The sequence below is a fragment of the Sturnus vulgaris genome, unplaced genomic scaffold (assembly GCF_052056855.1).
Source record: "Sturnus vulgaris isolate bStuVul1 unplaced genomic scaffold, bStuVul1.hap1 Scaffold_194, whole genome shotgun sequence".
NCBI classification, from domain to species: Eukaryota; Metazoa; Chordata; class Aves; order Passeriformes; family Sturnidae; genus Sturnus; species Sturnus vulgaris.
The window spans coordinates 558,806-630,678 of NW_028276164.1; positions in this window are offsets into that span (position 1 = coordinate 558,806).

Sequence of the window (71,873 nt, forward strand, 5' to 3'; positions counted from 1 at the left end):
CGTCACAATGGCCTCAGGTTTTCATGTGTCACAATGGCATCATGGTTTCATGTTTCCCCTCAGTGACACAATGGCCCCAGGCTTTCATGTGTCCCTTCAGTGACACAACGTCCCTGGATTCCATGTGTCCCTTCAGTGTCACAATGGCCCCAAAGTATCATGTGTGTCCTCAGTGTCACAAGGGACCCAGAGCTCCATGTGTCCCCTCAGTGTAACAATGGCCCTGTAAGTCCAGGAGGCCCTGCAGTGTCACAATGGCCCCAGGGTTCCATCTGTCCCCTCAATGTCACAGTTGCCCCACAGTACTATGTCTCCGCTCAGTGTCACAATGTCCTCACATTGTCACAGACGAGCAGCACTGGAGTGGGAGCAGCACCACTGGAGGGGTTGCAGCTGCACTGGAACAGGAGCAGTGGCTGTGGAACAACAGGGGAGAAGCTGTGGAACACAAGTCCTGTGAGGAGCAGCTGAGGGAGCTGGGAATGTTTATCCTGGGGAAGAGGAGGCTCAGGGGAGACCTCATCACTCTCTACAACTCCCTGACAGGAGGGTGCAGCCTGGTGGGGGTCGGGCTCTTCTCTTAGGGAACAGGGACAGGACAAGAGGACACAGCCTTAACTGCACCAAAGGAAGGTTTATCCTGAACATTAGAAAGAATTTATTCACAGAAAAGGTAGATTGGGCATTGGAATGGGCTGCCCAGGGAAGTGATGGAGTCACTTGTAAATGGGGTAACTGCACCACCTAATTAGTGCCTTGTCTTCATTTTCTTTTGTTTTTAGTCAAAGACAGCATTAAAAACACAAAGGAGGTGAATTTTCTCGAGTTTGGGCTTGGTTGTTTAATAAATTTATTTAAAGTACAGAGAATTCTGCAACATGTCTAGCCACGAGCTAAAAGCCAGCAAAATGGAGGCGTATTGAGCTAGCTACAAGGTTTTTTAAAGTTAAAAAGTTCAATAAAGAACTAACACCTATGTTATTTATACTTTTCACTAAATAACCAAACTCCTGTGACCCACTGTGCAGCATTAACTGTCCAACCAGAAACTACAACCTGAAACCATGAAGAAGAAGGAAGCAGAAGACAGAAAGAGACAACACTTAAAACCTTCCATCTTGTTCCATACTTCTTACTATATTCTAAAAACCCCAAATTCCAAACCCTTCACCAAGTGGAATCACACACTTTCATTCCAATAGCAAACTCGTGACTCCAACTCTATTATTCAAATTTGGAAGCCTTCTCCAAGGCCTCAAGTCAAAAGCAGTGTTTTCCTGAGGGTCAGTATCAGAAAGTACAAAAAGTTCAAAAGTCCCAGGTTTCTGGGATCCAACAGTCACCATCCCTGGAGGTGTTTAAGGAAAGACTGGATGTGGCACTCAGTGCCATGGGCTGGTGACAAGGTGGTGTTGGGTCATTGGTTGGACTGGATGATCACAAAGGTCTTTTCCAACCTCAGTTCTGTGATTCCGTGATTCAGTGGAGCATCAATGGCAAATGGGTGGATAAAGAGTGGAACAGGCCTGGCAGCTGTTCTGGGAGCAGTGCTGGAGATGCCGAAGGGAACGGCGGCGGAGCGGGAATGGAGCGGCGCCGGAGATGCCGAAGCTGCGGGACACAGAGCGGCTCCGAGCGCTGTGTCCTGCAGGAGCCAGCCCTGCACACCAGAGCCGAGCCCGTCAGGCTGACCCAGAGCAGGGGGCAGGGGCAGGAATTGCTGCTGGGCCATGGGAGCTGTGGATCGAGTGCATTTAATGGTGACTTGGGGCTTTGATTCTTGTCACTGCAGCCACATTCTGTGGTGCCAGGACCCTTCCAGTTCATCTGAAGTCACGAACTCAGGACAAACTCAGAACAAAAGGAATCAAACTGCCTTCTCAGCTGCAGGGGAACACATCTTGGTTTAATGATTTCTGATATAGGAGCCAAACTGGGTTAGCTATTGTATGTGGTTTGTTCTAATTCAGGAACAGTTTCCAAAGTAATGGCATTTGGCATTAAAAATGAGCAACATGCCTCATCATCTGGATAATGCACACGGAGTACAGAGCTATTTCTTTTTGTTATTATCGTGTTTTGTCTTCTTTTTTCTCATCTGCCAGAGTCAGGATTGAAAGCTCGAGAGACGATATTTCATGATTTGACTCAGATGTTTATTAATTCTTATCTATATTACAGTGAGTTCTACAGTACTTCTAGCTAACAAGCTAAAAATGGTGATGTATCTCTGTCTTTACAAGGCCTTTTAAGGCCTAACTGTCCAATTAAGAATGAACACCAAAATTATTTTTACTTTTAAACCAATAACCAATCACCTGTGACCTGCAACGAGGAATTGCCTATCTAATTAAACAAGATCCCACCTAGACCCATGAAGAAGAAGGTGAAAAAGAAAGAAACCTCCCTCTTGCCTTCTACATATTACTATATTCTAAAACCCTAAATTCCAAAATTTCCACCATGTGATATTACACACTTTTATTTAAACTTCACACCAGTGATCCCAGTTTTATCATTCAATTTTGGAAGCCTTCTCCACAGCCTCAGGTCAAAAACTGTATTTTCTTGTGGGTCAGTGTCTGTCAGCACAGAAAGTCTAAAACTCTCAGTGTCCAGGGTTCCAACAGTTATGATCAAGAAAACAACAGGAATTATTTTCTTTCCTGCTTTCACTTTTTCTTCCTCTCTCTGGGTTTAAGCCTTCACCACTCCCTGCAGGTCTGCTTTCCATAATCTGCTCCTCTGGAGTTGGGATGTGACAAATGAGCAGTGGAAAGAGGGAGGATAATGGATAATGGACCATTCCAACTGCAAACTCTGCTTTAGTAGCCTCCGGATTTCCAGTGTTTAGAAATTCTCATGTTTTAAACTACCTGACCAAATCCCACATTTCTCGTTTTTGCCCTGGCTGAAATCCTTCCTTTGGCCTTGTTTAGGAACTCACCCTCAGAAACACCTCATTGCAGACGCTTTTCTGTTGGTTTTGATAAGAGATGACAAGAAAATCAGCACGAGGGGGAGGGATGAGGGAGAGGGAAGAAACAATTCCTTCCTTCTGTCTTCCTTGTGGAAAGTCTCCTCTAGAGGTTGTGCTGCAGCTGGAGACTTGGCCAGAGGGAAGTGATTGAGCTGAGGCAGCAGAGGCATCTCCTCCCTGGTTTGTAGCCCTGGGGCTGGGAGGGGACACAGGTGCCCCCTTTGCACCCCACAACCCCCTGGAATGGGGGATTCTCCCTGCCTCTGCCAGGTGCTCCTTATCCATGCCTGGCCTGGGTGCTCCTGGTCTGAGCTCCCTCCCATGGTCATTCCTGATGGTGGGGAGTGGGAGGAAGGAGTTCAGTGCCAATCTGGGAGGTGCCAGCAGGGTCAGAGATGTGGGGAGGTGACAGTGACAGAGTGACAGGATGTGCAGATGGACACAGGGACAAGACAACACCTCTGGGGGAAAACTCTTGGAGATTTGGGCGGTTTTTGTTTGTAAAATACACACGGACACAGAGCAAAGCTTTGCTCAAAGGGTTTATTGATTATTCAGGGGAAATGGGCCAGGGCTCAAAGGGTTCAGGGGGTTCCTCCAGGGATGATCATCTCCTCATGCCACCAGAGGGGATCAGGACACCGGTGTCCCCACAGCTTGCAATCCTAAAAATCAAAACCCAGAAGGTGACCTCTGGTGCCCACTGGGAAATGAGAGGGGCCCTGTCCCCACCCCTCTCCCTGCAGGCACGGCTCACCTAGACACCCAGAGAGGCAGCCAGGCGCTTCTGCCGCAGAACAGCCTCCAGCTTCTCAACAAGAGGGGGCTGGGGACAAACACAGCATTAGAGACACACTGGGGGCACTGGGCTGCACTGGGAGGTGGGGAAAAGAACAGGGGTAATTGGGGAAGGGGCCTGTGGGGGGAAATGGGGGGTAGGAGCTGCTGTGCTCCTGCCCAGAAGCCCTGGGGTCCTGCCAAGAGGCACAGCTGGGGCAGGGGCTGCGTCCTGGGTCACCCAGGGGGGTGCTGGGGGAACAGGGATGGGAATGCAATGGGGGCCTGGGAAAGGGGCGCTCTGGGGGGGATCTGTGGGGCAGGGGAGTTGTGTGGGGTGTCAGTAGGGGTTCACTGGGCTGTGCTGGGACAAACTGGGATGGTCTGGGGTGTGGTGGCCATGCAAGGGGAGGGTCTGACACTGCCAGAACTCGTGGTACCCACCAGAGGCGTCTCCAGGATCACGACATCGTCTACATCAATCTGCAGAGAGACCAGGAGACCTCGCTGGGAACTGGGATGGCCCCGGTGCCAGTAAAGGATGTGGGGAAACAACTGTCCCCAAATTCCTAGAGGGAATGCCCTCCAATCCCAGCACCCCACTCACCCCCCGCAGATCATCTTGGGTTCCTTCCAGGAGCGCCTGGGAAACAAGAACAAAAGTTTAACCTGGATTAGATCCAGTGGGGCTGTGGGGGGACAGGGAGCAGGGTGGAGGTGATGGGTTGGGAATTCAGGGCCTCCAAGGAGATCTGTTTGAGGTGGGGGGAGACCCAAAGACACTGAACTGGGGTCAATGGAGGGCCCAAGGGACTGGGCTGGGTCTGGGGAAGGGGCTCAGTGTGAGGTACAGGGGAGGAGAAAGGAATTGCAGGGTAGGGACATGGGAATGCAAGGGAGGGGCTGGGTGGGGACAGAAGAACGAGGATGGGTCAGGACAAAAGCGACAGGACCGAGTGAGGATTTGGGAAGGGGGCATGAGTCAGGGCATTGTTGAAGGGGACCCTGCTGCAGTAGCCAGGGAGAAAAGGAAATTATTGCGGGGGGGGCACATGGAAGAAAAGGCTTCGGGAATGGTCAATGGGAGGCGTTTGAGGACCCTGGAGAGGACACAGAGGAGGGAGCAGGGACGGAATTCCTCAAGGAACCCAAAGGGTGGGATGGGAGGGGACAAAGGGCAGGGTGTGGGGACAGCGTTTGGCTGGTGCCTCACCTTGGCCTGTGCCGGGGGGCAGAGCAAGATGGAGAAGAGCAGGGCCACGCTGAGCACAGCCACCTTCATCTTCCTCTCGCACTGGGCAGTGCTGGCTGAGGCTGCAGCAGGGCAGGAGCACCTTTATCCCTGCCGGAACTCCTCCCTGCGCCCTCCCTGACAGCCCCCAGGCCAAAGCCCGGCTTGGCACAGCCCCCAGCCCTGGCCACAAGCCCAGCCCTGGCACAGAGTCCATCCCGGCTGTGGCACGGATCCAGCCCCGCTCCCCGCATCCCTGCAGCTTCCTGCACGGGGCAGCTGCCCCTGGAGGGGACCGGGCACCCGGGGGGCCGAGGGGGGCAGGCAGGGATCCAAAGGCAGCTGGGGACCCTGTGGGGACACCCCCACTCCAACACAATCCATCCTCCAACAGCCCCCAGCCCCACACCCCCCATCTCCCGGTACCCCTCCTCTCCAAGGGTTTTTCCTTCCAGACACCCCAGAGCTGAGCCCAGCCACTCACCCAGTGGGTCTGAGCAGAATCGTCACTGTTCATCCTCCTGCCCCACGGGGAAACAGGAGATGGACTGACCCCTCTTCTGGGGACAACGAGACTCCAGAATATTGGAATATTGGGATATGATAGGACAGAGGTGTCATGAACCTGGGAAATAGCCAGATGATTTGGATCTCCAGGCACTGGAGACACTGGGGAGAACTGGGAAATGATCACCTCAAGACAAAGCTGAAGCTTGAGGAATTGCTCAGGTGTGGCACTTCCCACATCCACACCACCCCATTATTTCCCTTTCCCTGCATGACCCAAACCGATCCCATCTTCAGCCCCAGGGTGGAGTCCAGGTGGGAATATCCCCTGCCCTGGGGCTGATCCTCATCCTGTCACACCTGCAGCCAATAAACCCTCCCAGAGCTCCTTGGTCCTGCTCTGCACAGCTGCCACTCATGGGGGGGTGCCAGCGACCCCATCCCCAACAAAGCTCCCACTCCAGCTCTGTCCCTGCCTGGGACTTGCCCACAGCTCCCCAAGGCCCTTGTCCCCACACAGGGTCTCTGCAATGCCCTGGCCTTTGCCCAGGCCAGCACTGGCCCTGAGCAGGATGTGCCCATCCCAAGGAATATGGGGAAGTTGGCACTTCTCCTAGAGCAGCCATTGGGATCTAATTGGACAAACAGAGGTGCCCAGTCAGGGGAGGGATGTTGGTCCTGTCAGAATCTCTGATAAGCCCTGTTTACCCAGGGCCTGAGGCACCAGGAAGACATTCAGACATCTTGGGTATCCAAGAAGTGAAAAATCCCCTGAGAAGTGGTTATTGAGGGCTATCCATGGATGTGATTCCAGTTTGACATTCCAGAGCATTAGTGAAGGCTTCTGCTTTCTCTGTCCTGTGGATCCATCAGAGATGTGTTGTGGGCCAGCTGGGAAACATTTCAGGTCACTGCCTTGACTGTTTGCTCTGGAACTTGCCCAAGGAGCCACAATGCCCACAGGGGAAGATTTTCCTCTGGAGTTTTGTTGCTTTATGCCCCGTGGATGAGGGAGCAGTGTGTCCCTGTGGGGGATTCTTGACCAGATGGACAAGTGCTGTGACGTCATTGGTGTGCTGACCACTATTCCTAATCACCAAAGTTACTAATCACCTTGGAGAGGAATTCAGGAAGTGTCTGCAGGGTCCTAATTTGGGAACTTTGGCAAGGAGAGTTCCATGCTGCATTGGAGATCAGTGCCAGTCAGAGGGATGGCATTGGACGGCCACTGACCATGTGCCAACAGCCTGGGGACAATGAGCTGGACACACACGGAGGTTCCCAGTGCGGGTGGAGTGATCCCCCATTTCCAGGGAACCCCGTGGGAATGTCCCTTCCTCTCTGGGGGCTGTGTCTCAGCCCTCCAGAAACTGTCCCTACAGTTTGTCCCTACACTTGTGGCAGCCTTTCAGGACAAAGGAGTTTCCCCTCTCCTATCAATGGTGTCTTCTGTATAAACAATTTGCAAGAGGATTCTCAGCACAGGAAAGACTCAGAACTCATGGAGTTGTTCCAGAGGAGGACACCAAGACACTCTGAGGTCTGGAGCACCTCTGTGACAGAGAGAGGCAGAGAGAGCTGGGGCTGTTCAGCCTGGAGAAGAAAAGGCTGTGGGGAGACCCTATTGTGACCTTTCAGGACTCCAAGGCACCTCCTAGGAACCAACAAACCTTCACTAATGTCCTGGAATGTCAAACAGGAATCACAGCCAGGGACAGCTCTCAGGAACCACTTCTCAGGGGATTTTCACTCCTTGGATGCCCCAGATGTCTGAATGTCTTCCTGGTGCCTCAGGCCCTGGGTAAACAGGGCTTATCAGAGATTCTGACAGGACCAAGATCCCTCCCCTGACTGGGCCCCTCTGTTTGTCCAATTAGATCCCAATGGCTGCTCTAGGAGAAGTGCCAACTTCCCCATATTCCTTGGGATGGGCACATCTTGCTCAGGGCCAGTGCTGGCCTGGGCACAAGGCCAGGGCATTGCAGAGACCCTGTGTGGGGACAAGGGCCTTGGGGAGCTGTGGGCAAGTCCCAGGCAGGGACAGAGCTGGAGTGGGAGCTTTGTTGGGGATGGGGTCGCTGGCACCCCCCCATGAGTGGCAGCTGTGCAGAGCAGGACCAAGGAGCTCTGGGAGGGTTTATTGGCTGCAGGTGTGACAGGATGAGGGTCAGACCCAGGGCAGGGGATATTCCCACCTGGGCTCCACCCTGGGGCTGAAGATGGGACCAGTTTGGGTCATGCAGGGAAAGGGAAATAATGGGGTGGTGTGGATGTGGGAAGTGCCACACCTGAGCAATTCCTCAAGCTTCAGCCTTGTCTTGAGGTGATCATTTCCCAGTTCTCTCCAGTGTCTCCAGTGCCTGGAGATCCAAATCACCTGGCTATTTCCCAGGTTCATGACACCTCTGTCCTATCATATCCCAATTTTCCAATATTATGGTGTCTCCTTGTCCCAAGAAGAGGGGGTCAGTCCATCTCCTGTTTCCCCGTGGGGCAGGAGGATGAACAGTGGCAATTCTGCTCAGACCCACTGGGTGAGTGGCTGGGCTCAGCTCCGGGGTGTCCTGCAAGGAACGCTCTGGGAGGGGAGGGGTCCCGGGAGATGGGGGGTGTGGGGCTGGGGGCTGTTGGAGGATGGATTGTGTTGGAGTGGGGGTGTCCCCACAGGGTCCCCAGCTGCCTTTGGATCCCTGCCTGCCCCCCTCGGCCCCCCGGGTGCCCGGTCCCCTCCAGGGGCAGCTGCCCCGTGCAGGAAGCTGCAGGGATGCGGGGAGCGGGGCTGGATCCGTGCCCCAGCCGGGATGGACTCTGTGCCAGGGCTGGGCTTGTGGCCAGGGCTGGGGGCTGTGCCAAGCCGGGCTTTGGCCTGGGGGCTGTCAGGGAGGGCGCAGGGAGGAGTCCCGGCAGGGATAAAGGTGCTCCTGCCCTGCTGCAGCCTCAGCCAGCGCTGCCCAGGGCGAGAGGAAGATGAAGGTGGCTGTGCTCAGCGTGGCCCTGCTCTTCTCCATCCTGCTGTGCCCCCCGGCACAGGCCAAGGTGAGGCACCAGCCAAACGCTGTCCCCACACCCTGCCCTTTGTCCCCTCCCGTCCCACCCTTTGGGTTCCTTGAGGAATTCCGTCCCTGCTCCCTCCTCTGTGTCTTCTCCAGGGACCTCAAACGCCTCCCATTGACCATTCCCGAAGCCTTTCCTTCCATGTGCCCCCCCCGCAATAATTTCCTTTTCTCCCTGGCTACTGCAGCAGGGTCCCCTTCAACAATGCCCTGACTCCCTCCTCCCTTCCCAAATCCTCACTCGGTCCTGTCGCTTTTGTCCTGACCCATCCTCGTTCCTCTGTCCCCACCCAGCCCCTCCCTTGCATTCCCATGTCCCTACCCTGCAATTCTTTTCTCCTCCCCTGTACCTCACACCGAGCCCCTTCCCCAGACCCAGCCCAGTCCCTTGGGCCCTCCATTGACCCCAGTTCAGTGTCTTTGGCTCTCCCTCCACCTCAAACAGATCTCCTTGGAGGCCCTGAATTCCCACACCATCACCTCCACCCTGCTCCCTGTCCCCCCACAGCCCCACTGGATCTTATCCAGGTTAAAGTTTTGTTCTTGTTTCCCAGGCGCTCCTGGAAGGAACCCAAGATGATCTGCGGGAGGTGAGTGGGGTGCTGGGATTGGAGGGCATTCCCTCTGGGAATTTGGGGACAGTTGTGTCCCCCCATCCTTTGCTGGCACCGGGGCCATCCCAGTGCCCAGCGAGGTCTCCTGGTCTCTCTGCAGATTGATGTAGACGATGTCGTGATCCTGGAGACGCCTCTGGTGGGTACCACGAGTTCTGGCAGTGTCAGACCCTCCCCTTGCATGGCCACCACACCCCAGACCATCCCAGTTTGTCCCAGCACAGCCCAGTGAACCCCTACTGACACCCCACACAACTCCCCTGCTCCACAGATCCTCCCCAGAGCGCCCCTTTCCCAGGCCCCCATTGCATTCCCATCCCTGTTCCCCCAGCACCCCCCTGGGTGACCCAGGACGCAGCCCCTGCCCCAGCTGTGCCTCTTGGCAGGACCCCAGGGCTTCTGGCCAGGAGCACAGCAGCTCCTGCCCCCCATTTCCCCCCACAGGCCCCTTCCCCAATGATCCCTGTTCTTTCCCCACCTCCCAGTGCAGCCCAGTGCCCCCAGTGTGTCTCTAATGCTGTGTTTGTCCCCAGCCCCCTCTTGTTGAGAAGCTGGAGGCTGTTCTGCGGCAGAAGCGCCTGGCTGCCTCTCTGGGTGTCTAGGTGAGCCGTGCCTGCAGGGAGAGGGGTGGGGACAGGGCCCCTCTCATTTCCCAGTGGGCACCAGAGGTCACCTTCTGGGTTTTGATTTTTAGGATTGCAAGCTGTGGGGACACCGGTGTCCTGATCCCCTCTGGTGGCATGAGGAGATGATCATCCCTGGAGGAACCCCCTGAACCCTTTGAGCCCAGGGCCATTTCCCCTGAATAATCAATAAACCCTTTGAGCAAAGCTTTGCTCTGTGTCCGTGTGTATTTTACAAACAAAAACCGCCCAAATCTCCAAGAGGTTTCCCCCAGAGGTGTTGTCTTGTCCCTGTGTCCATCTGCACATCCTGTCACTCTGTCACTGTCACCTCCCCACATCTCTGACCCTGCTGGCACCTCCCAGATTGGCACTGAACTCCTCCCTCCCACTCCCCACCACCAGGAATGACCATGGGAGGGAGCTCAGACCAGGAGCACCCAGGCCAGGCATGGATAAGGAGCACCTGGCAGAGGCAGGGAGAATCCCCCATTCCAGGGGGTTGTGGGGTGCAAGGGGGGCACCTGTGTCCCCTCCCAGCCCCAGGGCTACAAACCAGGGAGGAGATGCCTCTGCTGCCTCAGCTCAATCACTTCCCTCTGGCCAAGTCTCCAGCTGCAGCACAACCTCTAGAGGAGACTTTCCACAAGGAAGACACAAGGAAGGAATTGTTTCTTCCCTCTCCCTCATCCCTCCCCCTCGTGCTGATTTTCTTGTCATCTCTTATCAAAACCAACAGAAAAGCGTCTGCAATGAGGTGTTTCTGAGGGTGAGTTCCTAAATCAGGCCAAAGGAAGGATTTCAGCCAGGGCAAAAGTGAGAAATGTGGGATTTGGTCAGGTAGTTTAGAACATGAGAATTTCTAAACACTGGAAATCCAGTGGCTACTAAAGCAGAGTTTGCAGTTGGAATGGTCCATTATCCATTATCCTCCCTCTTCCCACTGCTCATTTGTCACATCCCAACTCCCGAGGAGCAGATTATGGAAAGCAGACCTGCAGGGAGTGGTGGAGGCTTAAATCCAGAGAGAGGAAGAAAGAGTGAAAGCAGGAAAGAAAATAATTCCTGTTGTTTTCTTGATCATAACTGTTGGAACCCTGGACACTGAGAGTTTTAGACTTTCTGTGCTGACAGACACTGACCCACAAGAAAATACAGTTTTTGACCTGAGGCTGTGGAGAAGGCTTCCAAAATTGAATGATAAAACTGGGATCACTGGTGTGAAGTTTAAATAAAAGTGTGTAATATCACATGGTGGAAATTTTGGAATTTAGGGTTTTAGAATATAGTAATATGTAGAAGGCAAGAGGGAGGTTTCTTTCTTTTTCACCTTCTTCTTCATGGGTCTAGGTGGGATCTTGTTTAATTAGATAGGCAATTCCTCGTTGCAGGTCACAGGTGATTGGTTATTGGTTTAAAACTAAAAATAATTTTGGTGTTCATTCTTAATTGGACAGTTAGGCCTTAAAAGGCCTTGTAAAGACAGAGATACATCACCATTTTTAGCCTGTTAGCTAGAAGTGCTGTAGAACTCACTGTAATATAGATAAGAATTAATAAACATCTGAGTCCGAACGCAACATACTGTCTCTTGAGCTTTTAATTCTAACTCTGGCAGAGGAAGAAAAAGAAGACAAAATGCAATATTAACAACCAGAAATAGCTCTGTACTCCATATGCAATATTCAGATGATGAGGCATATTGCTCGTTTTTAATGCCAAATGTCAGTACTTTGCAAATTGTTCCTGGATTAAAAAAAAACACAGGCCAATAACTGACCCAGTTTGGCTCCTGTATCAGAAATCATTAAACCAAGATGTGTTCCCCTGCAGCTGAGAAGGCCGTTTGATTCCTTTTGTTCTGCTTTTGTCCTGATTTCATGACTTCAGATGAACTGGAAGGGTCTTGGCACCACAGAATGTGGCTGCAGTGACAAGAATCAAACCCCCAAGTCACCATTAAATGCACTCGATCCACAGCTCCCATGGCCCAGCAGCAATTCCTGCCTCTGCCCCCTGCTCTGGGTCAGCCTGACGGGCTCGGCTCTGGTGTGCAGGGCTGGCTCCTGCAGGACACAGCGCTCGGAGCCGCTCTGTGTCCCGCAGCTTCGGCATCTCCGGCGCCGCTCCATTCCCGCTCCGCCGCCGTTCCCTTCGGCATCTCCAGCACTGCTCCCAGAACAGCTGCCAGGCCTGTTCCACTCTTTATCCACCCATTTGCCATTGATGCTCCACTGAATCACGGAATCACAGAATTGAGGTTGGAAAAGACCTTTGAGATCATCCAGTCCAACCAATGACCCAACAGCACCTTGTCACCAGACCATGGCACTGAGGGCCACATCCAGTCTTTCCTTCCAGGAAATGGTGACTGATGGATCCCAGAAACCTGGGAGTTTTGAAGTTTTGGTACTTTCTGACACTGACCCCCAGGAGAACACTGCTTTTGACTTGAGGCCTTGGAGAAGGTTTCCAAATTTGAATAATAGAGTTGGAGTCATGAGTTTGTTATTGGAATTAAAGTGTTTGATTTCTCTTGGTGAAGTGTTTGGAATTTGGGGTTTTTAGAATATAGTAAGAAGTATGGAACAAGATGGAAGGTTTTAAGCGTTGTCTCTTTCTGTCTTCTTCCTTTTTCTTCATGGTTTCAGGTTGTAGTTTCTGGTTGGACAGTTAATGCTGCACAGTGGATCACAGCAGTTTGGTTATTTAGTGAAAAGTATAAATAATACAGGTGTTAGTTCTTTATTGAACTTTTTAACTTTAAAAAACCTTGTAACTAGCTCGATACGCCTCCATTTTGCTCACTTTTAGCTGGTGGCTAGACATGTTGCAGAACTCTCTGTACTTTAAATAAATTTATTAAACTACCAAGCCCAAAGTCGAGAAAATTCACCTCCTTCGTGTTTTTAATCCTGTCTCTGATTAAAAACAAAAGAAAATGAAGACAAGGCACTAATTAGGTGGTGCAGTTACCCCATTTACAAGTGACTCCATCACTTCCCTGGGCAGCCCATTCCAATGCCCAATCACCTTTTCTGTGAATAAATTCTTTCTAATGTTCAGGATAAACCTTCCTTTGGTGCAGTTAAGGCTGTGTCCTCTTGTCCTGTCCCTGTTCCCTAAGAGAAGAGCTCGACCCCCACCAGGCTGCACCCTCCTGTCAGGGAGTTGTAGAGAGTGATGAGGTCTCCCCTGAGCCTCCTCTTCCCCAGGATAAACATTCCCAGCTCCCTCAGCTGCTCCTCACAGGACTTGTGTTCCACAGCTTCTCCCCTGTTGTTCCACAGCCACTGCTCCTGTTCCAGTGCAGCTGCAACCCCTCCAGTGGTGCTGCTCCCACTCCAGTGCTGCTCGTCTGTGACAATGAGGGGACAGGTGGAACTGTGGGGCCATTGTGACACTGAGGGCACACATGACACTTTGGGGCTATTGTGACATTGAGGGGACATATGGAGCCCTGATGCCATTGTGACATGAGGGGACATGGAACACTGAGGCCACTGTGCCACTGCAGAGCCTCCTGGAAGCGTGGGGCCATTGTGACACTGAGGGGACACATGGAACTGTGTGGATATTGTGTCACTGTGAGGACACATGAAAGCCTGGGACCATTGTGACATGAGGGGAAACATGGAACCATTGGGCCATTGTGACATGGCAGGGTCTCTTGGAGCCATGGGACCATGGTGACACTGAGAGGACACATGGAACTGTGGGGACACTCTGATTCTGAGGGGATTCATGGAACCCTGGGGCCATTGTGACATTGAGGAGATACATGGAACTGTGGGGACATTGTGACATTGGGGGGACGCAGGGAACTCTGGGTCCATTGTGACACAGAGGGGACAAATGGAACAATGAGACAATTGTGACATTGAGGGGACTCATGGATCCCTGGGGCCACTGTGACACTTAAGGGACGCATGGAATAGTGGGGCCATTGTGACATTGAGGGGACATGTGGGACTGTGGGGCCATTGTGACACTCAGGGGTCCCATGGAACCGTGGGGCCACGGTGACACTCCAGTGTCTTGTGGAATCCAGAGGCCCCTGTGATTCTGTGGGGCCTCATGGAACCAAGGATCCATTGTGATCCCGCAAGGCCTTGTCGTTCTCTGCAACTTCATGGAACTGAGGGGGCACTGTGACACTGTGAGGGGGCACTGGGGGGGGTCTCTTCAATCCACGAATCCATTGTGACACTTACGGGATTTGGGGAAAGAAAGCGACTCTGTGACACTTTGGGGTCTTGTAGAATCCAGAGGCCCTTATAGTTCTGTGGGGCCTCATGGGACCAAGAATCCTTTGTGACATTTTGGGGCTTTAGGGAAAGAAGGGGATCCTGTGACACTGTGGGGTCTCATGCAATCCAGAGGCCCCTATGGTTCTGCGGGGATTTTTGGAACCAAGGAGCCATTGTGATGCCTCAGGGCCTTATGGTGTCCAGAGATCATTGTGACATTGTGGGGGCTCCTGGAATGAAGGATCCATTTTGATTTTACAGGGCCTCATGGAGCCAAGGGTGACAACATGAGACCTCACAACAGAAAGGGGGGACCCTCTGTGCTGGTTTTGCACGTTTGACATTTTGTGAGGAGGGAAGAAGTCACCCCCAGAAATTATTTTTTTTGACAGGAGCTGCTAAGAGCTTCCTCCATGTCTGACAAAAACTAATCAGTGATTAGTTTTGACAACTGACAGCCTCTTAAACAACTGAAAAAGCTGTGCAGCCAGAGCAGCCACACTGTCCTGGCTGGGCCCCTTGAAAATCCTGGCACAGCCCCCCAGAATTCTCCACTGTAAACAGCTCTGGCCACCACCAGCAGGGATCATATGATTATCTGCAGGCCTTGGAACAAGATATTATCTCTTTCACTGTACAGATGAGACTTGCAGACCTTCAATTCTCTCTCGAGTGAGAGAACAGGACAGAGTGAAGACACGTAGAAGAACAACATGTGGACCCCAAGGTTAGAGAAGTAGAATTCAGGTCTCAGATGGGAGGGATTGAGGAGATGCCCCACTCTTGGGCTGAAATCCTCTTGTAAGTCTATGGGAAAGATAAAGTTGATATGTCAGACTCTATTTCCCTGTAACTTGTTGAAAAGCACATGAAGGATGAAATGTTTAAATTGTAGACATGAGCAAAAGCATCCATGCTGAACAAGCAGATATTGAAGTAACTTGAACAGAGAGAGATGAGAGTGATGAAGACCCTTTACCCCAGGGAAGAAGAAGAGAATCTCTGTTCCCAGGGATGAAGATGATCTCAGAGACAGATGAAGAGAACCTTTGCTTCTGAACAGCTCATCCTTAAAAGTGTACCCCATTAGCCAAAGATTGAGCCCTCAAAAACAATTGTGGGGAAAGCTGTAGGTCGAGGGGAGGAACTTTTACACCGTCATGAGATTTCCATTCTCCTGGGCAGCTGATGCACTGTGACTTTGAAGCCACGAGAGAATTGTCTCTTGTGGAGAAGTCTCCATAGCATGACAAGAGAGATTCCTCTCCCTAAGTGAACTGGAAAAGGACTATTTTAGAGATGGTAAACTGGCTGAATTGTTCCTGCACGTTGTCAGTGTAAAGAAAAGAGGATGTGGAGGGAGGAGAAGTGTTCTGAAGGTTTTATTCTGATTCTTATAATTCTTTTAGTTCTGTTAATAAAGTTCTTTCTTTATACCCTTTAAGATTGGAGCCTGCTTTGCCTTCCTCCTAATCCTATCTCACAGCAGGAAATGAGTAAATAATTCTAGAGGAAGATTTGGCCAGCACTAAACCTGCAGTAGCCAACAGCTGGCCTGGAGGCCTTCCAGTTATAACTAATCCCAACTGTAATTTTATAATGTAAATCATTCTATAACTATTGTCATGATATAACTTGAGCAGTCTGGGCTGTTGGGGAGCAGGTCTAGGCCATCTGAGGTCGGTGGCCACCACGTGGCCCGAGAGCTCCTGCTGGCCCTGGAAAAAAACTCACCTGGATCTTGGCAGCGTAGAAATCCATCACGGAGCAGAGCAGGCACCTGGGGCTGGGCTGGGAGCTCGAAGGCCACAGTGAGATGGACAAACTAGGGGACATTAGGAGACAGTGGGGACACACTGGGATCAGCTGGGGGGAACGGGGAGGGATCTGAGTGAGCCTGGAGGGGCTGGAACAAGATCAGGGATTGGAAAGCAAGGGTTGGAATGAGGTTGGTTGTGATGGGAAGAGACTGGGAAGGCCTTGTTCTGACAGGTCCTGGAAAGGAATGGGAGAGGGTTTGGGGATCCTGGAGCAGTGGGGAGGTAACTAGGAGGGAGTTATGGGATCCTGAGCGGAAATAGAGGGGCTTTGGTGGGTCCTGGGGAGGCTGGGAAGAGATTGGGAGGAGGTTACAGGGTGTCCTGGGTGGGCAGGAGTTGACTAGGAAGGTGCTTAGAGGGGCTGCGGAAGGTCTGGAGGGTCCTGACCCCTGTGGATCCCCAGAGATGCTGCCAGACACCGCCCGCAGCAAGGTGCTGATGGGGATCGGGGGCTCCGTATTGGGCTTCGTCTTCCTGGTGCTCGGCTTCTACCTGTACAAGAAGGGTGGGGGGGTCCCGGGGGTCATGTCCCCCCTCCCCAATAAAGCTTCCCAATTAGACCCAGTTCCGTTTACTGGGGGGAGGGACTGGGAAAGGACTTGGGGGGACCCCGCGGGGGGATCGTGACTGGGCGGGGAGGGTGGGGTCCAGGTGGGGAACACTGGGTGCTGCGGGTCTGCCCGGCAACCGGTGAGTCATCACAGCTGCTCTCTCTCATTGGCTGAATCTTCTTCATCGCATTCTCTGATTGGCTGAGGACAGGCCCGGCAGTTGAGAGAAGGAACAGGAGAGATCCCGCCCCGAGCACCGGCACGGGAACAACAGAGCCAGCCTGGGCACAGCGCGGGAATTTATTACCAACCAAATCACAGCAGAACAAGGAAAAGAGAGAGAAATCTCTCCAACACCTTTCCCCCACCCCACGGAGATCACCAGGACCACGGATCACCAGGGCTCTGCCCAACGGGGGTCACTGAGGATCATCCAACACCGATCCTCCCATGGGGGATGGAGCTGGAGCAGAGCACGAAGCTCTTCCCACACTCGGGGCACTCACAGGGCTTCCCTTAGTGGTGCCTCCGTTGGTGTTTGGTCAAGTGAGAGCTCCTGGAGAAGCTCTTCCCACACTCAGGACACTCGTAGGGCCTCTCCCCAGTGTGGATGCGACGATGGTCAGTGAGATGGGAGTTGCGTTTGAATCCCTTCCTGCAGTCGGAGCAGCGGAAGGGCCTCTCCTCTGTGTGAATCCGCTCATGCATGAGGAGATTGGAGCTGCTCTGAAACCTCTTCCCACACTTGGGACACTCATAGGGCCTCTCCCCGGTGTGGATGCGCTGGTGGCTTCTCAGGTTGCAGCTCCACTGAAAGCTCTTCCCACATTCCAAGCAGGTGTAGGGCCGTTCCCCTGTGTCGATCACTTGGTGCTGCATTAGGTAGTTGCTGTCCCTGAAACTTTTCCCACATTTCCCACACTCATAGGGCTTCTCCCCTGTGTGGATCTTCTGGTGCTGCATCAGACCAGAGATCATGCTGAAGCTCTTCCCACATTTCCCACACTCGTAGGGCTTCTCCCCAGTGTGGGTCCTCTGGTGCTGGATCAGGTTGGAGCTCCGCCTGAAACCCTTCCCACATTCCAAGCACTTGTGGGGCTTCTCCCATCCAGGAGGCTTCTCCACCAGCTCTGAGCTCTGCCTGGATCTCCGGCCGCCTTCCCGGCTCAGGGAGGGTCTTTCCTCCTCGCAGCTCCCTGGGCTGGGTTTGCAGCCGCTCCTCGAGAGGGATCTCTGGGGTTTTTCCTCCTCCTCCATCTGCCCAGGTCTTTGGAATGAAAAATCCTAGTTTGGAGGAAAACAAAAGAGAAGAGGGCCTTAGGCTGGGGGTTTCTCCTTGCCCAGGTTCATCTCAGGAAGTCACTGGGCATCTCGTGCCTGGAAAAACCTCCAAAACGCCACCACAGCGCGGGGGGGGCCGGCCTTGGCGCTCCCCCCCTCCCACCTCCCCAAATTCCCCTGCCGGGGGGCGCTGGGGCCCGGGCCGGGCGCAGGTGGCTCCAGGTGGGCAACGCTGGGAGCTGCGGCTCTGCCTGGACACTGCTGCGTCATCACCGCCGCGCGCTCTCATTGGCTCAGCGCTGCCCGAGGGGCGGGGCTGCACCAAGCCGGGACACCCTGCTCCAGGGGGGATGGCCCCAAAACGGGGGACCCCCATGCAAGGAACAACAGCAAAGGGTCTCTACAAACACATGCTGCGAATCCGCTTGGACACAGGGCCGGGGACGTGGACATAAGGAAGGGACAGCAGAAGCCATCAGGGTCAGAAAATGTTATTAATTGACCACACAGACTGCTGCTCAGCCAAGCTCCTGCTCAATTCATGAACTCCCAGAGGAAGAACAAAGACTTAATAGAGTCCTGGACATCGTTAGCTATGTGTGGTGCATATAAAGAGGTGGATGCAGTGAGTGCCTTGGGAAGTCTCTACCCCTTAAGTACTTCAGCCAATATGGAAAGGGAGAGGGAGATGAGGCTGGTAAAATTAGGGTGAAAAGGAGGCTGTGTCCTCCAACAATTTCAGAAGCCCCATGGGAAATGGCCAGTGCTCTCTTCCATTTTTTATGAATTAAATTACTTTTACAAGACTCCTCTGTCTTCCTAGCAGACAGAAACCTCTGCTGATGTGAATTTTTCCACACACCTTGGGGCTCGGCACGAATTCCTTCCCCCGTCCGGGGCGGGAGCAGTGAGTGGAGCTGAAGGTGCCTCACCCAGTTTGGGTGATCGGCTCCCTTGGGTGGCTGCGGCACCGGGCATGGATTGGGTACCCGAGAGTGACCAGGAGACAGACGAGTGACAGATCAGGGGGGCTGGGAAGAGTCGGCAGCCAGAGAGCACTGAAAATCTCAGCAGGGACTACAGTGGCATCTTCGGGGACTGAACATGGCAGGGCACCCTTGGAGGGTAGAAAGGGAAAGCCACGAAGGGATCCCGGCAAAAGGGATGATGATCCCAAAATATCTCTGAAGGGGCCTTTGGCAGCATGTTGAGGGAGTTTGCACATTCTCCCAGAGGTAATCAAGGATATGGACGCCAAGGGGAGCAATCAGGGAACTCCGGAAGGGATTTGGACAACAGGGGATGGATGCTGCTGGTGTGCTGAGAAGGGACTGGTTCAAGGGGAGTGTGCAGGAATATGGGTCAGGAGAGAAGAAGCAGGAGCAATGTATGTGGGAAAAAAATGAAGGATGGTAAAGAGGAGGAAGAGAAAAATACTGAGTATGGGGATGTTTTTCAGCAGGGTTTGATACTCAAAACTCGCCAGCTGATCCATATCCTTTGTATCCCCGGTTGCCAGGACAGGCACACAAGGAGGTCAGGATTGCAGGGGGTTTCTCTGTGCTGGGCAGCGGCAGGAGCGGGCGCAGAGGGGCGGCACCGGGAGCACGGGCTGGGGGCCTGTGGGGAGCTGCGGGGCCGGGCCGGGGCTGTGGGGCAGCCGGGGCTCAGCGCCGGGCGCTGCCTGAGCCCAGCACCCCCCGGCAATTGCAGGCCCGGCAGTGGCCCCCGGCCCCCAGGAGGCTGCGGGACGCCCCGGCCGCTGCCCGGCCCCGTGGAGCTGCCGGCCCTGCCCGCCGGGGGGGCCGCGTTTGGACACTGCGGCAGGACAGGCACCGGCTCTGGGATACGGGCTGGCCACGGCAGCCACAGCACAAGGAGCAGCAGCACAAAGGAACAGCTGGGAAATGGGGATTGGACGTGCAAGCATCCAGATCAGCTTTTAAGGACTTTCTCAGGGTCAGTGCAGAAAGGAATGATTTAGCAGAAAGCTCAGCAGCTGTCAGAGGATGAGCACCCCCAGGCACTGAGGGGGCTGCAGGAGGGGCAGAAGAAGCCCCTGGAGCACTTGGTCACAAAGGCACAGCAGGGGAATGCAAGAAGGGAGGAGGAAAAGGCCAAGGGGAAGGCAAAGGCCATGGCAGAGTTTCTACAGCCCCTGAGGGATGAACCCCAGGGCCCAAGGGGGCCCCAGCACCCAGGGGCTCTCACATCCTTACACCATCTTCAACCAGGTGCCCTCCTCACACTGACACCATTCAGTCCTTGATGGCAAAGATGCTTTCTGGGGATGCCCACTTACACAGGATGGTAAACTGGATTTTGCCTTTGAGTGGGAACAAGAGGTAGAACGGAAAATGGGAAAGACATGGACGGTCCTTCTGCAGGGATGCACGGAAGCACCAGCCTTATTGGGGCAAGCGTTGCAGAAAATATCACAAGAATTTACCCCACCCCCAGGGATTGGGTTAATGCAGGATGTGGATGACTTGTGCCAATCAGGAGGACAAGAAGTGGTAGAAGAAGCCTCTGTGAAATGGCTGAATGTTTAGGCTAAAAACCATCTTTGATTATTTGAAAAAACAGCGGAAATGGTGGAGAAAAAAGTAAAAGATTTGGGACATATTTTGACTCAAGGTTTGTGGTGGATTAACCCAGAGAGGGACCAGGGAATCTCAGAAGCAATATTACCCAGCACTAAAAAGCAGCTGGGAAAATTCTGAGGATTAACAGGGATTTGCAGAACCTGCATTGAGGATTCTCTGTTCCAGCCCGAATATTGTACGACTTTTTAACCCCAGACAGCCCTAGTATTATGGTATGGACATAAGAAAAAGAACAAAACTTGAGAAAATGAAAAAACAAAGTGATTGATGCCACAGCCATGGCTCTACCAGACTCAAAAAAGAAATTGGAATGGGATGTGGATGTTACATAGGGCCATGCCAAAGGAATTTGGAATTCCCGGCTGCAGGAGCAGCATGGGAGGGCACCACTGACCCTGCACTGAAGGCAACGCAGCAGCAGCCAGGGCTCCACATCGGGCCAAGCCCCTGGGCCTGCCCACAGATCCTCTGCTGAAATCCTCTGCCTGGGCACCCTCCTTTGGCATCTCCACACACTGGGGCCAATCCTTGCTGCCACTGCTGGAGCTTCGCTGCTTTCTGTGCCTGCACTGCCACAGCTGCTGGGGAAGACAACGGCACAATTCCACTCTGCCCCTCAGTTACACTCACACACTGGGCTGCCCGGGATTCCATGGTCGGAAAATATACCAAGCTAAAATTATTAAAAATCTATTTCTATACTCAGGCTTCATGTACCTTTGCATTGGGGAAACGAATTTGAAAGAGATTTCTAAGCAATGTTCCTCCACTCAACAGAGAGGAGTTTAACATCTCCTGGACTGGGAATAGCCCAAAAGATACTCACAAAGATAACGACCATTAAGGCCCATCAGCAAACATCAAGGAACACCCACCCCAGACACTGCCCCTGGCATAGTTGGAGATGCCTGGTCTGCAAAAGGCTGAGAAGGAAATCCAGGAGTGCGGACTTAATTAATATAGAGGGGAAGAAATTCGGGGCCGATAGGAAATTAAATAGTAACAACTACACAACTTGGAAGCAATGAACATTAAACTAATGGATTTCTATGGGTTCAAACTGTAAAAAGTTAAGGGAAAATCTAGTAAAACTCACGTGTCATGGAATGATTTTCTCTGCACACCCGGGCTATTTGTGGATGAAATGATTTCTGCTACACATCCTGGCCAGAATCAAGCAATTCCTTGATTCTCTAACAGTAGAAATGCTGTTGAAGAGTTTTAGTTCTTCCCGCAGTTTTGGTGACAAGACTACACCATTAGAAGGTTTTTTCTTAATAATCCTACTTTTATAAGATTCATTCCAGGCAGAGGCTGGAAAGCAGCTTTAGAAATGCAAATTAACTCTGCTGAAGAAATGTATGGACAATTTACCAAACTATTCTTGCCTGGGGGAGGAATTTTGCAGATTTCCTCTGTCCCCCACTCCAAGCTCTGCCTCCCTGCACAGATGGAATTTGCACAGGTAAAGGCAGAGCCCATAGTGAGGATATCTGACTGCAACAGAAATTGGTTAAGCTGCAAAGGGAAACAGCAAACGGAGAATGTTGGGAAAACTTCATGAAAAAAAGCAGGGGGGAAATCATCCCTCTCCTCACTCCAACCTGTGCTGTCACTGTCCAGGTTATATAGGGTGTATTGGGGCACTGGGGTGTTTTTGCAGCCACAAATTCAGGGAAATGAGTTGGAAATTCGAGTATGTGGCGATTTAATTAGAAATGCAAACTAACACTGCTAGGGCAATGTGTGCAAGATGTACCAAACTCTTCTAGCCTGGGGGAGGAATTGGGCTGATTCCCTCTGCCCCTCACCCCAAGCTCTGCCTGCTTGCACAGATGGAATTTGCACAGATAAAGGCAGAGCCCATAGTGAGGATATCTGACTGCAACAGAAATTGGTTAAGCTGCAAAGGGAAACAGCAAATGCAGAATTTTGTGCAACCTTCATGAAAAATAGTGTGTGTGTGGGGAATCATCCCTCTCTCCAGAGCACTGGGGTGTTTTTGCTAATCCAGAGAAACCAGTTGGGGATCCAAGTATTTGATGATTTCATAAGATTAACGTGGTCAATTGATGCAGCCCTGGCTGCAGGGAGCACCCCAAAACTGGGAAAAAGATGAAGAAACACCAGAACAAATCCTACAACACCATGGACCAGCCCCTGGGAGCCCTAACGAATTCATATCAGGAGACAGAGAAGTCATTTATCATTTCAATAGCATAATTAGATTACACAATGTCTTCGAAATAACACCCAACCAGACAGCTCCAGCTCCTCACCTTCTTCCCGACCAATCCACTCAGATGAGGAATGCAACGTTTCCCGATGGAATGGAATCAGATGATCTATTAACAGAAAGTGGAGAAGTTTGTGGAAAATTAAATGACTCAAACTGCTGTTTGCAAACAGATCACAAAGGAAAAGTGGTGAAACAGATAACAAAGGAAGTGAGAAAGTAGCTCATATTCCGGTCAAATGTGGAAAGGAAGGGAATGGGACACGTTTTCGTGGTTTCCTGGCAGACCATGGCTTAAACGAATGCTGCTCCTCCTCTGACGTGCTGCAGAAATTCTCATCTTTTTACCATGCACGACACCTTGTGTCAAACAGGATGCAGGAAAAGAGATTGAGTCGATGTAAATTAAAAGTTAGTAAAGGCAATTCTTGAGAAAATGAGAGAAGGAGGGATTGAAAACAGTAAGGTTAATATCGTAGTAGGGGTGCATATTAAGGGGGACATGCAGTAGGTGGATTGGGAAGTCTGAACCCTCCAAGTATCTCAGCCAGTAGGGAATGGGAGAGGGAGATGCAGACGGGAAAATGAGGATAAAAAGGAGGCAGCGTTTTAGAGACCGCATGGCAAATGCCGCATGGCGTCTCCCTTTGTTCATCAATAAAGTCACTTTTACAGGACTCCTCTGCCTCCTGCGGGCACACAAACCTCTGGCCACGGGAATTTTCCCGCACAGCCCCGGGCACAGGGCACCCACAGCAACCGGGACGAGCCAGCGCTGCTCCGGCACCGGCTCCTGCCGAGACCCCAGCGGGAAGGAGACCGCGGGCAGCCGCTCCCGCAGCGCCCTCAGCCCAGCGCCAACACGGGCCGGCACCGGCACAACCAACCCGCCAGAGCCCCCTGCCGCCCCCTCGGCCCGCAGCGAGCCCCGAGCCCCCGCACAACCGAGCGCGGCTCCCACCTGCGCTGGGGCCGCCTCCGAGCTCCGCCGCCGCCTCCCCGGGCTCCGGCCGCTGCCGCCGCTGCCGGGCCCGCACAGACGCTGCCACAATGGCGCCTTTGCTGCTCTGCCCAATCAGCGCGCGACAACCAGGAGTGCCATTGGCACAATCAGCCAATGGCAGCGAGGGGCGGGCTCTGCACACGGCCCAGCCTCGGCCCGCGCTCTCAGGGCCCCCCGGGCTGTGGGAGGGCAAAGGTGGAGATGAGGAACAGCCCTGGAACGGGCCCGGGCCCGAGCCACCATTGGCCTTGAAACACAAACAAAGTTCTCCGCAGCTCCCGGCACGCCTTTCCCAGCCCTGTGTGTTCGGTGGCTCCGGCTCAGCGTGCAGCCCTGGAGCCTCACTTCTCCTATCCCTAATTAGGAGCATCAGTGCATGGCTTTAATTTCCCCCACAAAAAGGAAAAACTGCCCCAAATCCCTATGGACGAGTGGGGGAGGGGAAAGATTTCTGGCAGAAAACTCGAAAAACTCAGAGCAGTGTCATGAGAATAAATGAAGACCCTTTAAATCAGCTTTCCGCCACCCATCCCTCCTTCCAGCTGTACCTCCTACCCTGGCAGTGCAGAAACGACTCTCACTTTTTAAAATTTTAATGGTTTATGAAACCTTAACAAAATATAATACAGGTCTTATGACAAACGACGCTGTTGTTTTGGGGTTTTTTTTAAGTCTCATAGGTTTATTAAACTTTAGCATAAAAATACGCCAAAAGACTGAATAAGGAGAAAAATCAGCGCTGGGAGCACAGGACTAAAGCAGCTGACCCGGGTGTGATTTGGGGTCCCGGGGGGGTCCCGTGTTACCGTATGGACTAGAAATCCTGAATATTAGAATATAAAGTGTATAAACCATAATAGTAGTAGTAATGCTAAGGCTTGAAGACTGCAGTTCCCAGAGTAGGCCCTGGGAAACTAACTTAAGAATGTGCTGTGCTAAGAGCATGCAGAACTGTTAGTGATAAGGTTAAAGTCTAAACATAAATAAAGTACTGGTGGTGGGCAGTGGCGTAAGAGAGAGATTGAGGGGGAGAACACTATAGTCCTAAGATAAGCAACCATGTAGGATTTATGACGCCAAAATGCTATCTTCAAGGTGAATGTATCTACAGAAGAATGTGTACTTCTGCACATAAACCATTTGTAAAAGGGTATAAAAAACCCTCTAAAAAGGGAACCAGTGGGATCCTGACTTGGGACGCGAGTCCGCAGGTCCCCGGGCCCTGAATAAAGCACTGCATAAACTGACACTCTGTTAGTTTGTGTTTTACTTGGGGTTTCGGGCAGCAGTTTTGGCGACCGCGGCAGGACTCCGGAGGCGGCAGGGGCGGTTCGCGAGCTGATCTACTCCACGCCGGCACCAGGTGATTTCTGGGGAGACATCAACCCGTGCCCGACCCCGCGCCTGACGGACGACTGTGAGGTAAGCCCGCAAGGTGCTTTATTCTTTATTGAAAGGGAAAGCCTGCCGATTAAGACGGGACGGTGATCCCGCACCGGGGGCAAAGGACGTCTTAAAGGTTGTGGAAAAGGAAGCCTAGGCGCTGGTCGTCAGACGCAACAGTGATTGCGCAGATCCAGCACTTGCCACTCGCGGCGACGAGAAAGGCAAGAATTGTGGTAAAGGGTGTGTGAGTGTGGAAATAATAGTAAAGTGTGTGAGTGTGAGTGTTATGATGCCTTTTAAAACCTTTAAAGCTCTGGCTAGTTCGGGGATGGAAATTCTGAATGATTCACCCTTGGGCTGTTTGTTGCAACATTGGAAGGTGGGGAATTTTGGTCAAGAACTGAGGAAAAAGAAATTGATTGATTTTTGTAATCATGTGTGGCCCCACTACGAACCTGAGGGTATGCAATGGCCCCGAAATGGTACTCTAAATCCTGATATTATAACTCCTCTTATGCACTTCTTACAAAATAATGAGAAATGGAAAGAAATTCCGTATCTTGATTTGTTTTATTGTTTGAAAAATAAGCGAGAATGGCAGAAGGAGTGTGGCATTATGGTTTTAAAAACAGCAACAGATGGTTGTGCGGGCTGCAAAGGGTGGCAAAAAGGGAAGGAGTATTCTGTTAAATTTTCAGACCCTGAGGAGGATGTTTCCCTGTTGGTAGCACCTAGTGCCCCTCCCCTGGAGGAGAGTGAATTGAGTGAGTCAGACGAAGAGATGAATGGGGAAGAAAAGGGAAGGGATTTAGAGAAAGGAAAAGTCGTTGATAAGCCGCGTACTCCTCTATGTGAAAGGACCCGTAGCGGGCAGGAGAAGAAGGGAAAAAGGGGTGCACAATTGATGGTTCCATTGCGGGAAGCGGTTGGACCCCACGGGGAACGAGTAATGGTGAAAGTTCCTTTTTCTCCTAATGATTTGTTAATTTGGAAGCAGTCTGCGGGGGCTTATCGGGAGGATCCTGAACGGGTGGCAAGGGTAGTGAAAATGGTGATTAAAACACAGAATCCAGACTGGAATGATTTACAGGTCTTACTGGATACAATAATGGACTCTACTGAGAAAGAGATGGTGTTTAAAGCTATGAGGGAAAAGGCACGAGAAATGATTAGGTTGCAAATAGCGGACGGTACATTAAATGATTTGGTGCCGCGGGAGGATCCAAAGTGGAATGTTAATTCAACAGGGGGTTACCATAGACTTAAGGCTTATCAAGAATTGTTGGTAGAAGGAATACGGAGCGGGATACCTAAGACGTTAAACTGGTCCAAGTTGTATTCAGTAAGGCAGGAGAAAAATGAGTCCCCGTCAGCTTTCTTAGAAAGGCTTAAGGAAACTGCTCGAAAATATACCAGTTTAGAAATTGAAGGGGAATCAGGGAAATTGCAGCTAGCTTTAATTTTTATGGGACAATCCCAAGAGGATATTCGATAAAAATTGCAGAAATTAGAAGGGGAAGATACACGGAATTTGGATAAACTTTTAGAAGTTGCGTGGAAGGTATATAATAATAGGGAAAAAGAGACTGCTAAGAAGCAACAAGCTAGTATGTTGGCAGTACTACAGCAGATAACGGGGAATGGTATGTGGGGAGGTGGCCGGGGGCGCGGACGGGGGCAAGGAATGGCTAGGGGAGGAATTTCGATGGGTGGAAGGGGATTCCCAAACCAATTACAAATGGGACAAGGAAAAATGAGACTGGAATTGGATCAGTGTGCCTTGTGCAAGAACAGAGGACACTGGAAAAACGAATGTCCACTTAATCAAGGTATGGGATTCGGGCTGAATAGCGGGGAGGGGTTGATAAATAATTCAAGTGCAGTTCAGGGAGGGCATCAAGGTGTCGCCCAAGCCTTTATGATGGGAAGCTACCAGAATCAAAGCTGACTAGATCGGGATCTGAAGGTAGTCTTAGAAGTAGACGGGGAACCATTGGAATTTAGAGTAGATACGGGGCTACATATTCTGCAATTAACACCAAATTAGGACCTCTAAGTGATTCTACCATTCGGGTGGTAGGGGTTACAGGACAGGTGGAAGAAAGGGCATTTTTACGTCCGTTGGATATAAAGTTTGGGGGGAAAGAATTTGATCATCAATTTTTATACATGCCAAATAGCCCAGAATCATTAATGGGGAGGGATTTGTTATCAATGTTAGAGGCAAAAATAATCTTTGAAAAAGGAAGAGTAAAATTAGAAATTCCAGAAGATAATATAGCCAAATTATTTACAGTGAAAGAAGTAGAGGCAACAGAAATCCCCACAGAAATAGAACAGGCTGTGGTACCATGGGTATGGGAAACAGGGATCCCTGGAAAATCAAAAGCAACACAACCGGTAGTTGTGGAATTGAAGGAAGGAGCACAACCCGTACGGATAAGGCAGTACCCTCTGAAACTAGAGGCTCGGAAAGGAGTAGCACCCTTAATAGATCAGTTTGTTAGTTTAGGGATATTACAGGAATGTGAATCAGAATTCAATACCCCCATATTTCCGGTAAAGAAGTCCAATGGTAAGTACAGGTTAGTTCAAGATCTGAGGGCAATTAATAATATAACAAAGGATATTCATCCAGTAGTAGCAAATCCATATACATTGCTAACAGCTGTCTCAGAGAAATTTAAATGGTTCACAGTAATTGACTTGAAAGATGCATTCTTCTGTATCCCTTTGGCATTTGAAAGTAGGAAAATTTTTGCTTTCGAATGGGAAAACCCTGCTACAGGACGGAAAAGACAGCTCACCTGGACACGTTTACCACAAGGATTCAAGAATTCTCCAACCATCTTCGGAAACTGACTAGCCCGGGAACTGGAAGAATGGAAACTAACCCAGGTAAAGGAGTCACCTTCCTCATTTATTCTTTTACAGTACGTAGATGATATTTTTCTAGCCTCAACAGAAGAAGACATCTGTCGAAGACTCAGCATTGAACTCCTCAACATGCTCGGACAAGCTGGATACCGAGTGTCAAAAGAAAAGGCCCAGCTGGTAAGAACACAAGTCATTTATTTGGGATGCGAGGTATCACAAGGAGTTCGGAAATTAGGGGTGAACCAGATCCAGGCAATATGTGCTATACCGACACCTCGAAATCCACAAGAGTTAAGGTCCTTTTTAGGAATGGCAGGGTGGTGCCGGTTGTGGATTCCAGAATTTGGACTAAAAGCAAAACCTCTGTATGAGGCAGTCAAGAATCCTGAATTTAAATGGAATAAAATACAAGAAAAGGCATTTCAGAACTTGAAGCAAGCTCTAAAAGAGGCACCTGCATTAGGGTTGCCAGATCTCACAAAACCCTTTCAACTATATGTAAATGAGAGGCAAAGACTGGGGATTGGGGTGTTGACACAAAAATTGGGAACATGGAAGCGCCCGGTGGGATACTTCTCAAAACAACTGGATCCAGTAAGCGCTGGATGGCCTGGCTGCCTTAGAGCTGTTGCTGCAACAGTGCTTCTGATACAAGAAGCTAGAAAACTAACTATGGGGCAGAAAATGGAAGTGTTTGTCCCACATATGGTAATAGCAGTGTTGGAACAAAAAGGGGGGCATTGGCTCTCCTCCAGCCGTATGCTGCAATACCAGGCAATCCTTAGAGAACATGATGATGTTGAAATGAAGGTAACTAACCATCTCAATCCAGCCGAATTTCTTAGAGCCACCCAAGAAGAAGGCAACCTGGTACACGACTGTGTGGAGACCATCGAACAGGTGTACGCTGCCCGCAAGGATCTAAAGGATGAGCCCTTAGACGAACCTGAATGGGAGCTGTATACCGATGGATCTAGTTTCGTGGAGAATGGAACCAGGTACGCCGGGTATGCAGTGGTAACTCTAAGACAGGTTATAGAAGCCAGAGCCTTGGCTCCCGGAACATCAGCACAAAAAGCTGAAATCCAAGCCCTCATCCGAGCCTTGGAATTAAGTCAAGGGAAAAGAGTAAATATTTGGACTGATTCTAAATATGCATTTGGGGTAATACATGTACATGGGGCATTATGGAAGGAGAGAGGACTATTATATTCACAGGGTTCGTCAATTAAACACCGAGAACAAATTGTGCAACTACTGGAAGCAGTACATAAGCCCCAGGCGGTGGCAGTAATGCATGTAAAAGGACACCAGCAGGGAGAAGAAAGAGCATTCCAGGGAAATCGTCTGGCTGACAGAGCAGCCAGACAGGCTGCTCATGAAGTATGGACCCAAATGGCGTTGCTACCAGCACGTACCAACCCTGCGGAAGCTTTTATGGACGAAGTACCAGTATACCTACCAGAAGACGAAAAATTAGCACGGCTAGTACAAGCTAAGAAGAATGCGGCCGGATGGTATGTAACTGCCGTAGGACAAGTGATATTGCCAACAAAAATAATGAGAATGATATTAGAAATTGAACATAACAAATGCCATTGGGGAGCAGAAGCTTTAGTGCAATTTCTAAAACAAGAAATAATCTCCAATCAGATGTTAACAATGGCCAAAAGGATCAATGCAATGTGTCCAGTTTGCATTAAGAACAACCCAATGACACGTAGGCAAGTGCAAATGGGAAAATTGCAAATAGGCCCACAACCAGGAGATTATTGGCAGATAGATTTTTCAGAATTACCAAAAGCACAGGGGTATAAGTATGTTTTAGTCTATGTATGTACCTTCTCAGGCTGGCCAGAGGCATTCCCATGTAGAACAAACCAAGCAAAAGAAGTGATTAAAACTTTACTTCGAGAAATCATCCCTAGGTTTGGAATCCCGCTAGGGATGTCCTCAGATAGGGGACCTCATTTTGTGGCAGGAATAGTGCAAGAAGTGGCTAAGGTACTTGGGATAACATGGAATCTCCATACACCTTGGAGACCTCAGCCTAGTGGACAAGTAGAAAAAATGAATCAGACACTAAAAGGCCAAATTAAGAAAATCTGCCAAGAAGCAAAGATACAATGGCCTCAAGCATTACCTTTAGCTCTGTTAAGGGTCAGAATCAAACCTAGAGACAAGGTAGGAGTAAGTCCGTATGAAATTTTATACGGCAAACCCTATCATGCTGCAACTTACAAAGGGGACCCTAATGTGGTGGGAGATCAGGTACTGGTAAATTACATTTTGTCTCTCAATAAGACTCTTACAGCACTACGGGGGGCGTTGCAGTGGAATCGACCTTTGCCTCTGGAGAATCCCGTCCACGATATACAGCCTGGAGACCAAGTCTACATTAAAAACTGGAATGTGGAACCACTAAAAGAAACATGGGACGGCCCCCGACAAGTGATTATGACTACATACACAGCCGTAAAGGTCCAAGGGATCGACAATTGGATACACTACACCCGAATCAAGAAAGTCCCGTCACGATGGGAAGTCCAACCTTTAACCGACACAAAACTGGTGTTCAGGGCAAGGCCTTGATTGCGATGTTAATGTTGAGCATTGCTCGTATCGGAGATGCCTTTGTTAAAGTTACTGTCCCTAAACCAACAGTGATTGTACCACAAGGGGCAAATGTAAATCTAACCTGTTTGTTTTCTGATGACCAGGGAGCTGGATTCGATGAAGTAAAGACGAAATGGAAATTGATCACTACAAATAAGGTATTTTCAGAAGAAATTGTGACAATTTGGGATATGAAACAGCAGAAAGGTAATACTACCCTAATGATCTCACACTTGCAAAAGCTCAGGGTGGTCAATTTTCATGCATGGTATGGATCAGGGAAAGCTTCGATTATGGGAACTTAGATGTAAAAATTTTGGCGGAGGGTTTTAAGACAAAAGGGCATTCTTATCCAATACAAGTAATACCCACAAGTATGAGAGTTGACATGTGGGATGGTCCTTCATTGAGAATCAATTGCACTCTCAAATTAGGGAATCTTTGCAGGATGAGAGAAACTAGAACGGTCCAACAAGCAAAAGAAATGGAAAATGTGAAACAGGAATTGGGGCAAGAGAATTTGGTAGTGGGATTAATTAGGGATTTTAGGAAAATGCAAAATGTAACAGCGATAACAGCGTGTTTGCCCTTGCCAAAGGCAGCAAGTGACCCTATACCGTGGGGAATCATCCCATTAGGAGAAATGCCCCCAAAAATAGTAAATGGAACAAGGAAATGCCACAGAAAGCTACGAAATCGCACTAGAATAGTAGAAGAGGTTTATACCTATGGAAGACGATGGTCAACCCCGAGGCAAAGATCAGAATGTTTAAAATTACCAAATTCTGTATTCACTAAAATAGGTCAATACAAAAAATCTTGGGTGGTGCACATTTGAAGTAAATCAGAAAAGGAGAAAACCTGTAGTAGATTATTATCATGAAATAATGCGTCAAGAAGGGAAAGAAGAGTGGGAGCAATGGAAAGCAATTTGGGGTCCTAGCCTACTGGAACCCTATAGTTATAGCAGATCAATACACTGGTGTATCGAGTGGTCAAGAAAACAGGAACATCCAGGGGTCCTTGGAGCTGAAACAGTGCACCACAACAGACTAGCCCAAATATCAGGTTGGAACTGTAGTAAAGTCATAACCTGTGATACCCCAGAATCCCAAATTGGATTGGTACCCGTCCGGGTGTTGTTGAAATGGGGATGTGAATGTCAGAGATACAACCATACAATAACGGGAGAATTAAAAGGAGCTCGGAAAGATTGTCAATCAACCACAGTACGAAGCCCCGGAAATTCAGTCTGGGTAATGGGACATGGCCAATGGACTACACATTTACTGATAGGTGGTCCGATTACTCAAATAACGTTAGGGATACCAACCTTATGTCCATTTTGGAAACAGTCCAAATTAACCAAGGAAGACCAAGAGAAAAGGACGAAAAGAGGATTAAGCCCTGAGACAGTCGAAGCAGTAAATCTAAAGAATGAATGGCACGAGCCAGGGAAAAGTGTAAAATTCGGTTGGATGCTTGAATCTTTATTTGCACCTGTATCTACATATAAAAACTGGGAAATGTTACATAAATTACTAAAGCAGACGGAAAGATTGGCAGCAGTAACAAAAAAGGGATTTAGAGATCTTAATCTACAATTACAAGCCACAACCAGGATGACAATCCAGAATAGAATGGCATTAGATCTGCTCTTATTAAAGGAACACGGAGTTTGTGGATATTTACAAGGAAGGGATGATCACTGTTGTGTACATATCCCAAATGTCACGAAGGAAGTAGAAAAGGATATAGGTCAATTGGAGCGAATTGAACTAAACATACATGAAGTACAAAAGGATGCAGAACATAATTGGGTTGGAGCTTTATTCAGTTCTTTAGGAATCCAGGTCTCTGGTTGGTTGTCCTCAATTATTCAAAATGGAATAATGATTGTAATAATCATTGTAGTAATTGTGATTATGTATAGATGTCTTTTAGGAATAATTGCTAAAGAAGGAACACACACACGGCAAATCATGAAGGCCCTGACTCGAAAAGAAGTGATTCAACCAACTTCCTGAAACAACCCTCCACCATCATATCTGGAAACTATCACTTGGAAGAATTGAGCATCCTTGCAGAAGACTCTGAAGAATGCTCAAAAGGGGGGAGTTGTTACCGTATGGACTAGAAATCCTGAATATTAGAATATAAAGTGTATAAACCATAATAGTAGTAGTAATGCTAAGGCTTGAAGACTGCAGTCCCCAGAGTAGGCCCTGGGAAACTAACTTAAGAATGTGCTGTGCTAAGAGCATGCAGAACCGTTAGTGATAAGGTTAAAGTATAAACATAAATAAAGTACTGGTGGTGGGCAGTGGCATAAGAGAGAGATTGAGGAAGAGAACACTATAGTCCTAAGATAAGCAACCATGTAGGATTTATGACGCCAAAATGCTATCTTCAAGGTGAATGTATCTATAGAAGAATGTGTACTTCTGCACATAAACCATTTGTAAAAAGGGTATAAAAAACCCTCTAAAAAGGGAACCAGCGGGATCCTGACTTGGGATGCTAGTCCGCAGGTCCCCGGGCCCTGAATAAAGCACCGCATAAACTGACACTCTGTTAGTTTGTGTTTTACTTGGGGTTTCGGGCAGCAACAACACATTGTACAGGTGGCGCCGCTTCTCCCCCAGGGGAAAAGCCAACCAGGGGCTGTCCCGAAGGAGAGGAAAGCCCGGGGCTCGCCTGCCCTTGAACTCCTCCCCAGCCGGGCTCCGCGGGCACGGTCCCGGCAGGCGAAGCAGCGGGGCTGAAGCCTCGGGCTGTTTTCTCTCCCGGCTCGGCCCGGCTCGCAGCGGCTTTGGGCTGCAGCGGCGCCGCTCCGCTCCTGCCGGCGCGGAGCCCCCGGGCTGCGACACAGCAGCTGCTCAGTTCGCCTCCAGGCACGGCAAGGCTGCCCCTGCAGCCTCTCCGAGCCAAGAAAAGGGAAAAAAAATCCTTTGTTTGCTTTGGGCAAAACCGCTTCTCAGCCAAACAGAAACCCACGGTGCACAGAGAGAGCCGCGGAAAACCCGAGCAGCGAGGCTTCAAAACGCCCGCGGAATGAACAAGGAGCCTCTCCCCGCCCCGGCCCCGCACACATCCCCTCCCGGGCTGCCGGGGTTTAGATACAATAACCATTCTTTGGGCACAAAGCAGAGGATCATGGAATTACCATCACAGTAACTCACTGCAAGAGAATCGTGTACACAATAATCACATGTATCTATCTGTAAAAGCACGTACTGAACTCTGGATCCAGCAATGTGCTCTAGGACAGGAGTGGAGAGGCTGAACGGAAACCAGGGGAGATGGGGAATGTACGGACACAGCAAACCCTCCAAGGGCTTCAACCTCATTCCCAGCTTTTCCGTGTTTCCAGGGCTTTGACTGCTGGATTTGAATGAACTGAGATGTCACTGTGAAAAGCAGAGCAGTCTGGAACCAGACACTGCTGCTGGAGTCAAAGTCTGGACTTGTCACATCTCAGATTTGAAATTATATTGAATAAAAAACGCCATTACCTGCAACCTTTCCCAGCACATCCCTCCTCACACATAACAAAATACAATGGAATTATTTCTAAAGGGTAAAAAGAAAAGTAAAATGAACATTGAAATAGATAGAAAGTTACGTTGAGAAAATACAAAATAATGAAGTGTGTCTAGAAAAGACGGCTGTGATTTCTCAGGTATTGGGCTCAGTGTCAGCCCAGAGCCGGGCTCTGTCTCCCAGGTGCCCAAGTGCCCGGGCCAGCTCTGAGCAGCCTCTCCCGGCTCTCCAGCCCGGCTTTGCCCCGGCTCTGCCCCGGGCAGGCACTCGGTGTTTCCGTGGTGCCCCTGCCCCGCTCAGCTCCCCGTGCCCTGCAAAGGCGCCGAGGCTGCGCTCGGTGCCCCTGGGTGTCACTGAGCGAGGCACTGACGAGCCCCGGTGCCCGGGCACAGCCCTGAGGGACACCCCTCGTCCCCGGCCTCCCGCGGGACACGGAGCCACTGCCCACAAGGCCCTGGCACGTCCGGCCCGGCCAATTCCTCCTGCCCCGGCCAGCCCGGGCTGCAGCCCCAGGGCTCTGCAGGCCGGGGCTGGGGCTGCCGGCTCCCACCGTGGCCAAAGCCTCCCAGGGCTCTGGCCACGCCAGGGGCTACAAGGCCACGAGGCCGGGGCTGCTCCGGGCCGCTTCCAGGCTGTCCCTCTGCTCTTGGCTGCCGGGGGTGGCCCTTTGTGACACGGGCGTGTGTCAGGGCCCTCGGTGATGCGGGACATTGTGGTGCTGTCATGAATGAGATTGAAATCCATTGAAATCCATTTATCCACTCATCATTAATGAGATATTTAAGATCGCTTAAAAATTGGTGACAAGGGCATGAACAAAAGTCAGATTTAATACTGAGCGACAAAATACAACAAGTTCGTTGGCAAGATTTACTCTACTGCCTACAGAACAGCTAAGGCACAACAAGGGAAAACAAGCAACAACAAAACCAAACAAAAACCAGTCAACCAAAACAGAAATGAACTGAGAACTCCCTAGGGGAGTGTGGGTGGGTGTGTGCTGTGTTGAGGTGCATGGGACAAAAGACAGTGCAGGGAAGGATTAAAAGGAGCATGGCGTAAAAATGTTACAACTCTAAAGAACACTTTAACTTCTCCCTTAATTTGTCACTTAACTTACACCTTAGCCCCTGCAATGCAACAGAGGTACAACACTAAACTAATACCTAACTTAACTTATAACTTAACGTTAAGAATTCCACGGAGGAATAACACTTAACAGCATTTAACCTAACTTATAGCTATAACTTCCAAATTGTACTTAGCAACTTAATAGAAAAACACCACTTAGCTTATGACTTACATTTAACAATCTAGCAATAGAATAATAGAAGTATTTAAGAAAGTTCATAACTATAACTAAACCTTGCATACAGACCTTAGGTATCCAAGGTACTTTCACATCTAGGAAAGTAAGATTTCTCCCAGATTTGCTGTAGCATATGTGCAGGGGCAGACACACAGACAGTACACTCAGTGCAAGCAAGGTACCTGGGAAAAATTCCCCTCAGAGCTCAGTGAAATCCTCCCTTCAGATGTTTTTGCCTCTCCCACTGGCCGAAGGATGGGGCCTTGAGCAGTGAGGGTATGGGCCCAGGACACGTCGTGTTTCAGCAATCCTCCAGGCACAGCAAAGCCGAGGGTTTGCTGGCTCTGAGAGGCCCCTCAGAGGGAGACTGCTGGTCACAGCCCACAGTGGCCCAGGAGAGCTCAAAGGTCTCCTTTTGGATTTCTGTTGAGAGGGTCACAAGAGAGTGGGCTCCAGTCATAACAATGTTTCTTCTTGACCTCAGTCTGGGTTGGCACTTTCTCTAGGAGTGGGGGAATGCATCCCCACACTGGGATCTCAGGGGTGCCCATGGCCTGGGTGACGCTGGCCCGATGCCAGGCACCCATCAAAGCCAATATGACCCTGCCCCTCCAGCTGCACAGGGGACAGAAAATTTAATAGAGAATTTCTGGGTCAGATTAAGACAGGGAGAGATCGTCCAAAAACAGCAGAACAGGCATCACAGACCCAGCCTGGGAACAGGGAGGAAATTTATTACCAACCAAATAGCTCAAAGACAAGAAGAGTGAAAAGTTCTCTCCAACTCCTTCCCCCCACCCAACACGGATCACCAGGGCTCTGCCCAACGGGGGTGTCTTGGTTTGAAAGACAAGTATGGTCTAAGGAAAGGCAAGAGCCCCTTTTCTGCGATGCAGAGTGCAACCCCCTTCCCTTTTAATTATTTTAGGTCCAATTCAGACACCTTCAGGCAGGAGATATGGGGATAAGAATAACAGTTCTTTATTGGTATCTAACAAAGCAGAAAAAACAACAACAGCTATAAAAATTGGCAACAGAAACAGTCTAGCTCCGCTCCAGTCCCTTCTGGCCGCAGGCCGTCTCCCTGTGCTGTTACCGGTGCTGTGGGGGCAGGGCAGGTCCCGCGCAGTTGAAGAGGGCTGGGTGATGGCGGCCGCGGCCCAGGGGTGAGAGGGATGGGGGAGTGACTCCCCCCTCACGGTGTCGGTCGTGGTGCTCAGCAGAGTGTCCGGAGGTAGTAGGGTGAGCTGGGAGAGCAGCAGAGCGATGTCCAAAGGCAGGGAGCATGGATCTCAGCGCTGGGATGGCAGGGGAAGATGCCAGAGCAGAGCCCAGGTTGTCTTCCCACTCCAGGAGCCAAGCGAGAGAGAGAGCCCAGCTCCAGACCCCCCTATCCCACCTTTCCTTTTCCGGTTCCCCCCCCCTCCCCCTCCAGCCACCCCCCTACGAGAGAACATTATCTGTCGTTTTAAGGTGTAGCCACAATTACTTAGCATAACAATGGGAGAAATTCCACAGAAAGAAAAGCGAAGCATTCAACCCCCAACATTATCCACCCCTGAATTTCTCCCATACTAATATGCTATATCAAATTAAACTGTTACATTATATATACATACATGCAGTTAGAGACATAGGCACAGTACTATAGGTATTTCACCCTAAAACAAGGTCTCCTTGGGGTATGCATCTGGTCTCTCCATTCTTTTGCATTACCCACCAGGTGCAACCTGGTCCTTGAGCGAATACAACTCCATGGATGGGATTGTCTTTGCTGGAGGCAGGATTCACCCAAACAGTTTTTCCTAGCATACCTCTCATGTGTACCACTGGAACCTTATCTCCATTCGATATTCCCAAGGGCTCAGATTGGGCAGGGCCTGCTCGGTTAGTGGAACCTCGGGTGTTCACTAACCAGGTGGCCTTTGGTAGATTAATCTCCCAGTTCTTGAAAGTTCCCCCATCCAGTGCCTTCAAGGTGGTTTTAAGCAGGCCATTGCACCGTTCAACTTTCTCTGCAGCTGGTGCATGGTAGGGGATATGGTACACCCACTCAATGCTGTGTTCTCTAGCCCAGGTGTTTATAAGGCTGTTCTTGAAATGAGTCCCATTGTCTGACTCAATTCTCTCAGGGGTACCATGCCTCCAAAGAACTTGTTTTTCCAGGCCCAGGATGGTGTTCCGAGCAGTGGCATGAGGCACAGGGTAGGTCTCCAACCATCCAGTGGTGGCTTCCACCATGGTCAGTACATAGTGCTTGCCCTGGCGGGTTTGAGGCAGTGTGATGTAGTCAATCTGCCAGGCCTCTCCATACTTATATTTGGACCATCGCCCCCCATACCAGAGGGGCTTCACCCGCTTGGCTTGCTTGATGGCAGCGCATGTCTCACAGTCATGGATAACTTGAGAAATACTGTCCATGGTTAGATCCACCCCTCGGTCTCGTGCCCACTTATATGTGGCATCTCTGCCCTGATGACCTGAGGCATCATGGGCCCATCGAGCCAGGAACAACTCTCCCTTGTGCTGCCAGTCTAAATCTATCTGCAACACCTCTATTTGTGCAGCCTGATCTACCTGCTCATTGTGTCGGTGTTCCTCATTAGCCCGACTCTTGGGGACATGGGCATCTACGTGACGGACTTTCACAGGCAACTTCTCTACCTGGGTGGCAATGTCTTTCCATTCATTGGCAGCCCAGATTGGTTTTCCCCTACGTTGCCAGTCAGCCTTTTTCCACCTTTCCAGCCATCCCCACAGAGCATTGGCTACCATCCATGAATCAGTGTAAAGGTAGAGTTTTGGCCACTTCTCTCTTTCAGCAATGTCCAGGGCCAGCTGAACAGCTTTGAGTTCAGCAAGTTGACTCGATCCACCTTCTCCTTCGGTAGCTTGTGCAACCTGTCGTGTGGGGCTCCATACGGCTGCTTTCCACTTCCGGTTCATCCCCACGATGCGGCAGGAACCATCAGTGAAAAGAGCATAGCATGTTTCATCTGCTGGCAGTTGGTTATATGGTGGGGCTTCTTCGGCCCGGGTCACCTGTTCCTGTTCCTCTTCGTCGGCAAGGCCAAAGTCTTCCCCTTCCGGCCAGTTGGTAATTATCTCCAAAATCCCAGGGCGATTCGGGTTTCCAATACGGGCACGTTGTGTGATGAGGGCAATCCATTTACTCCATGTGGCGTCAGTGGCATGGTGGGTTGAGGGAACCTTTCCTTTAAACATCCAGCCCAGCACTGGCAGTCGGGGTGCCAGGAGGAGTTGTGTTTCTGTGCCAACCACCTCTGAGGCTGCTTGGACCCCTTCATAGGCGGCCAAGATCTCCCTCTCCGTCGGAGTGTAGTTGGCCTCGGACCCTCTGTAGCTTCGGCTCCAGAACCCCAGTGGTCGGCCTCGCGTCTCACCAGGCACCTTCTGCCAAAGGCTCCAGGACAGACCATGGTTCCCGGCTGCAGAGTAGAGCACGTTTTTCACATCTGGTCCCGTCCTGACTGGGCCAAGGGCTACTGCATGAGCAATCTCCTGCTTGATCTGGGCAAAGGCTTGCTGCTGCTCAGGGCCCCAGTGGAAATCGTTCTTCTTGCGGGTGACCAGGTAAAGAGGGCTCACAATCTGGCTGTACTCAGGAATGTGCATTCTCCAAAAGCCTATGGCACCTAGGAAGGCTTGTGTTTCCTTCTTGCTGGTTGGTGGAGACATTGCAGTGATCTTATTGATGACCTCACTGGGGATCTGGCGCCGTCCATCTTGCCACTTTACTCCCAGGAACTGGATCTCTTGGGCAGGCCCTTTGACTTTGCTCTTTTTAATGGCGAAGCCGGCTCCCAGCAGAATCTCAATGATCTTTTCTCCTTTCTGAAATACTTCCATTGCCGTATCCCCCCACACAATGACGTCATCAATGTACTGCAGATGTTCTGGAGCTCCACCCTTCTCCAGTGTAGCCTGGATCAGCCCATGACAGATGGTGGGGCTGTGTTTCCACCCCTGGGGCAGTCGGTTCCACATGTATTGCACACCCCTCCAGGTGAAAGCGAACTGAGGCCTGCACTCTGCTGCCAGAGGAATGGAGAAGAATGCATTGGCGATGTCAATGGTGGCGTACCACTTTGCTGCCTTGGACTCCAGCTCGTACTGCAGTTCCAGCATGTCCGGCACGGCAGCGCTCAGTGGTGGAGTCACCTCATTCAATGCACGATAGTCCACTGTCAATCTCCATTCTCCTTCCGATTTACGCACAGGCCAGATGGGGCTGTTGAAGGGTGAGTGGGTTTTGCTGACCACCCCTTGGCTCTCCAGCTCACGGATCATCTTGTGGATGGGGATCACGGCATCTCGATTCGTCCGGTACTGCCGGCGGTGCACTGTTGAGGTAGCAATTGGCACCTGTTGCTCTTTCACTCTGAGGAGTCCCACTGCAGATGGGTTTTCTGATAGCCCAGGCAGGGTGTTCAACTGCTTAATGCCCTCTGCTGCCACAGCAGCTATTCCAAAAGCCCACCTGAGTCCCTTTGGGTCTTTGTAATAGCCATTCCTGAGGAAGCCTAGGATACATGGTGCCTCTGGGCCAGTCACAATTGGATGTTTCTGCCACTCTTTCCCAGTCAGGCTCACCTCAGCCTCCAGCAGAGTCAATTCCTGAGATCCCCCTGTAACCCCAGCAATTGAAACAGGTTCCTTCCCGACATGTCCTGATGGTATTAATGTACATTGTGAACCAGGGTCAACCAATGCTCTGTGTTCCTGTGGCTCTGATGTGCCAGGCCATCGGATCCACACCGTCCAAAAGATCCGGTTTTCCCGTGCCTCTCCCTGGCTAGAGGCAGGGCCCCTCTAGCCCTGGTTATTATTTCTCTCCTGGGCATACATACTGGAGGTTCCTTCAAGGGGATCTGACAGATCATCTTCCCTTCTGTAATACCCTGCACCTCCATGGGAGGCTGAGGCTACCCTCACTTTAGTGGAGTTCCCTCTGTTGGTGTTCCCCTCCCTGAGTTGGCGCACCCGTGCTGCCAGGACAGAAGTGGGTTTCCCATCCCACCTTCTCATGTCTTCCCCGTGGTCACGTAGAAAAAACCACAGGTCAGCACGTGGGGTGTACCCTCTCTCCCTAGCTGGGGGGCGTTGGGCTCTACTTTTGGGGTCCATGACTCGCACTGGTGCTGCACTGATCTTCCTCACCTCTTCTCTTATCTCCTTCATCTCCTCCTTAAACTCCTCTCTGAGGTCCTTAGCCACAGCAGAGACATGAGCCTGCACTGGGCCAGCCATCATACTCTGATAATTCCTGAGCCTGTTGGCAACAGAACCCACTGTCACTTGGTTGGTATCAGCATCAATCATTGCAATAAAGGGGGTATATTGAGATGGGCCCAGGTTTGCCAGATTCCACAACATCTGCCCTGTGCACCTGACCTTGTCAGGGTCATTGTCATGCTGTCCATCCCTCCCAAAGAGCACCTCCAGTACTGCCACTTCTCTCAGCTTTTGGATCCCTTCCTCAAGGGTATTCCAACGTGTTCTCTGGTGGTACTCCTGCATTCTTTCCCTGTGGACAAATCTCTCTCTCACACTCATTAAAAGTCGCTCCCAGAGGGAAAGGAGACCTGTCTCCCTTACAAATACCTGGTCCACACCTGAGTCCTGGGTCAAGGCTCCCAAATTCCTTGCCTCAGTACCATCCAGTTGCACACCTGTACCCATAAGGTCCCAGACCCGCAGTAACCAGGTTGTAAAAGCCTCACGGCCCCGTCGTACAATGTCTTTTCGCAGGTTACGGAGACTCTCGTATGACAGGGACTCGGTGATGATCTCAACTTCTGGCTCCCCTGCTGGTTGTGAGGGGCCCCCTTCCTGACCCTTATTATCTAGGTGCCTTGTTTTCATCTTAGACTTCCTAGTTTCCACAGGGGCAACTGCTGCTGCTGAGTGCCCTTGCAGTTCAGCTGGAACCTGGACAGATGTAACATCTGTGGGTCCCACTGCTGCACCATCAGAGTCTCCCTCTTTAAGGCAGGGGGAGGGTTTCTCACCAGCTGGGGAGAGGTACTCCTTCAGCATCTGGCTCATCTCACGTATCTCCTTTGCTAGCACCCCCACCCATTCTGGGTGGTTCCTTTCTGAGGTGGGCTGTGGAGCAGGGTCAAACTCTGGGTTAATATCCCTAGTCTCTGGGATAGGATCAGGCTCTGGGGTAACCTCCCTAGTCTCTGGAACAGGATCAGGCTCTGGGGTAACCTCCCTAGTGTCTGGGACAGGATCAGGCTCTGGGGTAACATCACTAATCCCTGGGGTAGGTATCAGGGTTGTTATCCAAGTCAATCTCCCCTTATCTCTGAATGTTAGATAGAACAGGTTTAACAGGGATATAAGCAACACTAGCCACAATATAATGTCATTAGCGTTTAAAGTGGATTGGAACCCCTTGAAGACTGGTGGGGTGAACTTCAAAAACCCTGTGATGGGTTGAGAAAAAATTTCACCTGCTGCCACTTCCTCACAGTAAGTACCATTATTGAAGTAGCCCCAGAAACACACACTTAGAGTGTGATAGCTCTGAATCCATGTGGCCATCTTCCAGAGAAAATTAAAAATCCATGAATTCCTCAACTGATCAACCCACATAATAAACTGGATAATAGCCACAGTAACCTTGGTTATGAAACTCATGTTTAAAAAAGGGCTTGCAAATGGAAGACATATAGCAGTGACCACATGGAGGCCAATCCAGGGTAAGCTGGACAGCATGGTGTCACCTACCACAAGCTTGGGTAATTTAAGAACTGTTATCCCCTTTTCTACCCCTCTCTCAATGCCCTCAGGCAATGCCCCACGTTCCGGGCGCCAAAAGCTGTCTTGGTTTGAAAGACAGGTATGGTCTAAGGAAAGGCAAGAGCCCCTTTTCTGCGATGCAGCGTGCAACCCCCCTCCCTTTTAATTATTTTAGGTCCAATTCAGACACCTTCAGGCAGGAGATATGGGGATGAGAATAACAGTTCTTTACTGGTATTTAACAAAGCAGAAAAAACAACAACAGCTATAAAAATTGGCAACAGAAACAGTCTAGCTCCGCTCCAGTCCCTTCTGGCCGCAGGCCGTCTCCCTGTGCTGTTACCGGTGCTGTGGGGGCAGGGCAGGTCCCGCGCAGTTGAAGAGGGGCTGGAGTGATGGCGGCAGCAGCCCAGGGGTGAGCGGGGATGGGGAAAGTGACTCCCCCCTCACGGTGTCGGTCGTGGTGCTCAGCAGAGTGTCCGGAGGTAGTAGGGTGAGCTAGGAGAGCAGCAGAGCGATGTCCAAAGGCAGGGAGCGTGGATCTCAGTGCTGGGATGGCAGGGGAAGATGCCAGAGCAGAGCCCAGGTTGTCTTCCCACTCCAGGAGCCAAGCGAGAGAGAGAGCCCTGCTCCAGACCCCCCTATCCCACCTTTCCTTTTCCGGTTCCCCCCCCCTCCCCCTCCAGGCACCCCCCTACGAGAGAACATTATCTGTCGTTTTAAGGTGTAGCCACAATTACTTAGCATAACAATGGGAGAAATTCCACAGAAAGAAAAGCGAAGCATTCAACCCCCAACAGGGTGTCAGGTTGTATTCTGATTCTGTCAGTTGTTTTCTTTTGTACTATTGCATGAATTTATCTCTTTTCCTATAAAACTGTATTTCTGACATGGAGTCTTTCACTGGTTTTGCTTTTGAATCAGCACAATTTTGGGGGGGATTTTGGCTGAATCTTGATATTTGGGGAGGTTTTGATCTGTGTCTTAAAGTTTGGAGGATTTTGGGTGGGAATCTTGGTGTTTGGGAGGTTATTACAGACATAAGATCCTCAATGACTTCCAGAGATGAACTTGGGCAAGGAGGAACACCCAGTTTATGGAGCTCTCTTCTTGTTATTTCCCCCTAAACCAGGATTTTTCATTCCTCAGGTGTGCGGGGATGGAGGAGGCAGAAAAGCCCCGGAGATCTCTCACGAGGAGGGGCTGCAAACCCAGCCCAGGGAGCTGCGAGGAGGAAAGACCCTCCCTGAGCCGGGAAGGCGGCCGGAGATCCAGGCAGAGCTCAGAGCTGGTGGAGAAGCCTCCTGGAGGGGAGAAGCCCCACAAGTGCTTGGAATGTGGGAAGGGTTTCAGCTACAGGTCCCAGCTGATCCGACACCAGAGGGTCCATACTGGGGAGAAGCCCTATGAGTGTGGAAAATGGAGGAAAAACTTCAGGACTATTTCTGATCTGATGCAGCACCAGGTGATCCACACAGGGGAACGGCCCTACACCTGCTCGGAATGTGGGAAGAGCTTTGGATGGAGCTCCAACCTGAGAAAACACCAGCGCATCCACACTGGGGAGAGGCCCTACGAGTGTCCCAAGTGTAGGAAGAGGTTTCAGACCAGCTCCAGTCTCCTTTTACATGAGCGGATTCACACAGAGGAGAGGCCCTTCCGCTGCCCCGACTGCGGGAAGGGATTCAGGCACAACTCCACCCTCACTGTCCACCGGCGCATCCACACTGGGGAGAGGCCCTACGAGTGTCCTGAGTGTGGGAAGAGCTTCTCACAGTGCTCAACCTTGACCAAACACCAACGGAGTCTCCACTAAGGGAATCCCTGTGAATGCCCCAAGTGTGGGAAGAGCTTCGTGCTCTGCTCCAGCTCCATCCTCCATGGGAGGATTTGTGTTGGATGATTCCCAGTGACCCCCATTTGGTGAGGGTGAAGGGGTTTGAGAGATTTCTTTCCCTTCTTCTTGTCCTGCTGTGATTTGGTTGGTAATAAATTTCCTCTCTGTGCCCAGGCTGGGTCTGTGATGCACATTTTGCTGTTTGGTATGGGATGCTTCCCCTTTTTACACCATCCCAGGAACTCTGGGTTAAACTTTCTCCCCACTGTTGCAGGTGGAGAGGCAGGGTCAGTGGCTTTGGTGGGTGCCTGGCATCGGGCCAGCATCACTCAGGCCATGGGCACCCCTGAGATCCCAGTGTGGGGATGCATTCCCCCACTCCTAGAGAAAGTGCCAACCCAAACTGAGGCTAGGATGAAACATGGTTATGACTGGAGCCCACTCTCTTGTGACCCTGCCAGCAGAAATCCAAAAGGAGACCTTTGAGTTCTCCTGGGCCACCGTGGGCTGTGACCAGCAGTCTCCCTCTGAGGGGCCTCTCAGAGCCAGCAAACCCTCGGCTTTGCTGTGCCTGGAGGATCGCTGAAACACGACGTGTCCTGGGCCCATACCCTCACTGCTCAAGGCCCCATCCTTCGGCCAGTGGGAGATGCAAAAACATCTGAAAGGAGGATTTCACTGAGCTCTGGGGGGAATTGCTTGCACTGACTGTTCCTGTCTGTGTGTGTGCCCCTGCACATATGCTATAGCACATCTGGGAGAAATACAGATTTCCTAGATGTGGAAGTACCTTGGATATCTAATTTAGGCCTGTAAGCAAGGTTCAGTTATAGTTATGAACATACTTAAATGCTGTTAAATGCTAAGTGTTTTGCTAAGTTCTTAAATGTAAGTCATAAGTGTTGTTATTGTATTAAGTTGCTAAGTACAACTTGGAAGTTACAGCTGTAAGTTAGGTTAAATGCTGTTAAGTGTTATTGCTCTGTGGAATTGTTAATGTTAAGTTCTAAGTTAAGTTAGGTATAAGTTTGGTGTTGTTCGTCTGTTGAATTGCTAGGCCTAAGGTATAAGTTAAGTTACAAATTAAGGTAGAAGTTCAAATGTTTTTAGGCCGTGTTCCTTTTAATCCCTGCATGCACCTAAACACAGCACACACCCACCCACACTCCCCTAGAGAGTTCCCAGTTAATTTCTGTTCTGATTGCATGGATTTTAATTGGTGTTGTTCTTGCCTTGTTGTGCCTCACCTGTCCTGTAGGCAGTGGAGTGAATCTTGCCAACAAACTTATTGTACTTTGTTGCTTAATATTAAATCTGACTTTTGCTCATGCCCTTGTCACCGATTTTTAAGCGATCTCAAACGCTCTCATTCATGACAGCACCACAATGTCCCGCATCACCGAGGGCCCTGACACACGCCCGTGTCACAAAGGGCCACCCCCGGCAGCCAAGAGCAGAGGGACAGCCTGGAAGCGGCCCGGAGCAGCCCCGGCCTCGTGGCCTTGTAGCCCCTGGCGTGGCCAGAGCCCTGGGAGGCTTTGGGGTCCCCACGTTGGTATCCCAGGGGTTCCCCGTCTCCAGGCTCATCCCTTCTCCAGACTCCCCTCACTCCCGGCTCTCGGGGTCCCCCCTCTCCAGGCCCCCATTTCAGGCTCCGGCACTCCCGGGGCTCTCCCCTTTTCACTTTCCCCCCTCAAGGCTGCTCCCCTCGCCCTGCCAGTCCCGGGCGATCGCCACGGGGCTCCGGGGACCTCCATCCCCCACCCACCACCGGGGCTCTGTCTGCAGCCGCCACCCAGACATCCCCAAAAAACCACCCGGGGACCCCGCAGGATCCCCCAAAAGGGGATTTCGGGACAGCTTTGGAGCCCTGCAAGATGCAAACATCGCTCCGCCCGCCGCCTCCCGAAATACACAAACAGGGAGACCCAAAGATACTTCGGGTGAGCTCCAAATATCCCTCCCCCTTTCAAAAAAACCCTGCCAGGACGGCCCAAGATATTGGGGGCAAGGTCCCTCTCCCGGGTCACCTATGTCAGGAAAATTAATCCACAAACACCAGAGATTTATGTCTAAAAAGGAGACAGAGGAGTCCTTTTTGCTTTATTCGAATAAAGGGAGAGGCCATGGGACATTCCCCTGGGATCTCTCCAATTTTTGGAGGACGCAGCCTCCTTTTTATCCTATTTTCCCGGCCGCATTTCCCTCTCTCTTTCCCCATTGGCTGAGGTACTTGAGAGGCACAGACTTCCCGGAACGCCTGATACCTGAAATTCCCCTCTAATGTAAAACCCTCCCTTTTAATTTTTAATTCTTACAGAACTCATAGTTTTCCCCCTGTTGCTTCTTTCATCTTTCCATATCCAATTTCATTTATCAGCAGCCCTACAGTTTGTTTGTAAAGGCAAATATCTCTTTCCATTCTTCAATCAGTGGAATCCATCCCATTGTTTCTTTTATCTCTCAGTGCTAGCCTTATCTACAGGCTGATCCACAGCTCATTTGTAAAGACAAATTCAACATTCCTCTCAATCCCTCCTCTTTTATTTGTTTAATAATTGTCTTTACAAACTTTAGCTATCATTGACTTAATTTCTTGTTCCTGAGTTGTTTTTGGTTTTGTAATTATTTGGAGTGACATCAATTTCTGTCCTTTTGTAACCATCTCTGGATCAGTAGGCGTGGCTATTACCTGCATCCCTTTGATCACATGTTGAATAAGTTGTACTAAGCAAGGGAACATGCCTGGCAAAAAGATTAGAGTTGCTACAGCACATAAGAGGGAAAAAGCAATTGTTTAACTTATAGTTCACCAGGTAGCCAAGAAAACATGTCCCATTCCCATCCTTTTCATGTTTGGACTGGCACATGAGCTAATTTTTTTAATTCATTTTGCAATTTGTTTCACCACCTTTCCATTGTCATCTGTTTGCCTATTTAGGCAATAAGTGTCTTTTTCAGAAGAATGAAGCCGCCATGGACTTCCTTCTTCATCCCAAAATCCTGTTCCATTACAGACTTTACTCAGGGTGCTAATCTACTACTGATGTTCAACTGGGCTGGCCACCCATGGCCCGTTTTCAGATTCTCCTGGACCTCCACAGACCCAGCAATTGCTAAGGTTAAAGGTTTTTGCTACTTCTTCTCCTAAGGTCAAAAAATTATTTTCCCATTCTTGGCTCCAACCTAACTGATAATATAAAGGGAACATTATTAAGAGAAACATTCTGATTGTGTAATCTAATTTCCTAACTTAATTTTTACTTTCACGTTGTCTTTCACACCACCTGTGGCGAGTGAAGGCACAGAAACAGCTCAACATAAAGAAAACAATGACAGCAAGGGTTGGCCCCCAGTGCCTGGAGATCTGAGAGGAGGGATGCCCACACAGACTATTTCAGCAGGCACTCTGTGGGTGGGCACACGAGGCTTCCCCCGATGTCGACGCCCTGGCTGCTGCTCCAGTCCCCTCCTGCCGAGTGTCAGTCGCGGCTTCCCGTCCTTCTCCTCCAGCTGAGATGTCCAAATCTCTGGGGCTGCAGAGACCTTGGCCCGAGTGTGATGGGTCCAGCCGTGTTCAGCTGTCTTGACGGCTGTGTCTGTGCTCAGCAACACCTGGAAAGGTCCACGCCACTTGGCCACCAGTGGTGCTTCTTCCCACTCCTTAACCAGGACCCAGTGTCCCGGTTGGATGTTGTGAACAGCAAAGTCCAAAGGCAGGGTCTGTGCCAGCTGAGCTTCCTGTCGAAGAGATTTCACAAGAGACAGTATCCGAGCCACATATTGTTTCAAATACACATCACTTATCTCTATCCCCGCACTCGGCTGAGAATTACAAGGGTAAGGAATTCCAAACATCAATTCAAAGGGAGATAATTGAATATCTCCCCTGGGTCTGGCTCTTATCCTTGCTAAAGCCAGGGGCAGGAGCCGTACCCACGGCATTTTAGTTTCTATCACCAGCTTCAGGAGATGTTTCTTTATTTCTCCATTCATCCTCTCAACCTGACCCGAACTCTGTGGATGCCAGGGGGTATGGAGGTTCCACCGTATTCCTAAAGCAGTCATAACTCCTTGAAGAATTTTTCCTGTAAAATGAGTTCCCCTATCTGAATCTATTGCTTCCACCATCCCATATCTTGGAAATTTTTGTTCCAAAAATATTTTAACAACTGATCCTGTAGTTGCTGACACAGTTGGAAATGCTTCTGGCTACCCGGTTAATTGACCAGAAGATATTTAATTACCAGAAGATATTTAAATCTTGCCACTCGAGGCATTTCAGTAAAATCCACCTGGCATCTCTGGAAGGGACGTACTGCCCAACGCCTCCCTCCCCTGGCCAGTTTCTTTGTAACTTTGTTGTTGGTTTTAGCACAAGTCAAACAGCCTTCAGTGGCTCGCTTTGCCAGACTAAAGAGACCAACAGCAGCGTTCATTTTGAGGAAGGCTTCTGCCAGTCCTCGGGAGCCCCAATGACTCCCTTCATGAAGTTGTTTTAACAATTGTAAGGCTAGAGCTTTTGGTATCCACTGCTTACCATCCCTTGTAAACCAATTATTTTCTCTTTACTCTGCCCCACTCTTTTTAATTATCTCAAGTTCCTCTGGTGGAAAAGAGAGTTTCTCTGGCAGCGGTGCAGTTACTGGGAGCATAGGCAGGATCTTGGAGACTTCTGGCAACAATGCAGCTTTGCGAGCTTCTTCATCAGCCAGTCGGTTTCCTATTGCCTCCTCCGACCATCCTGCCTGATGCCCCTTAATGTGGATTATTGCCACCTTTTTTGGTAAATTCACTGCCTCCAATAGGCGAGAGATTAAGTTCTCGTGAGCTAATGTCTTTCCTCTGCGGCTTAATAAACCTCTTTCTTCCCATAGTTTTCCAAATGCATGTAATACCCTCTATGCATATTTAGAATCAGTAAAGATATTTACTGTCTTGTCCTGGTATAATTCACAGGCTCTCACAAGCCCGTACAGCTCTGCTGTCTGAGCTGACCAGGTGTGTGGTAACCTCCCCCCTTCCTTTAATTGCTTCCCATTCACGATAGAGTATCCTGTAAATCGTTTCCCTTCTACCACCTTGGAGGACCCATCAATGAACACATTCTCTCCCTCAGGCCAGGGAATATCTCGTAGATCTTCCCTAGCCCGTGTCTGGAGGTCTATAACCTGGATACAATCATGGATTTCTTCCTGGCCCTCCTTTTTTTTTTCAGGGCCATTTAAACAAGAGGCTGGATTAAAAATTTCCCCACCTTTAAATTCTAAATCCTCCTGTTCCATTAAACAAGATTCATACTGTAATAATCGAGCACTCGTCATCCACTTAGAGGCTCTCTCAGTTAACAAAGCTTTAATCTGATGTGGGACTTTAACAATGAGATCCCCTCCCCTTGTCAGCTTTCGGGCCTCAGCCACCATCAGAGCTGTGGCTGCACAGTTCTGCAGACAATGGGGCCGCCTCTGGCCACCGGGTCTAACAACTTAGAAAAACAGGCAACAGGCCTCCGTGTTCCCCCATGCTCTTGCACCAAAATTCCTTTAGCATGACCCTGTTTGATATCCACATATAGCTGAAATTCTTTTTCTGCATCTGGAAGAGCTAAGACTGGGGCCTTAACCAATTTGTCTTTTAATTTCTTAAAGCTTTTTTCGCCTTCTGGTGTCCATACCACGACATTAGGACTGTTTTGAGTTAAAAAGTTATATAAAGGTCTGGCCACCACAGAAAAATCCTCGATCCATGCTCTACAGTACCCCTCCAACCCTAAAAACCGCTGTAACTCCTTTTTAGTCTGGGGTAATGGTACCTGTAAAATCCCTTTTTTGCAAGAAAATTAAGCAGCTTTACAGGAGCCTCTTCAACCACCTTTTCCTGTTCCCCTGATAAGAGCAAATCATTCACATACTGCAACAACTTGACTCCTGAGGGTGGAGTAAACTCTCTTAATATTTTCTGCAAAGCTTGCCCAAACAGAACTGGTGACTCTGTATATCCTTGAGGGAGTACTGTCCATGGCAATTGTTGTTTTATCATTTTCCCTCCTTCCTCCTGTTCCCACTCAAAAGCAAAATACTGTTTACTATCTTCTGTGATTGGACACCCCCAGAAAGCATCCTTCAAATCCAGTACAGAATAATACTGACGTGAAGAAGGGATTTGATTTAGGATTGTGTATGGATCTGGAACCGTGGGATGCCTTGGTTTGACAATCTCATTTATTATTCTTAAATCCTGCACCATTCTGTAGGTTCCATCTGGTTTCTTAACCGGCAGGATAGGAGTGTTATAGGGAGACATACACGGCTCTAAAAGACCTGCTTTTAGCAGGGACTCAATAACAGGCTGTAACCCCTTCTTTCCCTCTCTTGAAAGAGGGCATTGCTTTTTAGACACCACTTGTCCTGGTTGCTTCAAAGTAATTTGGAGAGGCTCTATGTCCAGCTTCCCATATTTCCCTGGAGCTGCCCATACTTCCGGATTTATTTCAGCATAAGCCTTTTCAGACATTTTACAAAAAGATATCACAGTTTCAGACTCCGTGTCACTTCTTACAATGCTAATTTGCATTCCCATTCTAGCCATCAAATCTCTTCCCAGTAAATTACAATCACAATTAGGAACAAACAAGAATTCATGCAGTTCAAATCTGTCCCCCACATCTATTAACAGCGGTTGAATAAAATGCACTCGCTCATCCTTCCCGCTTACTCCTTGAATAACCAAGGATCTTTTTGACAATTTCCCCTCCTTAGGTATAAAATTTAAGGTGGACCGAGAGGCCCCCCCCCGTGTCTACCAAAAAACACACCTCCTCTCGATCCGGACCCACCTTAAAAGTTATCAAGGGCTCCTGAGTGGTGGGTCCTTGGTATAATAGGAGCCCCTGACACCCCTAACAATCCATTTCCATTATTCTCTGGACTTCCTCCTCCTGAGGGTCCAGTTGTTTCTGCAGACACTCGTTTTTCCAGAGCCCTTCTGCCCTGCAGACAGCACACTGGTTCTTCCCCAGCCGCTGTTTGGGTCGGCTGTCCCCTGCCGAGGAGGGAATCCCTCTGCCACTTCCTTGTGGCCGACCCCGTCCCCTCTGTCCCTGGGGACCCCTTGGACCCTGTGGTTTATTCCCCCGGGGCTGCAAAAACTCTGCCATCATCCTTGCTTTAGCTTCTGCCTTTTCCTCATCCCTTCTTACATATATCTGCTGTGTTTTTCTAACCAATTCCTCTAGAGGCTTATTCTGCCACTCTTCATCTTTTTGTATTCCTTTCCGTATATCAGGCCAGGCTTTAGTAACAAATTGTACCTTAAGCAATGTGTTGAAGGCTGGACCCTCAGGATCCATCCCCCCGTGCTTCCTCAAGGCATCTCTAATCCTCTCCAACCAATGAGGGCTTTCCTGTTTCTCCTGTTCCAACGACAGAGCCTTAGCTATGTTGTTCGTTCTGGGAGCCGCTGACTTGATTGCCCTGATCAAATAAGCACGGCAATCACGGTGAGCCAGACTGGCCTGGTTATTTGGGTCCCACTGGGGGTCTGCCTGGGGGATGGCATCACCCACCGTAGGTGCATTGAGTCCAGCTCCCCCTGCTGCTTGTGGGTGTTCATCCTCCCACAGCTGCCGAGCTTTCTGCAAAATCATTCGTTTCTCTGATGACCCAAACAAAATTCCCAAAAGAAAATCCCAATCCTTTCACGTATAATCCGCATTTCCCAAATATTTCTCTATCTTTTCCCCCACCCCTATGGGATCATCCAAATATGGGGGTAATTATTTTTTCAACCCTCTTATATCCTGGGTAGTAAGTGGTACAATTACAAACCCAAATCCTCCCCCTTGACCCCCCAAAGGAACTTGACAGAGTGGCATCTGGTGTTCCCCTGTCTCTTGGGGGGCTTCTGATGCCCTAAACTGAGTTCCTCTTCTAGTTCTGGGGGGTGATACAACATGCTGCTCCCCTCCCCCTACACCATTATCCTTCTCAGGTGGGGCTGTAGGAATAACATTTCCCTGATCCCCTTGCTCTGGAAGATGAGGATACAGACGACCTGCAGCTGGCAACACTGGAGGACAAGACGGGGGAAGGTGCTGAAAAACATCCCAATCCTCACCACTTTCCTCTTCTCCTTTTTTTTTTTTTCCTTAACATATAAATTTCCTTAAATACCTCCACAAAATTCGACATAAATGAATTTTATCTGTTCCATAAGTAGCCATATAAGTCCCCTTGCCAACTTATACTCTGGCCACACAAAATAACAATATTTTACCATCATTTCCACAGTTACTTCTGGGTGAATATACAATCTGTCCCAAGACCTCAGCATTCACCCCAAGGGACTCTCCGGGGGTATTATGGGATCGTCATCCCTTTTTCCGGGGCCCCTTCCCGGCTTCACCTTTCCAACCCTCTCTGGGTGCCCCGTTTTACCTGTGCTACCCTCTCTGGGTGCCCTCTCAGGTTTACCTGTGCTACCCTCCATGGGTGCCCTCCCAGGGTTGCTCCCCGAAGATCCCATTTTACTCACCGGTGAGATTTTCAGTGGTCCTTCCCTGCGGACTCTTCACGGACCCCCCTGGTCCGCCACTCGTCTGTCTCCTGGACAGTCTCGGGAACCCAATGGATCGCCCGGTACCGGCCGGCACCAAGGGGAGCTGATCACCGAAACTGGGTGAGGCGCCTTCAGCTCCACTCGCTGCCCTGGACGGTGGAAAGATCCCGGACGAGCCCCCTAAATTGTCAGGAAAATTAATCCACAAACACCAGAGGTTTATGTCCAAAAAGGAGACAGAGGAGTCCTTTTTGCTTTATTCGAATAAAGGGAGAGGCCATGGGACATTCCCCTGGGATCTCTCAAATTTTTGGAGGACGCAGCCTCCTTTTTATCCTGTTTTCCCGGCCGCATTTCCCTCTCTCTTTCCCCATTGGCTGAGGTACTTGAGAAGCACAGACTTCCCGGAACGCCTGATACCTGAAATTCCCCTCTAATATATAACCCTCCCTTTTAATTTTTAGTTCTTATAGAATTCATAGTTTTCCCCCCGTTGCTTCTTTCATCTTTCGATATCCAATTTCATTTATCAGCAGCCCTACAGTTTGTTTGTAAAGGCAAATATCTTTTTCCATTCATCAATCAGTGGAATCCATCCCATTGTTTCTTTTATCTCTCAGTGCTAGCCTTTTCCAGAAGCAGATCCAGAGCTCATTTGTAAAGACAAATTCAACATTCCTCTCACGATCATCACTTTCGATTTCTCCTTGTGCTGATAGGGTATTAAGCACCTTAATAGTTTCCTTACATTCATTTCTTCTGCATTGAACACATAATGCAAATGGGGGATACCCACCATAGGAATGACACCACCACAACTCAGTACAATATGGACACCCTTTTTTCTTTATTAATGAACGGGCTACAATCACACCCCTTCACTGCATTAATTCTTCTAGGGCTTGTCCAAACAGATTGGGAGATTCTGTAAAGCCCTGAGGCAATACTGTCCAACTCAGTTGTTGTTTCCTGCCCTTATCAGGATCTTCCCATTCAAAGGCAAAGCAATCTCTGCTACTTTCCTCTAATGGGCATGCCCAGAAGGCATCTTTTAGATCTATTACACTATACCAAGTGTAGTCAGGGGACAACTGGTTTAAGAGAGTGTAAGGATTTGCTACTACAGGAAATTTGGTAACAGTTCGCTGATTTATAGCCCTCAAATCCTGTACCAATCTGTAATTCCCGTCTGTCTTTCTGACAGGCAGAATAGGAGTATTATGTGGGGACATACATGGTTCCAAAGCCCCCTGTTGCAAAAGGTTTTCTATGACTTAAGGCCCCGTCTCCCTTCCACTGATATTGGATATTGACAAACTCGGATAGATAAATCGGGATCAGTGATTTTCACTTTGATAGGTTTCATTTTTAACTTCCCTATTTCTCCAGGGGTGTACCACACCTCAGGACATATTTGCTCCTCGTCCTTTTGGGTTAAAGCAAAAATTTTATGCTGACCTTGGGATACTTCCATTTTCAAATCCAATGCTATTATTAAATCTCTCCCCAATAAATTCTTTTCTGCCTCTGGCAGTAACAGCAAATCTTTTAATTCAATTATGTTCCGGGTCTCAATTTGCCCTAGGGATCCGAAATGGTTCACCTTTTGCTCCAGCCACGAGTGCTGTTTCTCTACTAGGTTTACACCCTTTTGGTAGGTGTTTAATTGCGGATTTTTCGGTTTCTGTATCTACTAAAATTCCACCTCCTCTCCCTGGGGACCGATTCTTAATTTTATCAAGGGCTCTTTGGATGGTATGGTCCCCAGTACATACAGCCCCTGACACCCCTATTCATCTTCCTGGAACTTTTTTTTTCCATCCTGTATCTGTGCTTTACAATTTTTCTTTATAGGACCTTTCTTGTTACATTAAAAGCAGGTTCACCTTGGTGAATTATTTCCTGCTTCATTTCCTTGTTTCGGTGGGGGTTTTCGTGGTTTCCCTCCCCCTTTCTGCTGGGTTTCTTTCTGTGTTTCACGAACTGCAGCTATAAAGATTTTAGCTTTTGCTTTCTGTTTCTCTTAGCAATTCTTGTAACCCCCGATCTTGCCAATCGTCTAACTTTTCTAATTTCTTTCTAATATCTCCCCATGGTCGAGAAACAAATTGGGTTTTGAGGAGTGCCTGACCCACTTGTGTGTCAGGGTCTATCCCAGAGTACATTTGGAGATTTTTCCTCAGTCGCTCCAACCAGTCAGTCGGGGATTCGTCCTTTTTTTCTTGTTCACTAAAGGCTTTATTAATATTTTGGTCCTTTAGGAACTGATTCTCGGATTCCTTTAACGAGTGTCCATCTTAAGTCCATCATATTCTGGCGATGGACATCATTCTGATTATCCCAGTTAGGATTATTTAATGGCCATTTCTGGTCTCCCCTAGGTCCTATCTGATGCTCCCGGTCCCATACCCTCATTCCAGCCTGTCTGATCATTTCCCGTTCTTCCGTGGTGAATAGGATACTTAATATAGATTGTAATTCCATCCAAGTATACATACTTGGTCCGAGGAATTGATCTAGTCTCTCTGATACCCCTATAGGATCTTCTAATAGTTTTCCCATTTCTTTTTTAAAGTTCCTCACTTCCCCTGTGTTCAAGGGAACATTTACAAATCCAATTAATCCAGCCTGTTGTCCTGCTAATGGCACTTCCCTCAGGGGGTAAAGGCGAGCCTTTGTGTCGTTATCTCCCTCCTCTCTGGTGATACCATCTCTCCTGGTATTCCTTTGACTGGAGCGAGTTCTTAGAGCTATGGGAGTACCAGGAGGAGAAGTGGGTGCGTGGGGGGGGGTCTCCTGTATTTTCTGTATTATATGGAGGTGGGAGATTATCGAGGGGTTCCCAGGTAACCTTTTTTCTATCCTCATCCTCTTTTTCTTTTAAAGTATATATCAAGGATGGCTTGGACTGTTTTGCCCACAGGGCAGCACACTCACATTCCTCTCTGTTAAATTTTTTTTTACAAGCCACATATGTGTTTAATGCCTGACAAATCCAACCCTCAAATGATCCGAACATGGGCCAGTATAGGTTATCTTTATGGATTATTTCTTTGGTTCATTCCACCATGCAATATTGAATCAATATTTCTTTAGTTCTTCCTCTGTATACCACCCCTGTGTCCCAACATCTTAATATTACTCCCAAAGGGCTGCCTGGTGGTATTTCTGGCAACCTACTTGTCTTGTCTTTATTTTCCCGGTCTCCTTGTGGACCAAATGAATTTGAACCTCTTCGTGGGTCCCTGGGACTCAGAATCTTACTCCCTCTTTGTCCCATTTTTACCTCAAGGGACTGTCTTGAGGTGTTTGTACTCCCCGATGTGTTCTGCTTGAACCCCTGCCTCTCCTTGGGTCAGGATGGACTGGAACCCGCCTCTACCTGGGCTGGGATGGGAAAAGCAGCTTTTCCCTTCTCCCTCCGTGACTGGTGTGTTGCAATCTGCTTTTATTTTCCTCCCCCTTCCCCCCACCACCTTCGCGGGTCCTGCCTTTTCCTGGGCTAGGATGGGAAGGACCTAGCCTCTACCTGGGCTAGGACAAGAAAAGCAGTCTCTCCCTTTGTGCTCACTCGCTTCGTCCGGTCACCGGCCAGGTCCCTCGCGGGATGCTGGAAACGCGGATAGAAGGACTCCACTCTCGCTTCGCAGCAAAGGCCACGTCTCATTCAGGCAAGCACACAGTCATCCCCACCAAACCACACAGATACAGTCCGATGCTCCTGTCTGGCTCTTCGTGCACGAGAATTACAGGTGATTTTGCCGCGGTCTGCCGGGGAGATTTTCCTTGCTCAGTCTCTATGGTGCGGGACGTCGATGGGTCCCGAGAATCACTGACGAACCGGGGCCACAGCAGTGGGGCCCCTCCCCGAAATCGCAGCGCCTCTCAGGGCTCCAAGGACGTCCCAGGTTTCGGCACCAAATTGTTATAAATGAGAGACAAAAGTCTCGATATTCAGCAAAATTTAGATTGCTTTATTTGATATAGAAAGAGCAAGCAGCGCTGGGGAACGTGAGGGGTCACCGCCCACTCCACGCTCCACCCAACCTTGGTTTGCAGCCTCTTCTTATACTGTGGGTTCTCGTTGTAATCAATAATTTTTTGGATTTTTGTTGTCATAAGCAGTGGTGGTTGAATAAACATCCTTACACAAATTCACAAAGCCTTTGGGTGATAGTCAGTCACAGATAGCCATCTGGTCCTGGTAGATAACCACCAGAGAAGTTCTGGGAGTCTGGTCCTTGAGATAGGCAGTATTGATTAGACAAAGGCTGGAAGGGCTTTTTGGGAAGTCTGATTTTGCAAGGTGGTAGCTGATACAACTCATTTGGAAAACATAACATATTATATAATGTAACATAATACAACATAATATAACAAGGTGATTTTAAACAGAATTATTTTATCATATAATTTCCATTATCTAGTGTCCATGCTTCACTTCAGAGCTTAGTATTCTGGTTTATACAAACCCCAATGCTTTTGTGATTAACACGAATCTTTTATCAATTATCATACTGAGAACCCCAAAACTCCCCCTGGACCCTCACCTGGGAAACCCCAAATCCTTGGAAATTCTCACATGGGAAACCCCAAATCCTTGGGAATGCTCACCTGGGATCCCCCCCAAAAATCTCATTTGGGTACCTGGGAACTCCAAAACCCCCTGGAGCCTCATCTGGGAAACCCCAAATCCTTGAGAATTCTCACTTGGAACCACCCACACCCCACCCAAACCCTCCCCAGAACTCCCCAACTCCTCCCCCACCCCCTAACCACCCTTTCCTGTCCCCAGCTGTCCGCCCCTGCCCTCCCCCCCGAGCTGGGCCAGGCAGATACCATGTGGCGCCGAGCCCTGGTGGCCCTGGTGGCCCTGGTGGCCTTGGTGGCCCTGGCCAAGGCCTTGAGGACACCGAGCACTGTCCCCGCGGCACTGGCTGAAGCCAAGGTCACGCTGTATCAGGCCCAAGTGGCCCTGGAAGAGCTAAAGGAGGCCAGAAAGGCCGAGGTGGCCCCGGCGGTGGCCCGGGGGACCCTGGGGGACGAGGACGAGCAGGAGCTGCGGCACCAAGGGGTCCTGGCTGAGGCAGCAGTGATGATGATGCTGGAGCGGGAGGAGGAAGGGGCACAGCAGTGCCAGAGCTGGCTATGGGCTGGGCACAGGCTGGCCGTGGGGCTGATGGTGCTGTGCGCTGCTGTGTGTGAGTAAAAACCAGTATGGACCAGTATAAACCGGTATAAACCAGTATAAACTAGTATGGACCAGTATAGACTAGTTTGGGTGAACTGGGCTCTGGGCCAGGCACAGGCTGGCCATAGGGCTGATGATACTGTGTGTCAGTAAAAACCAGTATAAACCAGTACAGACCAGTAAAATCCCATATAGACCACTATAAACCAGTATGGACCAGTATAAACCAGTATAGAGCAGTACAGACCAGTACAGACCAGTTTGGGTGAGCTGAGCTCCAGGCTGGGCATGGGCTGGCCATAGGGCTGATGGTGCTGTGTGTGAGTAAAACCCTGTATAAACCAGTATAGAGCAGTATGGACCAGTATAGAGCAGTATGGGCCAGTACAGACCTGTACAGACCAGTTTGGACCACTAGAGACCTTCCCCTGTCCCAGGATGGGGACACTGGGCTGGCACTTGGAGCACTGGGAGGGAACTGGTTTGGTGACATTGAGATGGTGACATTGGTATGGGGAAAATGAGTTGGTGGCACTGGGATGGAACTGGTGACACTGTGACACAACTGGGTGCACTGGGACAGGGACACTGGGACAGGATGGGGGATACTGGGATGGGACAGGGACACTGGAATGGAACTGGGAGCACTGGGCTGGTGACACTGGGACAGGACTGAGGACACTGAGACTGAACTGGGGACACTGGGGTGGTGCCATGGGTGGCACTGGTGACGCTGAGATGGCACTGGGGACACTGGGATGGAACTGGGAACACTGGGAGGGGACGTTGGGATGGGGACATTAGGAAGGGACTGGTGACACTGGGGTGGTGACACTGGGATGGCACTGGGGGCACTGGGACAGGACCAGTGACACTGCATTAGTGAAACTGGGACAGAACTGGGGGAACTGGGATGGAACTTGGGACACTGGGATGGTGACACTGAGCTGGCACTGGGAACACTGGGCTAGTGGCACTGGGACAGGACTGGTGGAACTGGGCTGGTGACACTGGTATGGGTCAATGACGGGGTGGCACTGGGCTGGCATGGGGACACAACTGGGAGCACTGGGACAAGAGCACTGGGACAGGACTGGTGGCACTGGGATAGGACTGGGGACACTGGGCTGGAACTGGGTTAGTGATAGCAGGCTGGTGGCACTTGGGTGGTGACAGACAGAACTGGTAGCACTGGGTTGGTGACACTGGTATGGTGACAATGGGGCGGTCATACTGGGACACAACTGGTAGCACTGAGACAAGAACACTGGAACAGGATGGGGGACACTGGGCTGGCATGGGGGACACTGGGATGGTGGCATTGCTATGGGGACAATGGGGTGGTGACACTGGGATGGGACTGGAGGCACTGGGATGGGAGTGGCTTGGTGGCACTGGGTTGGTGACACTGGGCTGGTGACAGTGGAATAGAACGGGTGGCACTGGGATGGAACTGGGGACACTGGGTTGGTGACACCTTGGTAGCCCTGGTGCCACTGGGCTGGTGCCACTGGGACAGGGCTGAGGACACTGGGATGCAACTGAGTTGAGGACACCAGGCTGGTGGCACTGGGATTGAACAGGTGACACTGGGGTGGTGACACTGGGGCAGCCCTGGGGACACTGGGCTGGTGGCTCAGGGGTGTCCCTGGTGCCACTGCTCAGGTGCCACTGTGCTGGTTGCCCTGCTGCTGTGTCCCCGGTGCCACCTGTGCAGTGTCCCCATGTCCCCACAGTGTCCCTGGACTCAGTGCGCTCTGCCCTGGGGGTGGCCAAGGACAGTCACCTGCTGCTGGCCCTGGGCACGGTGGCCGTGTCCTGCCAGGTGGCCCTGCAGGCCTCAGCAACATCGTGGTGACACCTGGCCACCATTGCCTGTGAGCACCGGGCCATGGCCCAGCGCCTGTGAGACCGCGCCCAGTGGGTGGCAACAGCCAGGGCCAGTGCCGAGGCCACCGCGGCCACCAGCAAGGTCACCACAATGTCCAGGGGCGGCTGGACACGGTGACATGGCACCTGGGGACCTTGGTGGACGCTGTTCACCAGGACATGGTGGTGAAACATGGGGGACATGGCGACAGGGGTTCCCCAGAGCTGCCCAGGCCCTCGGGGACATTGTGGTGGCCTTGGGGACATTGGTGGAGGGACACTGGGGACCTTGGTGTCCTTGCCTTGGGGACAACGAGGCCAAACTGATGTCGCCTGTCCTGTTTTGGGTCACTACGATGTCCCTGCAGTGTCCCCACGTGACCGCAGTTTGTCCCCCTGAATTGTTAAAAACCGGAATAATCACGGACAAAGGCGCTGTAACTAATTAAAGTTACAAAGTGGTGTGTTTATTCACCGGCACGGGAGTCACCTCCCAAAGGCGTGACCGCCCCGAACAAGGTTCTTTGCCCTCTATTTATTGCCCCAGATCTTACATACAATACATGTGCATAACCCCAGCACCTCCCATCCCCATCCCATATTAAAATGAGCCCATTCGTCCTTCACACGTGCGCAGTTCTTCTCTTGAATTGGGTCGGTGCTCTCGACATGGGTCAGTGGTCTCAAAGGATGAAGTCAGGAGAGTCTTCATCAGGTCTCTGTGATCCTCTGGCATGATCCAAGGACTCGTGCTTCATAAATAACGGTTTATTATTTTATGTTCTTCTATACCTAAGTTCATAATAGCAGATAATTATACCAATTAGCTCTTGCCTAAGCATCAAGTAATTACCTACCTAACTCACATCTTGGCCATGGAAACTCCTTCTACCCTTAGCAAAAATCTTAACTCTTTAAAGCCATGATTCAACTCTCCATATCTGTGCCCCACCATGTTTTTGTCCCTCCGTATCCACACCCATGTCTCAGTTCAGTGTCTTTATTTTCAACTGTGTTACTTGTTTTAAAAGGATGAAGAGAAATGAAAAGCAAATCGAGGCTAAAAGAAAAGGATTGCCTTGTCTGTGTGAGCTGAGGTCCTATGTGCTTGAGTGGGAGGGAAAAATAATTTTTGGAGGACTTTCCACCCCACTGTCTCCAAAATCTTGATTTTTGCCTCAGTTCATCACCATTTGGCTGTAGAAGACAACCTTGGGCAATAGGAAATTAAAATCCTGGAATCAGTGAGGTTGGAAAAGATCTCCAAGATTGTTCAGCATTCCTGGATGCCACCAGAAGATAGGATTGAACACAGAAGATTTTCTGGGGATCAAAGTCAACAAATCTGCTCTCCTCAAGGAATTCCCAATGTCAGTTTGAGCCCTGATGGACGTTCCTGATCCTACATTCATCCAGGTGCCCACAGGGAAACAGGATGATGCAGAGTCCCCCCAGCCAGATGACTTCCCAACAGGGATCACCAGGACCACAGATCACCAGGGCTGTGCCCAACGGGGGTCACTGGGGATCATCCAACACGGATCCTCCCATGGGGGATGGAGCTGGAGCAGAGCACGAAGCTCTTCCCACACTCGGGGCACTCACAGGGCTTCCCTTAGTGGTGACTCCATTGGTGTCGGGTCAAGACTGAATTGTCTGAGAAGCTCTTCCCACACTCAGGACACTCGTAGGGCCTCTCCCCAGTGTGGATGCGCCGGTGGACAGTGAGGGTGGAGTTGCGTTTGAATCCCTTCCCGCAGTCGGGGCAGCGGAAGGGCCTCTCCTCTGTGTGAATCCGCTCGTGTAGGAGGACATGGGAGCTGGTCTGAAACCTCTTCGCACACTTGGGACACTCGTAGGGCCTCTCCCCAGTGTGGATGCGCTGGTGCCTTCTCAGGTGAGAACTATGCCCAAAGCTCATCCCACATTCCAAGCAGGTGTAGGGCCGGTCCCCTGTGTGGATCACCTGGTGCTGCATCAGATGAGAAATGGTCCTGAAACTCTTCCCACATTTCCCACACTCGTAGGGCTTCTCCCCAATGTGGATCCTCCGGTGCCGGATCAGCTGGGACCTGTAGTTGAAACTCTTCCCACATTCCAAGCACTTGTGGGGCTTCTCCCCTCCACGAGGCTTCTCCACCAGCTCTGAGCTCTGCCTGGATCTCCGGCCGCCTTCCCGGCTCAGGGAGGGTCTTTCCTCCTCGCAGCTCCCTGGGCTGGTTTTGCAGCCCCTCCTCGAGAGGGATCTCCGGGGCTTTTCTGCCTCCTCCATCTGCACACACCTGGGGAATGAAAAATCCTGGTTTAGGGGGAAATAACAAGAAGAGAGCTCCATAAACTGGGTGTTCCTCCTTGCCCAAGTTATCTCTGGAAGTCATTGAGCATCTTGTGTCTGTAATAACCTCCCAAACACCAAGATTCCCACCCAAAATCCTCCAAACTTTAAGACACGGACCAAAACCTCCTCAAATATCAAGATTCAGCCAAAATCCCCTCCAAAATTGTGCTGGGTTGAAAGCAAAACTAGTGAGAGACTCCAAGTCAGAAATACAAATTGATAGGAAAAAAAGATAAGAGAAATAAAATACATGCAATAGTACAAAAGGAAACGACTGACAGAATCAGAGTACAACCTGACACCCCGCTAGTTAGGGTGGTGGTAGCAGTCCCGATGAAGTGGTCTTATTGTAGTAGTGATGCTGTAGAAAGGTCTGGTAGCTCTTGTCCTCTGGAAACCAGTGGGTAAGGGCTGCCTTGGTGTTCCAAATCTCAGATTTTATCTAGGTAGGAAAGGCTTGGCTCCTCCCCCTGGCTGGAGCATCTCCCAATGGGATGATGGAATTTTATCAGTCATGCAGTGGCACTCAATGGCCCATTAACAGAAGATATCTTCCTGCAGGAAGGATGGGTTGTGGAAAAGATAAAGAACACTGCCCCACCTGGTTTTAACAGATGGCCCATTAGCAGAGGATATCTCAGACAGAGATAAGGATCAGTGCTCCTACTGTTTATTTCCACCTCTTTTTGTTCTTTTGTTTCTTCCCGGGACCTCTGACTGGTTATTTCATGTTTGCTGCTGATTTCTCTCCCTTTTGAAGATGAAAATGGTGAAAGTGTCTTTGACCTGCCTTGCTGGATATTGTGAAGAGGAACAGTCATCTACTGCAAGTGGAAGTGTCACAGGTGGAGCAGAGTTCTGTGAGTGCTGTATCAAACCAGACCTCGTCAGACCTGCCAGAACAACTGGTCCATGCTGCCCTTCACTGCTCTGCCTGTTCCCCACTGTTTCATGCCAGAGTAATTTAACTGCTGTTAATTGGGTGTGTGTTTCACTCGAGCCAGTGCAGCAGAACCAGCAGAAAGCAGCCCCAGAATGAATGGGGCTCTGCAGAGGAGCCCCAGACTATTCATCAGCCTGCCCGCAGAACTGGCTCCAACTCTGAACCCTTGTGACCACACTCTGAAGAAGACAAACTTCTGATATTTCTGAGGCACTTATGACTGAGGCACTGCACGTGCTTGTGCAGGGAAGAATTCCAAAGTTCTTTCTTACTTCAGGAAAAACCCTGCAGCAGTGCATACCCAGCATCTGCTATCAGCACATCCTGGCTGCACGTGCAGGAGAAGCAGCAGCAGCATTGGACACGTGGGTTTGTTAAGCTGAACTCCCCTACACTTTGAACAGTGCTCATCACAAATATATTTAATGGCACACCGATGCCTTACATTTCTCCTAAAAGCCTCCCTTGTAACTAAACTTTACTGGAAAGTTAATGCCGAGGATGAACGAGCAACTTCGGTCTCAGTCCCGAGGTGGAGGGGTTCTAAACACTGACTTTGCGAGAGCAGCATCTCTCCTGAAGCGCTCGGGGCCACCCGAGGCGCCGCCGGGAGCGCGGTGCAGAAGCCGGCCCGGACTCAGCCGCAGCGCCGGGCACCGCGCATCGCTGCTCTGCAGGGCGGCCCGCACGTCCTCCAGCAGCTGCCGCAGGCTGCCCTTCTCCTGCTGCAGCTCGGCCATGCGCTCCTCGGCCCGCTCCAGCGCCACCATCTCCTCGCAGCGCTCTCGGGAGCAGGGCCCCGGCGGCCGCCGCTCGGGCTCGGCGGGGGCTGCGCGGGCGGATGTGGCTCTCGATGTGCTCGCCCTCCCGGCCCAGCGGCAGCCGCGGCCCCGCGCGGGTGCTGAAGTGGCCGCAGAGCCGCGCGTGGAGCTGGCGGAAGGTGAGCTCGGCCCAGAGCCCGTCCCACAGCCCCGCGCACTCCTCGGGCTCCGCCGCCTCCTCCGGCGCCAGCGCCCGGCACAGCGTGCGGGACTCCTCGCCGGGGATGCGGCCCGGCCCGGCGCAGTCCCGCTGCTGGAAGATCTCCTGCAGGGACTGCTCCGGGCCGCTGGCCAGCACGACCATCTCGTTCTCCACGCCGCGCTCCAGCCCGTAGCGGTGGGCGAGGGCGCTGAGCAGCCACTGCGTGCGCCGGGCCGGCCGCCCGGAGGGGTCCCAGCCCTCAGGCGGCTCCATCGCGCCCGCCCGGCCCGCGGCGCTGCCCGAGCATCCTGAGCGCCGCCCGCCCGAGCGCTCGGCCCCGGCCCCGGCACGGAGCGCCCGGCTCGCCCCGCACGGAGCCGCGTCCGCCTTTGTCCGGCAGGAGCAGGGACTCGGGCAAAGCGGGCAGGTGCCGCCCTGCTCCCTTTGTCTGCCAAGCCTGAGCCCCAAGAGTTGTTTTATTCCTTAGCTAATTTCTCCCTGCATTCTCTCTGACACAAGCAAGACAATAGCATCGCACAATCCAGTTTGACAAGTAAGGCTTGTGAACGTGTGAGTGCTTCCACTAATTAAAAAACTCGATGTGCTTGAATGTCGACCTTGTGTTCGCTCAGGCTTCTTCACCTCTGTAGATGAGGTGACTTCCTGGTGTTGGTGTGTGGATGTTAAGAGGTCTGTGTTAGAGATGAGTAAGTGTTCAACTCGTTCAAACGAGCTGCCCAAAGCAGTGATTTTGGTCTCTCTTTGGCTGGGCAGTAGGACCGGCATTGTTGAACGCAGGCATGGCACGAGCAGGGCTCCTCCAGCAGCAGGGACACGCCAGGAGCCAGAGGGGACCGTGGCACCAGAGGGGACCGTGGCACCAGCCGTGCCCGAGGTCTGAACAGGCTGCCAAAGTCAGGTGGTGCTGACAGGCTGCGTTAACAGCCCAGGCAAGGCGTGGTGAGGAGCCAGGGCTGGGGGCCACCCAAGGAGTCCTGTCAAGAGCAAATCGTTCTAATATTCTCTCTAGGACAAAAAAGGAGCAAACCAGTCCAGCTGATATGTGAGGAAAAAGAATTGAAGTTCGTTTAAAACACTGCTTAATACAGGGTTGTGTTTCTTTTGAGTGAACTGATGCTAATAAATATTTGCTCCCATATGGTGGGGTTTCTCTGCAAATAGGCCTTGATGGGAAATTTCTGACCACCTTTGGTTTTGCTCTTTCTTATGTCGAGCACCCGAGTAGCTTTGTCAAGGAATGGAGAATTGTTTGTAGCTCAGTATTTTCTCAAGAGGAGCCTTAAATTTTAGCACAGGAGGAAGGAAAGGCAAAGGTTTGAAAGCCTTCCCGTGCTGAAGTGACACACTTTGAGAGGAGTCTGTGAGGAGAAGTCCCCTCAGGCACTGCCAGGGCTGTTTGCCTCCTCTGCAGGCTCAGTATTCTGGGAGTTCCACAAGTCTCAGCTGCCACTGTATTTTCCTCTGAATATTTCTTGTCGTACAGTACACAGGGAGAATATTTTGTGCCAGATTCTCCTATGGGCTTTGAGGTGAATCTCAGTAACAGTGGTGATTTTCATGTCCAGATGTACTTTCTATAGATTATAAGGAAAAGGGCAGAGGTACCATGGAAAATTAATTGCTCAAAATGTGAGTGGCCAAGCACACCAAAAATGAAGTCTGAACTGAAGAATTTTTTTTTCTCTCGATAGGTGGGGTAAAACATGCAGTGTTAAAAATGTTCTTTGAAGAGATTCAGACAGGACCCAGGTGTATGAAAATCAAAACAGCAAAGGATGAGACAGGGCATGGAAAGAATCTTCAGCCCTTCCTGTTGAAGGCACAACAGTATGAAAACTGCCTCTGGATGTTTTCCATTGGTAACGTGTTATTTGTAGAGAAGAGCAGATGTCCCAAGCTGTTGGTGGCCCAAGTCCTGCCGTGGCTGGCCCAGTTTCAGTCCTAGCTGGACCAGGGTGGCTGGCTGGGCAGGGGAGGAGGTGGGGGGATCTCGGGGGGCTTCCACTTCACGGCCGGGCTGGGGGGCCGTGGGGGAGGCAGGGAGGGCTGGTGCTCTGCTTTCCTGGGCGACTGCTGCTGCTGAGGCCGTGTGTGAGAGCTGTCAAACCGGACGGTCCTTGGGCTCCCTGGGGGCGAGGGAGAGTCGCGCCTTCTTGGCCGGGATGGTGGAGCTGCAGCAGGGCGAGTGTGGAGAGAGGAGTGGCTGAGGCCCCAGCTCACACAGGGACCCTCCTGCACAGCAGGGCCCAGAGCTGGCAAGGCTCCCCAGCACGGCTGGAGCTGCTGGCACACCTTGGCCCAGCTGGACAGCTGCCCCTCAAGGCCCTGGCGAGCAGGGGATGGCTCTGGGCAGGGTCCCTGGCCAGGAGCGGGCCCCAGAGCACGTCTGCCTTCCAAGGGCCATCTGGTCCCTGCTCTTTCTCCTCCCCACCTTGCTCTGCCTCTGCCGCTGCTCCTGGGGCTGCTCTTGGCCACGCAGCCTCAGTGGGAGCCAGCACTGGCTGCAGCCCCAGCAGGATCCCCAGGACAAGGCCCAGCAATTAAGAGGCCAATTAAAGCACTGGGCAGCAGCAGAACCCTCAGCAGAACTATGTGGACAACCACTGACCATCCACAAGTCCACAGCAGCCTCACTGGAAATGTTTCCTATCAGCTGCCTTTAAAGAAGCTGGAGGGTGGAGATCAACAACAACAACAACAACAACAACAACAACAACAACAACAACTTACTGTTTGCTTTCCTTTCCTTCCACCACCGGAACCCGACATAGCACAGGACCATGGAAAGTGGCACAGTGAACATTGTCACTACTGTGCCGATCATGCAGGACCTGCGCACATCCTGGGGGCAGACAATTCTTGGGGTGCTCGGTGGATTCTCGGCATCTGTATCTGACTTGCCAATCCCTTCTGTGGGAGCAATGGGGAGCGTGAGCCCATGCTGTGCTCCACTGCTGAGCTGGCAGCTCGCTGCATACGGCCAGGACGTTCTCTGTTTGTCCCAGAGCTGGGGCCTGCAGGCACCTTGGCACCCCTTGGCACAGGCTGTGCCACCCAACAAAGCCCAGGAGGCCGGGAGGAGAGCCCGGGGCCAGCGCAGCTGCTTGGGCAGTTGCTGCTTCCAGGGAGCCGCGCCCAACCCATCCCTGAGCATCCACTGCCAGCCCCGACCCTCCCTGCCCCGTGACAGCTCCCCCAGCCCACAGAATGGATCCCACAACAGCAGTGCTCAGCCTGTGGGCTCAGCAGGGACACACCACTCACCCCTGCTATGTTTGGACACAGCATCCAGCTCTGGAACTGCCAAAGTGCTCCTTGCAGACACACCTGTAACTCAACAGCCACACAAGCTTCTGTCACCTGGTTTCTGCCAGGTTGCTAACGATTTTGCTGTGAGGGGAAGTTAAGAACTTACCTGCAGAAGCTCCCAAGAGTTCCAAATCATCTTCAACCCGACTTCCTTGAGAAGCCTTCCCAGGAACCTCACCTGGAAGGGAGCACAGATCAGAAGCATTTCTTTGGTGTGCTGGGATCCCCTTCCACCATAGGGAGCTGCGCAGTACAAGGAAGGGAAATGCACCCACCACGGCGTCTCTCCAGATCACTTAGCATCTGGTCCAGATGTCTGGCTGCCTCCAGAGATTTCTGGTCTCCTGTGTCTTGGCTCTTGGCTTTTGGAAGACCTTAGAGCAAAATTGTTGAACTTCAAGTGTATGCATAGGGTGAGGCTGTGGGAACCAGATGTGAATGGACATGGCCAAAGCTGCAGAGGGGCCTGGGGGGCTCTGGGCTGGCTCTGGTCACTCTGCACACTCTTTCGATGCCCTGTTCAACATCCCTGGAGGGGAAACCGGGCCAGCCCAGGGCCCATGTGGACTCTCTCCCTCCCACTGAGGAAATCCTCCCTAAAGCCCTATGGGAAACCATCCCCAACGCTCCCTGGGGAGAAGGGAGCGCTGTCCCAGGAAAGGGGAGCCAGGCCCCCAGCTCACCTGCTCCCTGTGCTCTCCACGGAGCTGCCTGGGCAGCCCTGGCAGGCAGGGCCAGTGCCAGGAGGAGCAGGAGGAAGAGGCGCAGAGCCAGGGCCATGGTGCCTTGCCCTGTGCCAGTCCCGCAGCTCTTGCTGCCCCCGCTGTCCTGACACCGCTGTCCCAATGTCAGCACCACTGCCGCCGCCGCCGCTGCTGCCGCAGCAGTTGTGCTCAAGGCCTGACTGCTCGGTGCCTGTGGTGCTGTGCAACCACGGGGCTCTGGCACCTCTGCGACCTCAGAGCCTGCTGTGACCTCATGGCCAGGGTGGAATTTTGTGAGGAGTGGGATCTATGTCCTTTGGGAGGGAGCTCATCCTGCCCAGCAGCTCTGTCCAAGGGCTGTGACACAGTCCCAGCCCAGCTGATCTCACAGCCTGGGGGATGAAGGGATGGAGAGCAGCTCTGCCGGGAAGGGCTTGTGGGTGCTGCTAGATGAGAGGCTGGACACGAGCCAGCAATGACACATCCAAAGGAGTGAATGTTGAAGGAGGTGATTCCACCCCTCTGGTCTGATGAGACCCCACCTGGAGTACTGCATCCAGCTCTAGGTCCCAACACAGGAGGGACATGGTCCTGTTGGAGCTAGTCCAGAGGAGGGACAAAATGAACTGAGGGCTGGAGCCTCTCTGCTTTGGAAACAGGCTGGGAAGATGGGGGTGTTCATCCTGGAAGAGAGAAGGCACCAGGAAGACCTGATTGCTGCGTTTCAGTAGCTTAAGGGGGCTTGTAAAAAAGATGGGACAGAATTTTTAGTGGGGTCTGCCTTCTCCGGGCAGGCCTTGGCAGCACCGCAGCCCTTCATGGCCTCCCACTGTCCCGTGCCCTCCACGCCTCCCCCAGGCCTGCCTGGCTGCTGAAGGAGCTCCAGAGGAGCCGCATCAAGAGGCACCTCAGAGCCCTCAGCAATCCAGCCAGCAACACACGGGCAGGACACAGATGGCGCTTCCAGGCTGGCAGAGGGGTGCTGGCCATCTCCAGGGACCGGTCTCTCAGGGATCCCCGCCGCAGCTCCGGCCTCTGCCCGCCCGCTCTGTCAGAAGCCTTAAGGCTTCCACAGAACCACCAAAGGCCAAGGGCCTTTTGGCCACTTTCCCTTCCACTCCGCACGCTTGGCCAACTTGGCGAGCACAAGCACCCTTTTTGCCCTCTTCCCCATTGGCCTGAAGACTCTGCACCAAAAGAAAGCTCCTGGACCTCTGTGTATGACAACAGCAATTTACTAATCCTACAATGGGGTGAAAGAACGTCCTTGAAGTGCAGAGGTGTTCCCTGCAGGCTCAGGTGGCCCCAGCAGACGCAGCCTCCCGGATCAGTTCTCCACGGTGCTCACACAGGACAACCAGCCCCTGCGACACAGGGAAGGCCGTGACTTCCAGAGCCGGCGGAATCCATCTCGCATCTGCTGGAGTCGGGAGGAGGGAATGCTCTGTACAGCTCTGTTGATGTACAGAGTCTGAAGAGCCAGGCATGAGATGGCAGGGCTGGTGTCATCTGTCATGTCCTGAAGGGCTGGAAGAGAGAGGAACAGAGCCACAGTAAGAGCCTGCATCTGCAGGGACCTGGGGAGACCCTCCTGCCCCATCCCTCCCACACGGCAGCTCTTGCCATAGCCTGAAGGAAGCAGGAGACAGCAAGGATCAGCTGGAAGGCGCTGTCCACGAATGTCCCTCCCGCAGGCCCCTGGAAGGTCTCTGTGCTCTGCCCACGCCGCCCCTCGTGCGCGCAGGGAGCAGAGCCCTCCCAGCCGGGGCAGGGAACGCAGCTGCCAGCGCCAGCCCCCGCTGACAGCCCGCTGGCCTCACTCACCCCTGCACATGAGCTGCAACTCTCGCTGCTGCTCTCTCAGGAACCGCCCGGCCATCCCTGCCAACACAGAGCCTGTCACGGCCCCAGCCGCACTGCTGCCCCGCAGCGGCGCTGCCAGCCCTGCGGCCACAGCAGCGCCTTCCCCTGCAGGGCTCAGGCCCGGCCCTCGCCGCATCCTGACGCCCAAGGACACGGCTGCGAGAGGGCGGCAGCGGCGCCGAGGGCAGGCGGGGCTCCAGAGCCCCGGCCCGGATGGCGCTGCCGGGGCAGCAGGCGGGGCCGGGGCCGAGCTGCGGCGGGGCGGGGAGGGAGCCGGGCTTGTGGCTCACCAAGAAACCTGACGGCCGCCTCTCGCAGGGGCTCCTGTGGGCTCCGCAGGTACGGCAGCGCCTGGCGCAGCAGCTCGGCCGCTCGGCTCCTGTCCTGTGCCAGCTGCAGAGAGCGGCAGGGCACGGAGGGAAGGGTTGGCGCGGGCTCTGTCCCTTGGCCCCGGCCTGCCCTGCCCGCACAGCCCTGAGCGGGGCAGAGGGCCCGGCAAGGCGCGGGCTTGATGGAGCTCGGGGCTCCATCAGCTCTGGCCCTGGGGCCAGAGGAGCCTGGAGAAGAGCCCGCGTGGGCAGCCCAGGGAAGGGAGCAGCGTTCTTACCAAGCACTCGCCAAACCTCCATATCTGATCCGCCATCAGCAGGTGCTCAAGATCTCTCCTCTTCAGGAAGCTTAGTGCTGAAAGCAGCGTTTCACAAGAGGCCTGCAGAGCAGCAGAGACCAAGAGATGGCACGGCGGCCCAGGGCACAGGACCTGCCTCCCTGTGCCAAGGCCAGGAAGAGGCTGGAGCCCATGAGGTGCCCGGGTGCAGGGAGACAGCTGAGCGCCCTGCCAGGAGGACAGCAGCGCCCAGGAGTCCTCACCTCTGCCACACGCATGTTCTCATCGTGGCAGTTGAAGAAGAGTGGCAGCAGGCTCTTGCTCACAAGCATCTTGAGGGGCTTTTTACCCTTGGCCGCTACCAACCTCATCACCTCTTGGAAGAGGCGAATGGAGAGCAGCTGTACATGGCGGTTGTCCTGTTGGAAAGGAAGCAAAAGCCCTCCTCATCAGCTGCTCCAGACCCCTCTGTGCACAGGCCCAAAAATCCACGGGGCCCCACACTTGGGGGCAGCACCCAGTGGCCGTGGCTGGGGGCACAGAGCCTTACGTTGTCCAGCAGTGGCCAGAGCGCGCCAGCCAGCCGCAGGGCGATGGGGCTGGGTATTGCGAGGTGTCTGTGCGAGAGCAGAAAGCTGAGCACCGCGACGGTCATCTCAACGATGTCTTCATCTGCATCCCGCAACAGGTCCGCAAGGCTTTCTGTCAGGCTGTACATTCTAATGTTCTGCACGGAAGACAAGGCAGGGCAAGCCCACGCTGCTGCTGCTGCTGCTCCCGTGGAGCCCAGGGGCCGAAGGCCTGTCCTGAAGCAGTCGGGCAGCTGACCAGCAACGCAGGAGAGCTGGGAGCAGCTGCCACAGCTCCCAAAGCCCAGCCAAGCCCAAGGGGCTGCTTTCTGCAGCCCCACGCTGCCAGCACAGCTTCAGCCGCTGCTGTCTTCTCACCATCGAGGGGTCCTTGCTGAGCTGCACGAGGCCTCTGAGCACCAGGCGACGCATCTCCCTGGACGTGCTCTGCAGGCGCCTTGCCATGATCTCCAGGAGGCTGTCACCCCATTCTTTGATGTCCAGGAGGTCCAGGACCTGAAAGGCACAAAGCAGTGACCGGGGTGCCCAGCTGGCAGGAGCTCAGAACTGCACAGGCCTGAGCCAAGGCAGCAGCACAGGGCACGGGCACCGTCCCAGGCAGCTGCGGCTGTGAGAGGGCAGAGAGGTGGGAGGCAGCTCAGCTGTGCTGCCCATGGGGCTCACCTCCACAAGGAACGCCATGGCAGGCAGCTGCCAGTCTGAAATGTCTTGGCTGAGGAGCTCCAAGAGGCAGGAGATGAAGCCGCAACACCAGATCATGGAGACACAGCGCATCTCCCTGGTGGGGGGAAAAGGCATCATTGCCCCTGAGCCGGGAGGGCAAAGCTCTCCCAGGAGTGACCCACGGAGCTCTGGTCTTTTCCCAAGCCCCCCGTGGGCGCTTTGGGAGGCGGCTGTTCCCGGGCACCCTCCTGTGCCAGCCTTTTCCAGTCTGCTCGTCCGTCTCTTTGTGACAAAGCCCTCTCACCCATGCCCATGGGAACTGTGTGGGGCACCCTGGGCACAAGTGCCGGGGGCAGCAGGGAGAAGGGGGTCTCACCTGGCCAGG